Source organism: Oncorhynchus gorbuscha, linkage group LG18, assembly GCF_021184085.1.
Source record: "Oncorhynchus gorbuscha isolate QuinsamMale2020 ecotype Even-year linkage group LG18, OgorEven_v1.0, whole genome shotgun sequence".
Lineage (NCBI taxonomy): Eukaryota > Metazoa > Chordata > Actinopteri > Salmoniformes > Salmonidae > Oncorhynchus > Oncorhynchus gorbuscha.
The window spans coordinates 40335027-40407115 of NC_060190.1; positions in this window are offsets into that span (position 1 = coordinate 40335027).

Sequence of the window (72089 nt, forward strand, 5' to 3'; positions counted from 1 at the left end):
GTTCCCCATTGAGTTATTTATTTACACGCTTACCGGAATAATCAGGAGGACCAGGGAAGAGTGGGGTGTTCAAATGCATTTTATTATCTCTTAATTAAGTAACCCAAACCACATGTCGAATTACTTTCTCAAACCTCCTAGTTAACAATTCTCCTTTGAAACAATATAGAAAGATACACTCAAGCCTTCTTCAAAAAATAACCCCCCGAAACTAAAGTAAGATAGGAATTATCCTTCCCTTTCTATGCCACCAATCCACATCAAGCAATTGTTGTCCACCACAACACATTCATAACGACCCCACTTTGTTCTTCAGAATGTGCTCTTTTCGAACACATTTCATCTCTTCAGCATTTTTTTCCCTCGGAAGACATTCTGTTGCTTTGGCACCACTTTGGTAGGATGATTTTAATTAACACGCTTCAAATGGGTTTCCAACTCAAAGCAGACCATTCTGATGACAAATGCTTAAATAATTTCCTTTGCTTTCAAAGCTAAAGCTAATGTATCCTCGGCCCAAACGACTTTACTGGTGTCTCTTTGAGACGCAGAAGGAGGTGAAGTCTGGAAATGTTTGATAAGGCTCTGTAACAGTAATAATACCATTTTCAGAAAGCTCATTAATTGAGAGTTTGCGAGTAATTGTCACGTATCCTGCGGGCTGACGATGTTGCTAATGCTGACAACTGTCAAACTGACAAACAACGAGTTGTGGAATATGGATTTTCTTCCTTGCGTGTGTTAATAACCGCCATCGGAGCATTGCCAAAGGAAACTGTCAAGATGGAATCAGTGATAAAATGTTAACATGTGACAAACGGCACCTGCCCGGGAGAATAACAATTCAATTTAAAATTGAATTTGTAAGACTTTCACCAACCCATTTCTTAAGCTCAGCTGGAGGGGAAGTAATATTGATTAAGGAGAGAACAGGTTGAATGTTTTTCTTTACTTCTTCTTCATCAGTTGTGGGCCGCACACATTTTTATGTTTAGGAGTCTCTCACGGGCCTCCTATTACATATAACCTGATTTGGGAACCCCAAAGTTAGACTGAGCAATGTTTTCAAACATGGCACCCTTGGGTAAAATGATATCTACATGTTAATCCTGGCATAAAAGCGTTGGTGGTCTTTTCACATCCTAGATACGCATCAAAATGGCATACTGTAGTTAGTTGGCTTCTCCGTCATTGAAAGCCCTTAGTTAAACAATGCCTTTTAACTAACCTTCTACATGACAAATACATGTGTCAATGTTCCACTAATAAGCTCAAGCCATGGTTTGGACGAGGTCCTTAATTGGCTAAATAACTGGCTAGTCCCTGACCCTTAACCTCTCTTTGCCCTTCTCTGTTCGGCCTCATCACTTTAATTGCAAAACCCTCCAAAAACTTCACGAGGAGACTATGACACCGTGAGCTATGATCTTCACGCAATGGAGAATGATCCAATGGTGTGCCGTTTCAGGGACACTCTCTCTCTCTCCTGGCGTCCTGTCATCCCCCAGACACCAGGTGGTGTCGAGGCAGCCCGCAGAATGCAAATGCCTTCCCAACAATGCTTCAAACGCTAGGATTCCCCATTTGTCATACACTATGTTCATTACCCACTGCTTTGTGCCCAGAATTAGTGTCGGAACAAGACATCCTGGCTGTGTGATGAATCCTGTCGCCGCCTCCATTGACACTTGCTGCAGATTGAAGGCTTTCCTATCCTTCCCTCCCCCCCTCTTCGCCTCCTCTATGTCCTTCACATCTCTGTGCCTCTGTTCTTTATTTTTCACCCAGAAATATTAGTCAACAAAGCTCGGCAGCGGCGGCGAGGCCCTAACCACACCTCGGAGGACGCCACCTTCCAGATGGTGCACTAATGTTGCGCTAGATATCAAGGTGTTCCAACTCATCATAATAAGAGGAATCTGTCGCTTCAACTGTCATTGAGTTATAACCTTCCCACTGTAACACAGCATTTTACCGGATGTGTGCGACTGCTATAATGCTCCCACAACCTTGTCATAAGGACACCAGAATGACATCTCTTGATCGATGAAATGGTCTGAAAAGTTCCATGGGTCATGACTGCACTATGGGCTGTGAGTAAATGCCACATCATGCCATGACATGAGTTAAGTCATGGTTTTGACAGTGTTGTCAAAGTGTAATGGCAATGCAACTCTAATCATTTCAATACAGTGCATTCGGAAAGAATTCATACCCCTTCACTTTTTCCACATTTTTTTACGTTACAGCCTTATTCTAAAATTGATTAAATACATTTTTCCCCCCTCAATCCATACACAATACCCCATAATGACAAAGCGAGAACAGCTTTTTACAAATGTTTGCAAATGTATTAAAAATCAAAAACAGAAATAACTTATTTACATAAGTATTCAGACCCTTTGCTATGAGACTCAAAATTGAGCTCAGGTGCATCCTGTTTCCACTGATCATCCTTGAGATGTTTCTAAAACTTGATTGGAGTACACCTGTGGTAAATTCCATTTGATTGGACCTGATTTGGAAGGGCACACACCTGTATACTGTAAGTTTCCACAGTTGATAGTGCATGTCAGAGCAAAAATCAAGCTATGAGGTTGAAGGATTTGTCAATAGAGCCCGACACAGGATTGCGTATAGGTACAGATCTGGTAAAGGGTACCAAAACATTTTTTGCACCATTGAAGGTCCCCAAGAACACAGTGGCCTCCATCATTCTTAAATGGAAGACGTTCGTAACCACCAATATTCTTCCTAGAGCTGGCCGCCCGGCCAACTGAGCAATAGGGGGAGAAGGGCCTTGGTCAAGGAGGTGACCACGAACCCGATGGTCACTCTGACAGAGCTCCAGAGTTCTTCTGTGGAGATGGGAGAACCTTCCAGAAGTACAACCATCTCTGCATCACTCCAGCAATCAGGCCTTTATGGTAGAGTGGCCAGACGGAAGCCACTGCTCAGTAAAAGGCACAACAGCCCACTTGGACTTTGCAAAAAGGCACCTAAAGGACTGTAGAAACAAGATTAAACTCTTTGGCCTGAAAGCCAAGCGTCACTTCTGGAGGTAATCAGGCACCGCTCATTACCTGGTCAATACCATCCCTACGGTGAGGCATGGTGGTACTGAAGCAACATCATGCTGTGGGGACATTTTTCAGTGAAAGGGATTGGGAGACTAGTCAGGATCGAGGGAAAGATGAACGCAGCAAAGAACATAGTGATCCTTAATGAAAACCTGCTCCAGTGGCCTCAGGACCTTAGAATGGGGAAAAAGTGAAGAGTGAATACTTTCCGAATGCACTGTATATGCTTGAAATGACCATAAAATGGTAATTCAAACAGGCGAAAGTATCCTACACAGAACAAGTGTTCTTATATAGTTTGGTTAAAACTACCTCTCATCCAGGCTCCATAAATGAATCACTAACATGACATACCTGATATTACAATGCAATTGTATGTAACGACAAAACATGGCTTAGTTCAACAACTGGCTTTGATCAGTTTAGGCATTCATGTGACAGATGTCATGCTGTGTCTATAATAGAATTATGGGGATCATCATTTATGGTGTGACACCACAGACATCTCATATGTCTTACTTATGTCAAGTATAATGCCAGAAAAATGATGGCTAATTTTACATTGCGTAGGCCTATCTCTAATTTTCCAAATGTAACAGTTATTTTACCCAGCAAGGCTTATGTGTGTGTGTGTGTGTCTGATTGCGTGCGTGCATGTGTATTTTGTGTGAGTGCATGTGTGCATGCATGCAGGGCCGGATTAAGAAATCATAGTCCCCGATGCTTTGTTTTTTTATTGGTTCTACAGACAGATTAGTAGGCATTTGCTTCCAAACTGTACGTTTTTCCAGCAATTGTATTTTGAAATTTGCAAAAGGCAAACTGACAGCCGCAACCAAGCATAGAAATATATTCCATAGATGGCAGTTCCCATTCAAGTCAAGACTGGCAGCCATTGCTGAAGTACCCACGAGTTTAACAGTCAATTTACCAACGGAAGAGGTTCAAAAACCTTTCTATGAATTATATGTCTCTGGCCAGAACACAACAAGCTGTTCTAGATTTGGCGGGCGTGCTGTCCAAATTGCGGCCTTCCCGAAATTAGGTATACTGGTAACTGCCAATATAACAGAAACACTTGAGCAAATGAGGGATTCAATATGTTATGGTGTGGGGTGCATTTTCCTGGCATGGTTTATGTCCACTTGTAGAATCTAAGCCAAGGCGCATTGAAGCTGTTCTGGCAGCTTGTGGTGGCCCAACACCGTATTAAGACGCTTTATGTTGGTGTTTCCTTTATTATGTCAGTTACCTGTATGCACTTGTGATAAAACTCAATCTACAGCTATTTTTTAGAATCTATTGATCCACTGTTGCTAAATTATGCTCACTGGTGTATTTTGAACATTGAGAGTGGGCTCCTGTGGTTGGATAAAAAAAAAATATATATAACATTAATCTGGCCCTGCTCGCATGCCTGCGTGTGTGTGGGTGGTTGCATGCGTGTGTGCGTTTGTGTGTGTGCACTCGTATGTTTATGTGTGTCCTCTCCTTAAGCTGAAGGACTCACTCTGTAGAGATGTCTCCTCTGTTCCTGAATTTATGACATGTATTTATGGAGGCTGTCCTGAGACAAATGCCTCCTGTAATGAATGCAAAGCTGAGACGACAACGTTCTGTCACCAGAAGGAGACAGCAGCCCCACCCTCCCCATCAGGGGGATGCCGTCCAATGTCCCTCCCCCTTCCCTTCCATAATTGGTTTTACCGACCTCTGTCGTGCCCAATACTTCAGGCTTCGCACAACATCACCCAACATCAGCTGTCAAACAATGTTACTCATCAACACGCGTCCAGAGCAACATGGACATCTTCCGTCTCCCGCCACCCCCACTGGTGTAACAAACAGCTCCAGTTGCCATGACGATAAGAGTGATAACATCTGTGGTTGGCGTGGTGATGACCCTGTTGATGGTCTAATGAGAGGGTATGTTTGATAAACAGCCATCAGATTGAACACAGAACACGGGACGACATGAGGATAATGAAGAACAATGACTGGAGGAGATATAAACACTGTCAGCAGCCAAGGGTTGCAGAGAATCTGAACACAATTTGATTTGATTTATTCGGATCCCCATTAGCCGACGCCAATGGCGACAGCTAGTCTTACTTGGGTCTGACATATAACAAAAAATATATTACAGAAAAATGACTTTACAATTTACATCTAAAAATATTTTAACATACAGTGTGTGTACATCTGTCAATACACATACATTTCAGTACATACACACAACAAGTAGGTCACATGGGGGAGAGGCATTGTGCTGTAAGGTGTTGTTTTATTTGTTTTTTGAAACCAGGTTTGCTGTTCACTTGCCCGATATAAGATGGAAGGGAGTTCCATGCACTCATGGCTCTATATAATACTGCATGTTTCCTTAAATTTGTTCTGGACCTGGTGACTGTGAAAAGACCCCTACTGGTATGTCTGGTGGGGTAAGGGTGTTTGTCAGTTCTGTGTGTAGGTTGACTATGCAAACAATTTGGAATTTCCAACACATAAATGTTTCTTATAAAAACAAGAAGTGACGCTGTCAGTCTTTCCTCAACTCTTAGCCAAGAGAGACTGGCATTATTTTCATTATAGGTACACTTCAACTATGACAGACAAAATGAGAAAACAAAATCCAGAAAATCACATTGTAGGATTTTTAATGAATTTATTTGCAAAATATGGTGGAAAATAAGTATTTGGTCACCTACAAACAAGCAAGATTTCTGGCTCTTACAGACCTGTAACGTCTTCTATAAGAGGCTCCTCTGTCCTCCACTCATTACCTGTATTAATGGCAACTGTTTGAACTTGTTATCAGTATAAAAGACATCTGTCCACAACCTCAAACAGTCACACTCCAAACTCCACTATGGCCAAGACCAAAGAGATGTCAAAGGACACCAGAAACAATATTGTAGACCTGCACCAGGCTGGGAAGACTGAATCTCCAATAGGTAAGGGGCTTGGTTTGAAGAAATCAACTGTGGGAGCAATTATTAGGAAATGGAAGACATACAAGACCACTGATAATCTCCCTCGATCTGGGGCTCCACGCAAGATCTCAATGATCACAAGAACGGTGAGCAACAACCCCAGACCCACACGGGGGGACCTATTGAATGACCTACAGAGAGCTGGGACCAAAGTAACAAAGCCTACCATCAGTAACACACTAAGCCGCCAGGGACTCAAATCCTGCAGTGCCAGACGTGTCCCCCTCCTTAAGACGTGTCCCCCTCCTTAAGCCAGTACATGTCCAGGCCTGTCCCCCCGTGTGGGTCTGGGGTTGTTGCTCACCGTGCTTTTACACCTGCATTGTTTGCTGTTTGGGGTTTTAGGCTGGGTTTCTGTACAGCACTTTGAGATATCAGCTGACGTACGAAGGGCTATATAAATAAATTTGATTTGATTTGATTTGATTTGTCTGAAGTTTGCTAGAGAGCATTTGGATGATCCAGAACAAGATTGGGAGAATGTCATATGGTCAGATGAAACCAAAATATAACTTTTTGGTAAAAACTCAACTCGTCATGTTTGGAGGACAAAGAATACTGAGTTGCATCCAAAGAACATCATACCTACTGCGAAGCATGGGGGTGGAAACATGCTGTTTTTCTGTAAAGGGACCAGGACGACTGATCCGTGTAAAGGAAATAATGAATGGGGCCATGTATCGTGAGATTTTGAGTGAGAACCTCCTTTCATCAGCAAGGGCATTGAAGATGAAACGTGGCTGGGTCTTTCAGCATGACAATGATCCCAAACACACCGCAACGAAGGAGTGGCTTCGTAGGAAGCATTTCAAGGTCCTGGAGTGGCCTAGCCAGTCTCCAGATCTCAACCCATAGTAAATGTTTGGAGGGAGTTGAAAGTTCGTGTTGCCCAGCAACAGCCCCAAAACATCACTGCTCTAGAGAAGATCTGCATGGAGGAATGGGCCAAAATACCAGCAACAGTGTGTGAAAACCGTGTGAAGACTTACAGAAAACGTTTAACCTCTGTCATTGCCAACAAAGGGTATATAACAAAGTATTGAGATAAACTTTTGTTATTGACCAAATACTTATTTTCCACCATAATTTACAAATAAATTCATAACAAATCCCACAATGTAATGTTCTGGATTTTTTTTCTAATTTTGTCTGTCATAGTGGAAGTGAACCTATGATGAAAATTACAGGCCTCTCTCATTTTTTTAAGTGGGAGAACTTGCACAATTGGTGGCTGACTAAATACTTTTTTGCCCCACTGTAATTAATATTAGCCCTCTGTTTACAATGAAGAGCAAGACGTGCCGCTCTGTTCTGGACCACATGCAGCTTAACTAGGTATGTCTTCGTAACGCTTGACTATATGACTGGGCAGTAAGCAAGATAAGGTCAAACTAGAGCCTGACCATAATTATATCCTCCTGATTCCTGCTTACAAACAAAAACTAAAGCAGAAAGCACCAGTGACTCGGTCAATAAGAAAGTAATCAGATGAAGCAGATGCTAAGCTACAGGATTGTTTTGCTAGCACAGACTGGAAAATGTTCCAGGATTCTTCCGATGGCATCAGTAAGTGCATCGATGACATTGTCCCCACAGTGACTGTACGTACATACCCCAACCAGAAGTAATGGATTACATGCAACATCATAACTGAGCTAAAGGGTAGAGTTGCCGCTCTCTAGGGGCGGGACTAGGTTCGAGGCAAGTAACACTGAAGCATGCATGAGAGCATCAGCTGTTCCGGACGACTGAGTGATCACGCCCTCTGTAGATGATGTGAGTAAGACCTTTAACCTCTCTGGGATCGTTCGGGATGTGAGCGTCCAACCTCGCCAACAGCCAGTGAAATTACAGGGCGCCAAATTCAAACAACATAATTGAAATTCCTCAAACATACAAGTATTATACACCATTTAAAAGATAAACTTCTTGTTAATCCAGCCACAGTGTCTGATTTTAAAAAGGCTTTACGGCGAAAGCACACCATGCGATTGTGTTAGGTTATCGCCTAGCCACAGAAAACCATACAGCCATTTACCAAAGAAGGAGAGGTGTCACAAAAGTCAGAAATAGCGTTAAAAAGAATCACTAACCTTTGAGGATCTTCACCGGATGGCACTCCCAGGACTCCATGTTAGACAATAAATGTGAGTTTTGTTCGATAAAGTTCATCTTTATGTCCAAACACATCAGTTGAAATTGGTGCGTTATGTTCAGAAATGCATTGTCTCAAACAAACATCCGGTGAAATTGCAGAGAGCCACATCAAATTACAGAAATTCTCATCATAAACATTGATGAAAGATACAAGTGTTATACATAGGATTAAGGTTTACTTCTTGTTAATCCAGCCACTGTGTTCAATTTCAAAACGACTTTACGGCAAAAGCACACCATGCGATTATGTTAGGTGAGCGCCTAGCCACGGAAAATCATACAGCCACTTTCCAACCAAGGAGAGGTGTCACAAAAGTCAGAAATAGTGTTCAAATTAATCTGCCCCCTATCCAAATGAAGTTAAACAAGTTAACATTCACAAGGCCGCAGGGCCAGACGGATTACCAGGATGTGTACTCCGAACATACGCTGGCCAACTGGCAAGTGTCTTCATTGACATTTTCAACCTCTCACTGACCCAGTCTCTAAAACCTACATGTTTCAAGCAGACCACCATAGTCCCTGTGCCCAAAAACACTAAGGTAACCTGCCTAAATGACTATCAACCCGTAGCATTCACATCTGTAGCCATGAAGTGCTTTGAAAGGCTGGTCAAGGCTCACATCAACACCATAATCTCAGAAACTCCAATTTGTATACCGCCCCAGCAGATCCACAGATAACGCAATCTCTAGCACTCAACACTGCCCTTTCCCACCTGGACAAAAGGAACACCTATGTGAGAATGCTATTCATTGACTACAGCTCAGCGTTCAACACCATAGTGCCCTCAAAGCTCATCACCAAGCAAAGGACCCTGCGACTACACACCTCCCTCTGCAACTGGATATTGGACTTCCTGATGGGCCACACCCAGGTGGTAAGAGTAGGTAACAACACATCCGCCACGTGGATCCTCAACACGGGGGCCCCTCAGGGGTGTGTGCTCAGTCCCCTCCTGTACTCCCTGGTCACTCATGACTGCATGGCCAGGCACGACTCCAACACCATCATCAAGTTTGCCGATGACACAGCAGTGGTAGGCCTGATCACCTACAATGACAAGACATCCTATAGGGAGGAGGTCAGAAACCTGACCATGTGGTGCCAGGACAACAACCTCTCCATAAACGTGACCAAGACAAAGGAGATGATTGTGGACTACAGGAAAAGGAGGACCAAGCAAGCCCCATTCTCATCGACAGGGCTGCCGTGGTGCAGAACTTCAAGTTACTTGGTGTCCACATCCCCAATAAACTATCATGGTCCAAACACTCCAAGACAGTTGTGAAGAGGGCTCGACAAAGCCTATTACCCCTCAGGAGACTGAAAAGATTTGGCATGGGTCCTCAGATCCTCAAAAGGTTTAACAACTGCACCACCGAGAGCATCCTGACTGGCTGCATCACTGCTTGATATGGCAACAGCTCGGCCTCCAAGGCTCTACAGAGGGTAGTACGTACGGCCCAGTCAAGCATCCCGCCATCCAGGACCACTATGCCAGGCGTGTCAGAGGAAGGCCCTAAAAATTGTCAAAGACTCCAGCCACCCTAGTCATAGACTGTTCTCTCTGCTACCACATGGCAAGTGGTATCTGGGCGCCAAGTCTAGGTCCAAAAGGCTTCTTAACAGCTTCTACCCCCAAGCCATAAGACTTCTGAAAAGCTAATCAAAGGGTTACCCATACCCCTCTTTTATGCTGCTGCTACTTCCTGTTTATTATTTATGCATGGCCACTTTAACCTCTTGCTCCTACCTGGCACGCAGGCGTCCCATCTAGAGCTCTGGAAATGCAAATGCGCTACGCTAAATGCTAATAGTATTAGTTAAAACTCAAACGTTCATTAAAATACACATGCAGGGTTTTGAATTAAAGCTACACTCGTTGTGAATCCAGGCAACAAGTCAGATTTTTAAAATGCTTTTCGGCGAAAGCATGAGAAGCTATTATCTGATAGCATGTAACACCCCAAAAGACCCACAGGGGACGTAAACAAAATAATTAGCATAGTCGGCGCTACACAAACCGCACAAATAAAATATAAAACATTCATTACCTTTGACCATCTTCTTTGTTGGCACTCCTAGATGTCCCATAATCACTATTGGGTCTTTTTCTCGATTAAATCGGTCCATATATAGCCTAGATATCGATCTATGAAGACTGTGTGATAAACAGAAAAAATAGCGTTTCATAACGTAACGTCATTTTTTAAAATTCAAAAAGTCGACGATAAACTTTCACAAAACACTTCGAAATACTTTTGTAATGCAACTTTAGGTATTAGTAAACGTTAATAAGCGATCAAATTAATCATGAGACAAAGTGTTTTCTATAGGGGTCCGTCTTGAAATACTGTCCGTGTATTTCTCAACCAAAATATCCGGTCGGAGACCTGAAGAAAAAGCCTGTCTCTTGTTCGTTTGACCAAGAAACAAAGAATTGGCAAATGACAAGATTGTTGACATCGTGTGGAAGCTGTAGGTACTGCAACCTCAGCCCTATTTAATGTCTTTCGCCCATAACAATGGGTTGAAGCGGCGTTCAATGAAACACACTTTTCAATGAAACGCACGTTCTGTTAAAGTCACAGCTGTGATTTAACCAGTTTTATAAACGTCTGAGTGTTTTCTATCCACACATACTAATCATATGCATATACTATATTCCTGGCATGAGTAGCAGAATGTTCGAAAAAGTAGAGGGTCGACTGAAGAACTAACTCTTCCTACATGTAAATATTACCTAAATTACCTCAACTAACCTGTGCCTCCACACATTGACTCTGTACTGGTACCCCCTGTATATAGCCTTGCTTTTGCTATTGTTATTTTAATGTTGCTGTTTAATTATTTATTACTTTAACTTCTTCGGGCAGTTTATTCTGAAGTTTGGATGAATGAGGTGCCCAAAGTAAACTGCCTGTTACTCAGGCCCAGAAGCTAGGATATGCATATAATTGGCAGTATTGGATAGAAAACACTACAGAACTGATATGGCAGGCGAAAACCCAAGGACAATCCATCCAGATTGTTTTTTTCAGCTCACCTTTGATTACTATGGCTGTCAATGGGCATATAAAAGGAAAACCTCCCAGATGGCAGTTCCTAGTGCTTCCACTAGATGTCAACCGTCTTTAGAAAGAGTTTCAGGCTTGTTTTTTGAAAAATTAGCTAGAATTTGTGGTTTTAGGAAGTGGCTCCCATTTTGGCTGTAGTGTTTGTAGCGCGTTCCGCTGAGTGTGCGTACTTCGTTATTTATCTCCGGTAATGGTCTCCGGTATTCTCAGTCTTAAATTTTTTCATTTATTTACATATTAGGATAGCTGAGGATTGATTAGGAACGTTGTTTGATATGTTTGGAAGAAGTTTATTGGTAACTTACGGGATTCATTTGTATGCATTTTGAACGAGGGAAACCGGTGGATTACTGAGTCTAGCGCGCCAATGAAACAGACTTTTTTGGGATATAAAGAAGGACTTTATCGAACAAAAGGACCATTTGTTATCTTCTTTGGGACTGGGGGGAAATATTGAGTAGCTTGGATGAATAAGGTGCCCAGAGTAAACTGCCTGCTACTCAGGCCCAGTTGCTAATATATGCATATTATTAGTAGATTTGGATAGGAACACACTGATGTTTCTAAAACTGTTTGAATGATGTCTGTGAGTATAACTCATATGGCAGGCAAAAACCTGTGAAACAAATCCAACCAGGAAGTGGGACATTTGAGGTTTGTAGTTTTTCAAGTCATTGCCTATCGAATATACAGTGTCTATGGTGTCATTCCTAAGGATTCCTCTAGATGTTAATAACAGTCTTTAGAACCTTCTTTGAGGCTTCTACTGTGAAGGAGGGGGGAATGAGAGTTGATTGAGTCAGGGGTCTGGCAGAGTGCCATGAGCTGATCATGCATGCTCACATGAGAGTTAGCTGTGTTCCATCGCATTTCTACAGACAAAGGAATTCTCCGGTTGGAACATTATTGAAGATGTATGATAAAAACATCCTAAAGATTGATTCTATACTTTGTTTGACATGTTTCTACAAACTGTAATATGACTTTTCAATGGAAATTTCACCTAGACTTGCCCGCGTCTCGTGAGTTTGGATTGTGTACTAAACGTGCGAACAAAAAGGAGGAATTTGGTAATAAATGATGGACTTTATCGAAAAAAACACAATCTATTGTGGAACTGGGATTCCTGGGAGTACATTCTGATGAAGATCATCAAAGGTAAGTGAATATTTATAATGCTATTCTGACTAATGTTGACTCCACAACATGACAGATATATGTATGGGCTCTGTGCGCTCTACCCAGATTCTAGCATGGTGTGCTTTTCCTGTAAAGTTTTTTTTTTAAATTGACACAGCGGTTGCATTAACTTCTCATGTCTGCAATCCCGTTAACGGGATATGACAACAGCCAGTCAAAGTGTGGTGCACCAATTTCAAAAGATCAAAAATCTCATAATTAAAATTCCTCAAACATACATGTATCTCATGCCATTTTAAAGCTATTCTCGTTGTTAATCCCACCACAGTGTCCGATTTCAAATATGCTTTACAGCAAAAGCACCACAAACGATTATGTTAGGTTACCACATAGCCACAGAAAATCACATTTATTTTCAGCCAAAGAGAGGGGTTTCAAAAAGCACAAATAAAGATAAAATTAATCACCAACCTGTGATGATCTTCATCAGATGACCCCAATAGGACTTAATGTTACACAATAAATGTATTTTTTTTTGAAAAATTTCTAATTTACACAAATATGAGTTTACATTGGCGCGTTACATTCACTAGTTCCAAAACATCCAGTGATTTTGCATAGCCACATCATTCACCAGAAATGAATATAGATGATAATACAAGTTATACACATGGAATTATAAATATACCTCTCCTTAATGCAACCGCTGTGTCTGATTTCAAAAAAACTTTACGGAATAAGCCAGCCATGCAATAATCTGAGACGCCGCTCAAAATTTGTCACAATAGCTGCCATGTTGACGTCAACATAAACAAGAAATGACATGATAAATATACCCTTACCTTTGATGATCTACATCAGAAAGCACTCCAGGAATCCCAGGTCCACAATAAATGTTTGTTTTGTTCGATGAGGTCCGTATTTATGTCCAAATACCTTCTTTTGTTAGCGTGTGTGGTATACATTTCCAAACGCTCATTCTGGTCAGCGTTACATCGGACAAAAACTTCTAAAAGTTATATTACAGGTCGAAGAACCATTTCAAACTAAGTACAGAATCAATCATTAGAATGTTTCTAATATATACAGTAGCTTCAATAAAGTTCCAACCGGAGTATTCCTTCTTGTCTTCATGAGCAATGGAACGCAAGTGAAAACCATGAGGAATGTGCGTGATCAGAAAATGGCTGACTGCCAGAAATCTGATAGATTCTGCTATCATTCACTCCCACAACACCATAAAAGTCTCATTAATATTTATATTGATGGTTGACATATAGTGTAACCCATAGGTGCAACATCATTAATATCTCAAGGGGATTTCATTGGGGACTCTGGTGAATACATACAAAGCTCAGATTTCTCACCTCCTGTTTTGATTTCTCCTTAGGGTATTGCCTGCCATATGAGTTATGTTATACTCACAGACATCATTCAAACAGTTTTAGAAACTTCAGAGTGCTTTCTATCCAAATGTAGTTATATGCATATTCTAGCTTTTACGGCTGAGTAGCAGACAGCTTAATTTGGGCATGTTTTTCATCCAAGCTACCCAATACTGCCCCCTACCCCAAAGAAGTTAACCTCTCTAGGGTATGTGGGGCGCTTAGCTTCCCACCTGGCCAACATCCAGTGAGATTGCAGAGCACCAAATTCAAATACAAAAATACTCATTATAAAAATTCAGAAAAGATACAACTATTTTACATAGGTTTAAAGATGAACTTCTTGTGAATCCAACCACGGTGTCAGATTTTAAAAATTCGAAAGCATACCTTACAATTATTTGAGAACATAGCCCAGCAGACAAATCATTGCAAACAGTAACCAGCCAAGTAGAAGAGTTACACAAGTCAGAAATTGAGATAAAATTCATCACTTACCTTTGATTATCTCCATATGTTTGCACTCAGAAGACATTCATGTATTCAATAAATGTTCCTTTTGTTCGATAAAGTCTCTCTTTATATCCAAAAACCTCAGTTTTGTTTGCGCGCTTTTTCAGTAATCCACAGGCTCAAACGCAGTCACAACAGGCAGAAACTAAATCCAAATTGTATCTGTAAAGTTCATAGAAACATGTCAAACAATGTTAATATTCAATCCTCAGGTTGTTTTAGGTCTAAATAATCTATAATATTTTAACCGGACAATAACGTCGTCAATATAAAAAATTTAAGTCATTTAGCAGACGCTCTTATCCAGGTAAACAAGAAAGGCACTCTCGCGGTCACAAGCATGTAAGTCGCTCTGGATAAGAGCGTCTGCTAAATGACTTAAATGTAAATGTAAATGTAAAAAGCTCTGTGACACAGCAGGGTCCACTCATTCAGACTGCTCTTACTCCCTCATTCTTCAGAATACAAGCCTGAAACCATTTCTAAAGACTGTTGACATCTAATGGAAGGCATAGGAACTGCATTTTGAGTCCTAGATACTGTAATTGCATTGAATAGAAAACTACAACAAACAAAAAAAATCCAATATCCTGAATGGATTTTTCTCAGGTTTTCGCCTGCCAAATCAGTTCTGTTATACTCATAGACATTATGGTCAAAATAAATTGAAGTTATTGCAAATGTACAAGGCTGTTTCTCGGTCTGAGAATCCTTCTAGAGCCACATAACTCACTGTGCACTATCGTCTTGAGCTCTAGAACAGGTTTCTAAAGTTTCCGAGCTCTAGGTCTGACGGTTCTTTGATAGTTCGAACAAAAGTAACTATTGCAGGCTCTGTGTGTCTGTAAGCCCCACACTGTGTCACTCCGAAGCGAACACATATCCTCCTTGGGGTAGGCTCTTACAGAATCTGCTGCTGGAACCAGTAAAGGCCGCTTTACCACTCTTGGGTAGCGGAATGACTTTGGCTTAACTCTAGTCCTGAGGACAAATACTTTCCTCTAGGCTCAGATTAATGATATGACCTCGAGAGTAAGCTAGCATCCTCAGTAGCTTTCCATCTAAGTTGTCAATGCCAATAGGTTTGTCATTATTGATCGATAACAATATTTTTCCACCTCTTCCACACTAACTTTACAAAACTCAAACTGTCTATGCCTTTCTTTCACTATTTGTTTTTTTTATACATGAGGTATTTAATTTAAAGTACTCCAAAGTTTTATATCACTGATCTTGGCTTCATAATAAAGTTTCTTCTTTTTGTTGAGTTTAGTTACATAATTTCAGCCAGTCAGATGTTCAGCCAGACTTATTAGCCACTCCTTTTACCCCATCTCTTTCAGCCATACAGTTTTTCAATTCATCAATCCATGGAGCCTCAACATTTCTAACAGTAAGTTTTTTAACATGTGCATGTTTATCAATAATTACAAGAAGCAATTTCATAAATTCATAAAGTGTGGCATGCGGATGCTCCTTATTAATCACATCAGACAAATAAATATTTTTAAGTCACAGCAAAATAATTTGTATGATCTCATGCACTATTTTAGGCCCAGCTTTTGGAACATTGGCTATCCTGGATATAGGCACTATATTGTGATCACTCTATCCAATGGGTATGGATACAGCTTTAGAACAAAGTTCTACAGTATTAGTAAAAATGTGATCAATACATGTGGATGATCTTGTTCCTGTAGTGTTTGTAAACACCCTGGTAGGTTGATTAATAACCTGAAACAGATTACAGGTACTGGTTACAGTGAGAATCTTCCTCTTGAGCGGACAGCTTAATGAAAACCAGTCAATATTCAGGTCCCCAAGAAAGTAGACCTCTCTGTTTACATCACATACACTATCGAGCATTTCACACATATTATTCAGATACTGACTGTTAACACTTGCTGGCCTACAGCAACACCACAAAAGAAAATGCTTTAGATGTGCCAAGTGAACCTGCAGCCACAACACTTAAATAACACTTGACATAAGATCTCTAAGCATTAAAGGGATATGGTTCTGAAAATATACAGCAACACCTCCCACATAAGCATGCCTGTCTCGTCTATAGATGTTATATCCTTGTATTGCTACTGCTGTATTATCAAATTAATGATCTACAGTGGCAAGAAAAGGTATGTGGACCCTTTGGAATTATCTGGATTTCTGCATAAATTGGTGATAAAATTAGATGTGATTTTCATCTAAGTCACAACCACAGACAAACAGTCTGCTTAAACTAATAACACACAAATGATTGGATTTGTCTTGTCTATATTGAATACATCATTTAAACATTCACAGTGTAGTTTGTAAAAAAGTATGTGAACCCCAAGGCTAATGACTTCTCCAAAAGCTCATTGGAGTCAGGAGTACAATCATTAAGACGAGATTGGAGATGTTTGTTAGAGCTGCCCTGCCCTATAAAAACACTCAAAAAATGTGATTTTGCTATTCCCAAGAAGCATTGCCTGATGTGAACCATGCCTTCGAACTAAAGAGATCTCAGAAGATCCACGATTAAGAATTGTTGACTTGCATGAAGCTGGAAAGGGTTACAAAAGTATCTCTAAAAGCCTTGATGTTCATCAGGCCAAGGTAAGACAAATTGTCTATAAATGGAGAAAGTTCAACAATGTTGCTACTCTCCCTAGGAGTGGCCGTCCTGCAAAGATGAATGCAAGAGCACAGCACAGAATGCTCAATGAGGTTAATAAGAATCAGTGTCAGCTTAAGACTTTAAGAAATCTCTGGAACATACTAACAACTCTGTTGACGAGTCTACGATATGTAAAACACTAAACAAGAATGGTGTTCATGGGAGGACACTATGGAAGAAGCCACTGCTGTCCAAAAAAACATTGTTGCATGTATAAAGTTAATCTGGATTCTCCACAGCACTGCTTGCAAAATATTCTGTGGACAGCATAAACTAAAGTTGAGTGGTTTGGAAGGAACACACAACACAGCACACCAAAATCAAAACCTCATTCAAACTGTATAGTATGGTGAAGGGAGCATCATGGTTTGGAGCTGCTTTGCTGCCTCAGGGCCTGGACAGCTTGCTATCATCAATAAAAACATTCATTCCTAAGTTTATCAAGACATTTTGTAGGAGAATGTTAGGCTATCTGTCCGCCAATTGAAGCTCAACAGAAGTTTGGTGATGCAACAGGAGAACGACCCAAAAACAGAATTAAATAAACAACAGAATGACTTCAACAAAATAAAAAACGTTCTGGAGTGGCCCAGTCAGAGTCCAGACCTTAACCCAATTGCGATGCTGTGGCATGAACTCAAGAGCGGTTCACACAAGACAACACAAGTATATTGCTGACCTGAAACAGTTTTGTAAAGAGGATTGGTCCAAAATTCCTCCTGACCCGTTGTGCAGGTCTGATCCGCAACTCCAGTAAATGTTTGGTCAACCAGTTATTAAAACCAAGGGTTCACATACTTTGTCCACCCTGCACTGTGAATGTTTACACCGTGTGATCAATAAAGACATGATAAAGTATATACTTTTTTTGTGTGTTATTAGTTTAAGCAGACTATGTTTGTCTATTGTTGTGACTTTATTTTATGACCAATTTATGTGGAAGTCCAGGTAATTCCAACGTGTTCACATACTTTTTCTTGCCACTGTAAGTGAGTCTCAGAAATGGATAAAACCATTTTGTTATTTGATGTTAGCAGGTTATTGATTTCATTAACCTTATTCCTAAGGCTACATACAGTGCATTCAGAAAGTATTCAGACCCCTTCACTTTTTCCACATTGTTTTACATTACAGCCTTATTTTAAACTTGATGTTTTTTTTCCCCTCATCAATTTACACATAATACCCCATACTGACTAAGCAAAAACAGGCCTTTAGACATTTTTGCAAATGTATAACAAAAATAAATAAATCCAATATCACATTTACATAAGTATTCAGACCCTTTACCTAATACCTTGTTGAAGAATCTTTGGCAGCGATTACAGCCTCGAGTTTTCTTGGGTGTCATACAAGCTTGACGCACCTGTATTTTGGGAGTTTCTCCCATTCCTCCCTGCAGATCCTCAAGTTTTGCCCATGTTAGATGGGGAGCATCGTTGCACAACTATTTTCAGGGATGTTCGATCGGGTTCAAGCCCGGGCTCTGGCTGTGCCACTCAAGGACATTCAGAGACCTGTCCCGAAGCCACTCCTGCATTGTCTTGGCTGTGTGTTTAGGGTCGTTGTCCTGTTGGAAGGTGAACCTTCACCCCAGTCTGAGGTCCCGAGGGCTCTGGAGCAGGTTTTCATGAAGAATCTCTCTCTCTGTACTTTTCTCTGTTCATATTTAACTCAAAACTGAATAGTCTCCCAGTCCCTGCCACTAAAATCCATCCCCACTGCCACCACCATACTCCACTGTAGGGATGCTGCCAGGTTTCCTCCAGACGTGAAACTTGGCTTCCAGGCCAAAGTGTTCAATCTTGGTTTCATCAGACCAGATAATCTTGTTTCTTATGGTCTGAGAGTCATTCAGGTGCCTTTTGGCAAACTCCAAGTGGGCTTCATGTGCCTCTTACTTAGGAGTGGCTTCCGTCTGGCCACTCTACCATAAAAGCCTGATTGGTGTAGTGCTGCCCAGATGCTTCTACTTCTGGAAGGTTCTCCCATCTCCACAGAGGAACTCTAGAGCTCTTTCAGAGTGACCATCAGGTTCTTGGTCACCTCCCTGACCAAGGCCCTTCTCCCTCGATTGCTCAGTTTGGCCGGGCGGCCAGCTCTAGGACGAGTCTTGGTGGTTCCAAACTTCTTCCATTTAAGAATATTGGAGGCCACTGTGTTCTTGGGGACCTTCAATGCTGCAGATATTTTTTGGTACCATTCCCCAGTTCTGTGCCTCGACACAATTCAGACAATTCCTTCAACCTCATAGCTTGGTTTTTGCACTGACATGCACTGTCAACTGTGGGACCTTATATAGACAGGTGTTTGCCTTTCCAAATCATGTCCAATCAATTGCATTTACCACAGGTGGACTCCAATCAAGCTGTACAAACATCTCAAGGATGGTCAATGGAAAAACGAAGCACTTGATCTCAATTTCATGTCTCATAGCAAAGGGTCTGAATACTTATGTAAACAAGGTATTTCTGTTTCTAAAACTTCTTAGAGCTCGGGTCTATTTTCCTGAATTTCCGCCTGACTGACACGCCCAAAGTAAACTGCCTGTTACTCAGGCCCAGAAGCAAGGATATGCATATATTTGGTAGCATTGGATAGAAAACACTTTGAAGTTTGTATAAATGTTAAAATAATGTATGAGACTATAACACAATTGATATCGTAGGCAAAAATCCAAAGATCTTATAATCTTATAATGGAAAGCTATGGAAAGCTATGGGTCCTATTAAATTATAGCTCCCAGATTGCAATTCCTATGGCTTCCACTAGAAGCCAAAAGTCTTTGTTTAAGGTTTCAGGCTTGTTCCTTCCAAAATTAGAAAGAATTTGGAGTTTTGGTACAAAGAGTCCTAGTGGAAAATCAGTCTGTCGGTGCGCGACGAAGAGGAGTGCTAATTTTTCTTTTCTATTGAACATATTTCTTTCCGGATTATTTACAGATCAATGATTTACACCCCTCTGTTCAGGTCATCCATTCTTTTTTTAGTTGACTCCACCAGTATTTACACAAAACACTTGAAGCAATTTTCTTGTTGTTATAACAACTGCTTGTATAACTATTTTTGTTCGTTTAAAAGATCCTTCACCTGTGATAGAAAGACACCACTGTCCTCAATTGCACTCCCGCCGGCTTTGGTCTTTTTCGTGGTCACAACAGTAGGTTACGCTGTTATTCCTCGCAGATCCAGACATGGCAGGTCACAGGGAAGAATGAAAACAAGAACAACAAACAGCAGGGGTCTACACAGCCACAAGCCTGGAACAATCCGCAGTCCCAGCCTAAATGGCTAACCGTGTTGTGGGCTGCGTTCAAGCCCGCTAGCTTGATTGGCAGCCAGCTAGCAGCTAAGCTAGCTGCTGAGCCAAAGAGCTCCTCAGACCCGGCCTTGGTCGGCAGGATCACTGGACAAATAGTAGCGGTACCAGCAACTGATGCCAACCGTATCGGGGAATCATAACTCAAAAGGTAGCTAGCTAGTAACCAGCATTTTTCAAAGGAATTTCAAAACTTTATTGTATTTTTGTATGCTTTTTCTAGTGTCAGGTTTGAAATGACAGCATGAATTATGTCACGAGTGGGACAAACAAGCAAACAAACAACCAGAACTTCTGCAAGGCTTTTAGTCTCAAGGCTTTTAGTCTCACACTAAACCTCATATCTCTGCAACTACTCTTCTCTTTGATAAGTGTCCCTTCTTTCAGTCCTATTCCTGTGCCTCAATGAATCAGCATAACCAATGTCATTGAGACTAAATGTACTCTAGAACTCTGAGCCACTTTCCTAGGCGTCTGTGCCAATTTTAGTGTGAACTTAAAACCCAGTCTACATTGATATTGAGAAATGCTGTGTGTGGGGGGGGGGGGGGGCAAGAAAGGCACTCTGATACTCTGATGGTAACCTTGATATCCTTCATCTCATCTGATGTTGGCAGTAGAGCCATCATTGACTTTATGTCCCAATTGGAGCCAGTGCCATGGTCCACTTAGCCTGTTGGAGACACAGTATATTCCAGGCCACTTGCCCAGCCTTATCAACAACTATAGATAGACAGCAGACTTTGACAAATGATAGGTGATAAATACGGTGCTGTATACTAGAGTTTCAACTCCATTATTATGGACTCTTCTTTTGCAGCTCTATGAATGTGCCGAGCAAACACCACCTCCTCTCATGCCCATTGGATTCGGCAAAACATCAAAAGAGACAAAACACAAATGCAGACATTTAGCTAGCGTCGCAATACTCTTTCACCACATCATCCTATTGTGCTCCTGAGATCACATTCTCACCCATTCACTCGAATGGCTCCTTTCAGACCTCAGCCCTCCCTGTCACACCATGAATACCGGGCTGCTCTCCCATTTCTCCCAGACCTTTATCTGGGTGGCACAAAAGTACACGGCTCGTGGGCGCCTTTTGTGACCTCTCTCTCGGAGAACCAAGGCAGCTGAATGGCTCTCTTTTTGATTGTTCCTCAACAGTTCTCTCTCTCAGACCAGATTTCAGCTCAGAGAATGAAAAAAAAGTGCCTCCAGTTATGGCCAGTTGAGCAGAGCTGGGCCATTTCCGATGCGCATAGGCTACACCTTGTACTCTGCCTTTATCAATGTCAACGGTGTTGATATCAGATAATGAGTCGGGACAGGATTACATCAAGACTGTTCGATCGCTACTGACATGTCCATCTGTATATCCTGTACGGTAAATGCACGGTCAAAACAATACCTTCTCCTTTCAGAACTGTATCATTATGACGATAGGGAAGGATGATGATGATTGTCATTCGTTACCAATATCTGTAGTGGCAATGGATCTAGTAGTAGTAGTAGTAGTAGTAATAGTAGTAGTAGTAGTAGTAGTAGTAGTAGTAGTAGTAGTAGTAGTAGCAGTAGAAATAGTAGTAGTAGTAGCAGTAGCAATAGTAATAGTAGTAGTAGTAGTAGTAGTAGTAGTAGTAGTAGTAGTAGTAGTAGCAGTAGCAGTAGCAGTAGCAGCAGTAGTAATAGTAATAGTAGTAGTAGTAAAAACAGCAGCAGCAGTAGTAGTAGCAGTATAAACAGCAGTAGTGGTGGCTACAGTACTAGCAACAGAGCAGCGCTTTCACAATTGCAGTGACATTGGAACTTCTGCACTCCTCATCCCCAATATAAAAGGTTTTTCCTTATTTTGATTTTTTTTTTTACAAAAGGAACCCGACAACAATCTTCTCCCTTCCATGTGAGTGGTGGTGGACAGGATCAGACTTTATATAGATTGTAATTGTTTCTCCCTGCCCATGTGTCTCCCTCCATCCATCTCTTTTTTCTTTTTGGCCAGGTTTCAGCAGCACAAGGTCATTGCTCTTAGGCAGCTCCAAAGCTGCTTTATTGTCCCAGCAGGTCAGCGGGGCCGACACATATCAAAGCTATTATTCTGCTGGAACAAATGGCTGTCCGCTGCTTTGATCTATGGGCTTCCTGTTGAGACGCTTCCATAATACCCTTGACAGACTTTTTTTTTTTTTGTGATGATGCATCTTTTTTTATTTTTCCCCCTTTTTCTTAAAAAAATGGGATACGATTTGATAGCGTGATTTATAATTGCAGGCTTTGATAAAGAGTCGGTGTTCAGAAGGTGATGGAAATGGTCTCCGGTGCTTCTGTTGCGTTGTTTGTTTGTTTTTCTTTCAAGGACACTTTTTTTTTTGCTTAGCAGTTTCTTTCATTTCCTTTTTAAGGTCCTCTTGGACATATCCTGGATGATTTTTTTTTGTCATTTGTAGTTTATTGCTGATAGTATGCGTGTGTGCGTGTACATGTACAGTACATGCATGTGTACATACGCGCATGCCTACGTGCTTAAGTGTGCGGTTCATTATAAATTGGAAGACCTGTAAACACCATCTCTAGAGTAAATCTTTAATCCGTAAGGAGAAACATTTGAATCATTAAAGGCATGTTTTACCCTTTGGCTTTAGGATTTGAGTTGCATTCCAGTAGCCACCAAAGGGGAAATGAGCTGTTTACTGATTAATGAGTTTCATGCAGTATAGGATCATTTGGACTGCCCCTCTCTGTCTCTATTTTACATATGAATTAAGGGTCTATCGTCTGTGTGGCACGGCATAGTGTGGGGTGCTCTGCATGGCATACACACTTGGCAGAGCAAAAATGTTTTGAATCCTCCGACCCCCGTGCCAAGGTTGTTGCCCTCTTCGGGCCAGAATGTTTGGCTCCCAGCGGCTAGCTTTGAGCTCATTACTAAAAGCCCCAAAACATACCTACACCCATGCATTATTCATGCCTGCGGGGGGCTCTCGTGCCATACTGTGCATGTGTTTGGTTTAATTACCAGGAACTAGTCAACCTAAGAGACAGCCACAAAGACAGGTGGGCTTATTGGCTTGAGCTGCTCTAAATGCTGACCTGTTTTTAAATACACAAGGACCAACCGCCGGTGGAAATTAGCTATGGGGCCATCTATGGCGCAACACCTAGCTGTGTGTGGTACCTGATAAATTAGTGATCACATTTGAACTGAGTGGAGTGATGCTGTAAGGGGCGGGGTTACCTCCACAGTTCTTCCCCTGCACCCTTTTAGGATTTCACTACCACTAGATAATACTCAATACTCAGTGTACTCATATGTTAGGAAGGGTGGTTGATATTTTAGCACATTCAAATAAACACATCTGTTTGTCAGCTGTCCTTAAAACCTGTTGAAACCATCTATGCATAACTGTGTAATGTATCATGTGTTTATTCAATACACTCTTGGGGGAAAAAAGGTGCTATCTAGACCCTATAAAAGGGTTCTTCGGCTGTCCCAATGGGAGAACCATTTGAAGAACTATTTTTGGTTCAAGATAGAACCATTTTGGTTCCAGGTAGAACTATATTGGGTTCTATGTAGAATCCTTTCCCCAGAGGGTTCTACATGGAACCCAAAAGAGTTCTACCTTGATCCGAAAAGGGTTCTACCTGGAACCAAGTAGGGTTATCCTATGGGGACAGCCGAAGAACCCCTTTGGAACCCTTTTCAATCATTTATTTTACTTTTGGAAGTTATGAATACTGAATATTTCAGACAGCCATCCGAGCATTCATGTTTTTGTTAGACACACAAATCAAATCCACAAGTAGGGCACATAGAAGTGACTACTTCTATCATGTAGTCACACCTTCATTCCCTGCTGCCTATTCACATGCATAATGGACATAGGAAATGTCAGTAGACTGGCCTTTGGGACTGATGTGCCATTTGTTTAGCTCTTACCAGCAATACGTCCCAGTGCCATTGATGTTTGAATAGTAGTGAATGAAAAAGAGAGTGTGGTGCTTGCATGTCAATCAGAGCTTCTCCAATACCTCAACACTGCACTGTACGTACTGTAGATCAACGGTTGGTAACGTGATACTGTAGGTTTAACAACAACGAGCTATTAAAGGTTACACCTCTCTGTAATTTCAATGTACAGCAACATAAACACTAACAACATGCCATGTCATTGAAGAAGTCCAGTCTAATTTGACTTTAGGCTGCTTTACCTGCAAGTCTGACCAAACTCGCGTGTCGAATAGCAACCTATGGGCTCTGGTCAAAAGTAGTGCCCTATATAGGTAATGAGGTGTCATTTTGGATGCACGTCATCACTTTGTCTGCACAGTACATTCCTCAAATGATATCTTACTCTCAAGAGAAACTTTCAAGTCACTAAGAACAAACTAAAGACAGTAAATAGTTTTCGCATCAAAAGGTTGGTGAATTAGTTGTTGAAATGCTTTTCCACCATGTCGTACTGACTGAATACGTTTTCCTGGGCTGACTCTTAGAACTGTAAGTTTCCACTCACTTGTTTTCCATTCCTGAATCCCCTTCTCTGCTAGCCAAATCACTGAGCTATGACTACAGGGGTGGTTGGGAGTCCTTATCTGCTATCATTAAAGATGCATTTATTCCAGTGCCTTAGGTGTGTGTGTGTGTGTGTGTGTGTGTGTGTGTGTGTGTGTGTGTGTGTGTGTGTGTGTGTGTGTGTGTGTGTGTGTGTGTGTGTGTGTGTGTGTGTGTGTGTGTGTGTGTGTGTGTGTGTGTGTGTGTGTGTGTGTGTGTGTGTGTGTGTGTGTGTGTGTGTGTGAGAAAGAGAACGAGAGCAAGCGAGAGAGAGAGAGGGAGAGAGTGGTGGGGGATAAATGTTTATGTGTATGCGTGGGTGGGTGGTTTGAGGGTAGGGTCGTGTATGTGTGTGTGTGTGTGAATATGGATAAGGCTTTGTGTGTTTCTCTATATCTGTGTGTGATGTCCAAGGTTAACACACTCCTCCCACATTTCCCATATCTAAATAGAGACAGAGAGAGGGTAAATGGAGATCAGAAGTCAGCGCTCGCAACCATGCTAAATTATCTTAGGAAATCAAGACTGTACTCATTAATTACACAAAAGGCTGTTAGACATTTCAACACATCTTACCACCTCACACCCCTCCAACCAGCCAGCACTCCACAAAATACTACATCGCACACACACGCACACGGAATACACCAAGATAAGGCATCTCCCTCTCACACAAACACAAACACACCTTGGGTATCGTGATGAAGAAGGCCGGAGATGAAAGGAGAATCTGTCTTTGGCACTGACATTGGGTGCCGAACCACCCCAGATAATGTAGTCTGTGACTCACACTCACCTTGAGTCCCCCCACCCTTTCATTATATGTGTGTTCTCCTCCACCAAGAGGAGGCCTGCTGTTGTTGTTATCATCCTAACAATCACTTCAATCATTTATAGCAATAAAACAGAGAGGTGTGCTGTGCATATTCTGTCTTTTAAGAGCAGGTGTACTATGTGAGTGTTTTGAATGCTGTTCTAGAATCACCTCCAAATTGCATTTGTTGTGGTCCCATGAAGCTCAATTGCTAGAGCACGGTGCTTGCAACGCCAGGGTTGTGGGTTTGATTCCCGTGGGGGACCAGTATTAAAATCCATGCGCGTACTGCTGTAAGTTGCTCTGGATAAGAGCGTCTGCTAAATGACCAAAAGAATGTTGTGACACTTTTATACTGTTAGCTATACCAATACGGGTGTGTTATTGTAGGGATTATTAGGGGTTGGTAGGTTTAATAAAATAGGTGCATCAAGTGTAAAGGAGGGACTGGTGGTTTGCTGCAGCCTCATTTACAAATGAGTAAATAGCATTAGGATTTAGCCTCCCTGTACTGGATAAACGTAACATGTTCAGTGATGATTTATTCAAATCTAATAGGGTTTATCCTAACGTATGACTACAGGTATGTTCAAATGCACAGGGTCTGCTTAAAAGGTGTATGTTGAACAACCATACACTGCATTTCACTGCTGTTGGTAGTCCATTTTCTCCATAAAGACTGAGTTAGTCGGGTTCTTAAGAAAAGTCTTCCATTACTTCCCACCAGAGGCGGATTACTCCTCGACTGCTTGTGTTTGACATTTACCGTATGCATTTCATTATTGGAACTGACCTAAAAATTAACGGTTGCCGGCATGGGCCACAGCGAGCCCTGCACAATGCGCCCAAGCATCGACCCTCCCCGCGTCTCCCCATGACCTTTCGGCTCTGCATTATTTAACACACACAAATCCCACCCGTACGTACACACACCCCGAGAACTCTGGGAAATGGCATTGACAGAGACATATGACTGGTGGTGGATAACGTGCATAATTGAGGGGCTAGGATACAGGTTTTTTCCTTGGCAGCGGGCGTGGAGGTAACCTCACTCTCTCTCACCGCTATTGTTGAGGAGAAAAGAGACCTCTGTCGGGACCCGACCATTAATTATTATGCTAGCGTTCAAGATATCATCATCACTATTCAAGCTGAAACATTCCTGGGTGGATTCACCTTGATTAATTACAAGAAGTGATGCAAGGACGATCACTTCCGTCATCATCCTCCATATCCTTCCGTATTAGGATTCTATTTGATTGTTCTATCCCCCTCTTTTTCAGATAAAAGTCAGGTAATGAATAAATGAATGACGGTGTGTGCCGGTCTCAGGTGGCACAAGGGGGGAAAAAAGGGGGGGATGCTGGAATGCTGGGTCAAGGTCTCCCACTTTGACTGGAAAGGAACTCGAGAAGGCTGCACCTTCTCTCTGGTCGACAGCGTGTAGCTAAGGCTATACACAGGCTGTCTATGGTAAACTATAAAAAGCTACCTTGATGAAATCCTTTGCCCACTCACTGGCCCTATCACTCCCTTGATGAGATCCACTGCGTCATAAAAAGTATGTTATTTGATATGGTCGATCATGAATGTTGATGGCACCTTAGGGGTGGGATTATTTCCTCTGACACTGCCATTCCCAGGTCAAATAGACACTCAAGTAAAGTGTTCAAAACGTGTCACTCGTAAGCTGTAGGGCATTATTCATGGCCAAATAGAGGCATGCTGGCCTTATGGTCTTCACACATTTAGATACATTTGATTAAGGATACTGAGTTTCCATTATAGTTCATTTCACACACCATTTAAAGAAAAGCGTAGAGCAAGGTTCCGCAATAGGCGGTCCCACAGGACAAATTCGGCCCGCAGGTGATTTCATTTGCCCCCTCAAGTTTTCTGAGCAAAAAAAATAAATCACGGAAAAATCGGACCACGGCTGAATGTAATTGGAGACCCCTGGTGTAGATGTTATGGAATGCTCACACAGGCTTTATTAAAGGTTAGACAGGCCTGCAGAAACCCTGCTACCCGAAATCCTCCTCAATCTATACCTATTAAATGGCAGAATTGTTCAAATTGATGATGACGAACATCTGATTCTTCACGTTTTGAAAGAATCATAAGATTTGTGCCGGTATCTCCCAGACATATTGTGATGATCAAACACATGAACACGACAGAACAAAAGACAGGGAACAAATACCACTGGGTGAGAAGCCGTTATCGATATTTGGTGACGTATTCATCGCCCCGACACAGAACACAGCATCCACGGCTTCCTCTCATCGGCAGCCCCTTTGATGGTTATCCGAAAAATGTCACAGGGGGACAAAAAAAAGCAATTTAATAATTAACAAGAGTTTACAAGAATACCAAAGAAAATAAATGATGGCGGTGTGAAGGAGGACAATGAGTCGACATTAACAATCAACAATCTGCCGGTGACTAACGAGCTAGCCCCACAACGTTTTAATTAGCGGCCCACTGGACGGCAGAGTGATTAATGAACACAATTTTATTTCAGCTTTGCTCTGAATTAATAACAAATTGACATTTAATGAAAATTACTTACCACCAGCGGAATTAAAGCAGTTTTTTTGCCCCCTTGTGCAGAGAATCATGACAAATAAAAATCTGCATTCCCACCCACAACTGAAACATAAATGCAGTGGCGGCCCACCCATTAGGGTGTTAGAGGGATGGCTCCCCACTTGTATTTGGGCCACAACAAAAACAAAAAACGAGTGATTGGTCCAAAAAATGTATGTATGTATGTATGTATGTATATATATATATATATATATATATATATATATATATATAATATACTCATATATATATATATTATAATTCATTGATTATGTTTAAAAATATCACATAAAAGTGTGGTAAAGGTGTACATGTTCCTGTTAAAAAATATATTGTTCAAAAGAAGTTCAATTACTTACTACTTTGCCCCTCAGTGACGTACCCTTGAACAGTACTGAGTGATTTTCTTTGACAGAAAATTGAAAAAATGTGTTTACATGCTTCTTCGTAAACATAGCAACGCATGTTTGAATTGAACTGAGCCTTTCTAAAGTAATTTGCAACTAGGTTTATGAACACTCAGGATGTTTTTTGGTTAGTAAGGCCAGACAGAATTTATTCCAAACGCAAGCTTGGAGGACAGGATAGGATAGTGGGTTTGCAATTCAACATTCTGATGGTGAACTTGGACGGGACTGATTTGTGTTTGATCTGAGCTGCAGCACTCTCCCCAGCCGCTCTGTGGAGATCAAACACTTGATTTGTCTTGGCGGGGGTTGTGTGCATCTGCCCGCGGGGTGAGTCTTTTACCCTGAAGCGTGTCGGCCACCTGTTGCCTCAGCCGCCATTGTGCCACGCGTCTCAGAGATGGTAGCCTGAGGTCCTGTCAGCCTGGCTTGCACCCCACTCGTCTCAGCGGTTAAGTTCCCTGGCCCGTTTGGAATGTGGGACCTAACCCACCACTCTATGCAGCGCAACGCACTGATCAATATTACAGCAGCTCGCCAGATCAAAAGCGACTCTGTATCTCTAGATCAATAAATGCTTCATTGGCATGAAATGGGTGGTCGCCACTGTTGCCAAAGCAATGAACAACATGTTTGAGCAATAATAATAATATACCAACAGAAACAATTACAGATGGAAAATAATAATACACAAAAAAATAAAACTAACAGCAACAATTGACATGGCGGAGAATATTGTTATATTATATTATATTATGACCATATTAGGTCAGGACATAATCTGCAACAAGATCTTTCTCCTAATGAAATGCAAACGTTCTCCTCGACAGGCAGGTCGAACAATCCTGCGATTCGTTCTTTACATTTCAGGAGATAAATAACTCTGAATCATATTTGGAGCAGTTGAGTAGGAGGTGTTGGTAATTCTCTACTTCACCCGACCCACAGTGCTTACACGGTCTTCTCTGACATCCGTGTTTTCCTATTCTGTCTCTATTGCCAGGCTATGGTCACTAAGTCTCTACAGTCTTAACTGCTTCCTTTGTTTGAATGCTTTGATTTTTGTCTAGGTGTTGTGCTAATAAGAAAGCTGTGTGATGATAATATCCTGGATCACAGTGTGTTCGGTGAGACCAGAATTCTGCCTGGTGGGCAGAATTTGGGAGATTCCCCCTACCACTCTAAACTGAGACAAGAGCCACCGCCTTCTGGACTCACCTAACACACTGTGATCCAGAATATTATCCTCACCTTGTCAAAATCAAAGAATTCAAAACAAAGGAAGAAATTAAGAATGTGGAGACTTAGTGACCATAGCCTGGCATATCTGTGCAGACCAAAACCAAATCAAATCCAATCACCTAGAATCTATTTTCAAAATTCCAGGTGTAACATTTCATTGTGGCTTTTATCTCATGATGAATGTTGAAATTGTAAAGGGGTTATATAGAAGGATTGGAATTATGGCAGTCAAATCATTTAGGCCAAATTCTAACTGGTGAGTTACATTTATATTAATTGCTAAACATGCTCTGCATGCTTTATCTGTTATAGACTGTATGGCCATGACAAACAGCACAGATTCATTTATAGTCACACCAAGGTCAGTATAGGTGGTGGTGTGTGTCAGGATGGTTTCTCCTATGGTGATATTGTATCTACTTTCCTGAGATCTGGACTTTTTCTGAAAGATCCCTACTTAGTTCTTTCTCTCCATATTAATGGAGGGTGCCGAGTCCCCCCCCCCTCCCCTCCTGAAAAAAATATAAATGAATGTGTCAGCCAGGCAGCCACTCACAAAGTAGGCTTATCGACAAATGATCGTTTCCATGGTGCTAAAATTGTGACATGTCTATGCGGCTGCCTATCGAATCGACGATAGGCTTTCTTTGGTGTCAGGGCATGTAGTTTATAGATTTGCTTTGGCAAATGGCTAAATGTTTATTGGTTGGCCTATTTGGTCATAATTTTCTCATGTTAAGCTTAGCATTTTGCGAAGCTATACACAAGGGTGCCATTTAGACTGCTGGCTGGCGGCAATAATGTAATTACTTAATAGGTAATTCAAAATGGAAATTCAAACATTGCAGATTGTAAGAAAACAGCAAATTAATTAGCAACAAATCTTTTTTATATTTTTAACTGTCCTGTATAGCCTACCTGAACCTGCATGACATGAGCTGTCCTCCACCTTGGATAGAAAGTTATTGTGCATAACACCAATCTAATGCCTTATAATCAGTAGTCACCATTCACTATTTTCTGTTGAACTCAAGTGGGTTTTGTCTAGCTAGTAGCCTACACAAATGGGCTGCAATCAGGGTAAATTAAATTACAGTGTATTCGGAAAGTATTCTGACCCCTTGAACTTTTCCGCATTTGGTTACCTTACAGCCTAATTCTAATATTGATTAAATAAATAGTTTTCCTCATCTATACACAATACCCCATAATGAAAAGCAAAAAACGTTTTTTAGAAATGTTAGGACATGTATTCAAAATAAAAAACTGAAGTATCACATTTACATAAGTATTCAGTCCCTTTACTCAGTACTTTGTTGAAGCACCTTTGGCAGCAATTGTAGCCCTCAGTCTTCCTAGTTGTCTTGGCTGTGTGCTTAGGGTTGTTGTCCTGTTGGAAGGTGAACCTTCACACCCAGTCTGAGGTCCTGAGCACTGTGGAGCAGGTTTTCATCAAGGATCTCTCTGTACTTTTCTCTGTTCATCTTTCCCTCGATCTTGACTAGTCTCCCAGTCCCTGCCGCTGAAAAACATCCCCGCAGCATGATGCTGCCACCACCATGCTTCTCTGTAGGGATGGTGCCAGGTTTCCTCTAGACGTGACACTTGGCATTTAGGCCAAAGAGTTCAATCTTGGTTTCATCAGACCTCTCCACTGGAGCCCATTATAGTCAGGGCTGCCTGCCCCGGTACTTCATTCCCGTTCCAGGACCCCCGGGAGGTGTTCAGTAAGGCCTGGGCCACCACGCTTCCGCCCGCGCATCGACTACCGGGGCCTCAACGACATCACGGTGAAGAACTGCTACCCGCTACCACTCATCTCCTCGGCATTTGAGCCGCTCCAGGGGACCAACATGTTCTCCAAGCTGGACTTTCAGACCGCCTACCACCTGGTGCGGATATGGGAGAGGGACGAATGGAAGACTGCCTTCAACACGGTCAGCGGTCACTACGAGTATCTGGTCATGCCATTTGCCCTTACCAATGCTCCTGCTGTGTTCCAGGCCCTGGTTAATTATGTTTTCCGCACCGCCAATTGTCTCAATTCCAGGGAAGCAAGGTGGGCTCTGCTTTTCACCCGGTTCAACTTCTCCCTCTCATACCGACCAGGAACCAAAAATGTCAAGCCAGATGCGCTGTCACACCGCTATAGCCCCGCATAGAGACCATTCAGTTGGGGAACAGGGAAGCAGGTCCTGAAGGTGCAGCATTCCCAGTTGGACCCCGGGGGGGAGGGAGCCCGATAACCGGATATTTGTTCCTGACACTGTCCTCTCCTCAGTCCTGGAGTGGGCCCACTCCTCCAGGTTTTCCTGCCACCCGGGCTTTCCGTCGGACGCTGGCCTTTGTGCGACAACGCTTTTGGTGGCCTACCTTGGTTCCTGACATCTCTGCATTCGTCACCACCTTCACAAATTGTGAGCAGAACAAGACTCCTCGGCAAGCTCCAGCTGGTCTCCGCCAACATCTGCATGTTCCTCACCATTCCTGGTCTCACATATCCCTGGACTTTGTCACGGGTTTTCCCCCTGTCTGATGGCAACACCGCCATTCTGACGGTTGTGGACCGGTTTTCCAAAGCTGCCCACTTCGTTCCTCCAAAGAAACGGCCCAGATCATGGTGCAGCACGTCGTCCGGATCCATGGACTCCTAGTTCTCATCCCGGTTCTGGAAGGTGTTCTGCACACTCATTGGGTTGGCTATCTTTCATCCTCAGTCCAACAGCCAGTCGGTGTGAGCCAACAAAGGCATGGAGACAACTCTCCACAACCTGGAGCCAGCAACTAGTGTGGGTCAAATACGCCTGAAACACCCTTCACTGCTCTGCCACGGATCTCTCACCCTTTGAGTGTTCCATGGGTTATCAGCCCCCGCTCTTCCCGGAGCAAGAGGTTGCCATACACTTGGCCCAGATGTTTGTCCTCCGCTGTCCTCGTACCTGGAAAAGACCCCGCTCGGCTCTTTTCAATACCACTTCCAGGTATCGACGACATCCCTGTAACCAAAGACGATCCCTGTAACCAAAGACGGTAGGCTAACTGTCGCTTCTAAGGAAAAATCCCTTTCTAAACTAAAACTCATATAGAACTACCTAAGAAGCATTAGGCTCTTGGTCTGATATGCGCTTTTGAACACCGGAGTAAGCGCCACTCATTGCGCTGGCACCGCTGTAGCCTTGACCACAGCATTTGTTAACTGAGGCACTGAGGCACTTTGAGCAGTCACATTCTTGAAGCCAAAAAAACAAATACTTAGCTGTTTTATACTCTTTTTGTGTTGTTTTATCCAGTAAGTACAGTATGTATGGTAAATCACATTACTGGAATGCATGCAATTCATACCCACTTTCTTTTGCATTAGGTTGCTACAAAACTTGCTTTGTTTACACTTTTAGTCGATTTAAACAATATGCTAATCGGAGGAGATTGCAACGACATAGACGAAGCTAGCTGTTAAAATGCAGTAGATTAAGATAAGTTAACAATCATAAATACTGGCCTAAAGAACACTTCTTAGGTTAGGTAAATACCCCCAAATTATGAAAGAACATGGAACTATCTCATTAAATGCTGTTTGTTAATGTGCATGACGTGAGAGACAGAGGGCACTTACATGTAGGCCTACAGTGTTACAGTTTGTGAAGCTGTGCATGTAGCAGTGCGACATTCACGGCCATGAGTCCACTTACTATGTGAATAGTGACTATTCCAAAGCCAGACGTAAATCAAGCAGACGGAAGTGGACATGGAGAGAGGAATGGCTGTCAGCGGTGTAATGGCAGTAACAAATAGCCAGTGTTTATCTAGCTTTTGTCAATGTTTGATAAGCCCTCTCGAGATCTAAACTAAACGACTGCTGCGTTGTCTGGTTTTAGACTCAAGGACCTCATGAAGCTCATCCTTCACTGTGTTTACCTCCACGAGATCTCGGGGAGAAATGATTTACTGGAGATATTACCCTTTCGCCTTCAGTTAGGCTGGGCTTTTTTCATACCAACCTAGAGCTCCCCACGTAATTAACCAAGAAGCTGTAGACTGAGATAGTGCCTACGTCCCAAATTACACTCTTTTCCTCACGGGCCCTGGTAAAAAGTAATGCACTATACAGGCAATCGGGGGCCATTTGGGACAGATTGTTGGTCTGACAATGGTGTAACAATGACGCATTCACCAATAAAACCACTGTCATTAAAATGGCACCAAAGCCTAGTCAAAACCTGTTATATGACAATGGCTGGCAAATACACCAAAGAGTAACTTCAAAAGATGAATGATCCCACTGAGGGACCTTAGATTGCTTAAAGCAGTTTCCAAAAGCCAATAGATGGTTAATGGGTATAATTTGATTATATGGGTATTTCTTTTTCATAATTGAAACAACTGGCATAAATAATCAAGGTTTGACAATGTACCCCATCAGGTAGCCATTAAGGTAGTTATCACATGTAAGGCTTATTTTGCTTGGGTAAGAAAATATACAGGGCTCTATTTTCAGTTGGTGTCAAGCCATCCCAATCGGCAAATGCAAGCTTGATTGCAATTTCGCCCTGTTAAAGTCGGCACTCCTCTATTTTCAAAACCCTAGCGTGAGGATTGGTAATGTACCTGTTTTATATGAGGTGGGAGGGTTGGCAATATCTAAGGAGTGTACTTAAAAATGTGCGCCAGAGTGCCAATTTCAGGCTGCACTGGTGGGGATATATTCCATGTTGCATGGATTTTTACAGCAGAAGCTCAGCCCATCCAGCCGTGACACACAGTGCCCATATGCACATGGAACAAGAAAGATGTATCATTTTGTGCTGTAATTAAAAACATTGTTCTTTAAATAATGTTTTTTTTCCCATTTCGCTTCATTTGATAACAAAACTATAATTTTGACCTGCCCAAGGCATTCACCAAGTAGTCGAGATAATCTATCATAAAGGGTTTGGCTCATGAGACCACTTTGAAATAAATCTTGATAACCAAATCTTTTTTTACTGCAGTGTGCTTATTCAGGGTCGCACAAGAGTGTTTCTTGGTAATCTTAAACAATCTACTTAGAAACAAATATATACATCTCGCACACATAGTTATGGGCTTAAAAAGAAGATGACACCAGTACCATGTCAGATATACACTGCTCAAAAAAATAAAGGGAACACTTAAACAACAAAATGTAACTCCAAGTCAATCACACTTCTGTGAAATCAAACTGTCCACTTAGGAAGCAACACTGATTGACAATAAATTTCACATGCTGTTGTGCAAATGGAATAGACAACAGGTGGAAATTATAGGCAATTAGCAAGACACCCCCAATAAAGGAGTGGTTCTGAAGGTGGTGACTACAGACCACTTCTCAATTCCTATGCTTGCTGGCTGATGTTTTGGTCACTTTTGAATGCTGGCAGTGCTTTCACTCTAGTGGTAGCATGAGATGGAGTCTACAACCCATACAAGTGGCTCAGGTAGTGCAGCTCATCCAGGATGGAACATCAATGCGAGCTGTGGCAAGAAGGTTTGCTGTGTCTGTCAGCGTAATGTCCAGAGCATGGAGGTGCTACCAGGAGACAGGCCAGTACATCAGGAGACGTGGAGGAGGCCCTAGGAGGGCAACAACCCAGCAGCAGGACCACTACCTCCGCCATTGTGCAAGGAGGAGCAGGAGGAGCACTGCCAGAGCCCTGCAAAATGACATCCAGCAGGCCACAAATGTGCATGTGTCTGCTCAAACGGTCAGAAACAGACTCCATGAGGGTGGTATGAGGGCCCGACGTCCACAGGTGGGGGTTGTGCATACAGCCCAACACCGTGCAGGACGTTGGGCATTTGCCAGAACACCAAGATTGGCCAATTCGCCACTGGGGCCCTATGCTCTTCACAGATGAAAGCAGGTTCACACTGAGCACATGTGACAGACGGGACAGTCTGGAGACGCCGTGGAGAACGTTCTGCTGCCTGCAACATCCTCCAGCATGACCGGTTTGGTGGTGGGTCAGTCATGGTGTGGGGTGGCATTTCTTTGAGGGGCCGCACAGCCCTCCATGTGCTCGCCAGAGGTAGCCTGACTGCCATTAGGTACCGAGATGAGATCCTCAGACCCCTTGTGAGACCATATGCTGGTGCGGTTGGCCCTGGGTTCCTCCTAATGCAAGACAATGCTAGATGTCATGTGGCTGGAGTGTGTCAGCAGTTCCTGCAAGAGGAAGGCATTGATGCTATGGACTGGCCCGCCCGTTCCCAATACCTGAATCCAATTGAGCACATCTAGGACATCATGTCTCGCTCCATCCACCAGTTGGCGGATGCTTTAGTCCAGGTCTGGGAGGAGATCCCTCAGGAGACCATCCGCCACCTCAGCAGGAGCATGCCCAGGCGTTGTAGGGAGGTCATACAGGCACGTGGAGGCCAAAACACACTACTGAGCCTCATTTTGACTTGTTTTAAGGACATTACATCAAAGTTGGATTAGCCTGTAGTGTGGTTTTCCACTTTAATTTTGAGTGTGACTCCAAATCCAGACCTCCATGGGTTGATAAATTTGATTTTCATTGATAATTTTGGTGTGATTTTGTTGTCAGCACATTCAACTATGTAAAGAAAAAAGTTTAAAAATATATATATATATTTCATTCATTCAGATCTAGGATGTGTTATTTTAGTGTTCCCTTAATTTTTTCAACTACTAGCAGTGTAGTTGAAATGTATACAATTTTGAAAATGCATCCCAATATTACACTTTATACACATCACAGAAGACTGAAATATAACAAAACAATGGCAGAAACACCGGATTGTCTGTGTTTTTATTGTATATATTTAATAACATTTTATTGGTGACATACATGTTTAGCAGATGTTATTGCTGGTGTAGCGAAATGCTTGTGCTTCAAGTTCTGACAGTGCAGCAATATCTAACAAGTAATGTCTAACAATTTCACAACATATACCCAATATACACAAATCTAAGTAATGGAATGTAATTAAGAATATATAAATATGTGAAAGAGCAATGTCAGAGCGGCATAGACTAAGACACAGTAGAATAGTTTTGAATACAGTAAATACACATGAGATGGTAATGCAAGATATGTAAAAGTGACATTATTAAACTGATTAGTGATCCATTTTTTGAAGTGGCCAACGATTTCAAGTCTATGTACTGTATATACGCAGCAGCCTCTCTGGACGAGTGATGGCTATTTAACAGTCTGATGGCCTTGAGATAGAAGCTATTTCTCAGTGTCTCGGTCCCCGCTTTGATGCATCTGTACTGATCACGCCTTCTAAATGATAGCGGGGTGAACAGGCAGTGGCTCGGTTGGTTGTTGTACTTGATGGTCTTTTTGTCCTTCCTGTGACATTCAGTGATGTAGGTGTCCTGGAGGGCAGGTAGCTTGCCCCTGGTGATACGTTGTGCAGACCGCACCACCCTCTGGAGAGCCCTGCTGTTGAGGGCAGTGCTGTTGCCATACCAGGCGGTGATACATCCCGACAGGATGCTTTCAATTGTGCATTTGAAAAATATTGTGAGAGTTTTAGTTGACAAGCCACATTTCTACAGCCTCCTGAGGTTGAAAATGCACATTTGTGCTTTCTTCACCACATTGTCTGTGTGCGTGGACCATTTCAGTTTTTCAGTGATGTGTATGCCAAGGAACTTAAAACTTTTCACCTTCTCCACTGCTGTCCCGTCGCTGTTTCCTGAAGTCCACGATCATCTCCTTTGTTTTGTTGACGTTGAGTGAGAGGTTATTTTCCTGGCACCACACTCCCAGAGCTTTCACCTCCTCACTGTAGGCTGTCTCGTCATTGTTGGTAATCAAGCTACAACTACTGTTCAGTCATCTGCAAACTTGATGATTAAGTTGGAGGCGTGCTTGGCCACGCAGTCATGGGTGAACAGGGAGTACAGGAGGGGGCTGAGCATGCACCCTTGTGGGGCCCCAGTGTTGAGGATCAGCGATGTGGAGGTGTTGTTTCCTACCTTCACCACCTGGGTGCGGCCCATCAGGAAGTCCAGGACGCAATTGAACAGGGAGGGGTTCAGACCCAGGGTCTTGAGATTAATGATGAGCTTGGAGGGTACTATTGTGTTGAATGCTGAGCTATAGTCAATGAACAGCATTCTTACAAAGGTATTCCTCTTGTCCAGATGGGATAGGGCAGTGTGCAGTTGGATGGTGATTGCGTCATCTGTGGACCTATTGGGGCGGTAAGTAAATTGAAGTGGGTCTAGGGTGTCAGGTAAGGTAGAGGTGATTTGATCCTTAACTAGCCTCTCAAAGCACTTCATGGTGACAGAAGTGAGTGCTACAGAGCAATAGTCATTTAAATAGATTACCTTTCCATTATTGGGCACAGAAACAATGGTGGCCATCTTGAAGCATGTGTGAACAGCATACTGGGATAGGGAGAGATTGAATGTCTGTAAACACACCAGCCAGCTGGTCTGTGCATGCTCTGAGGATGCGGCTAGGGATGTCGTCTAGGCCGGCAGTCTTGCGAGGGTTAACACGTTTAAATGTCTTACCCTCTCGGGCTCCCGAGTGTCGCAGCGGTCTAAGGCACTGCATCTCAGTGCAAGAGGCGTCACTGCAGTCTCTGGTTCAAATCTAGGCTGCATCACATAGGGCAGTGCACAATTGGCCCAGTGTTGTCCGTAGTAGGCCGTCATTGTAAGTAAGATTTTGTTCTCAACTGACTTGTTAAAGAACCCACGTCAGCCACGGAGAAGGAGAGCCCACAGTCCTTGGTGGCGAGAAACATGGCGGCGGCACTGTGTTATCCTCAAGGTTGGCAAAGAACGTGTTTAACTTGTTCAGAAGACATCGGTGACTGCGACATGGCTGGTTTTATTTTGTAGTCTGTGATTGTCTATAGACCCTGGCACATTTGTCTCTATATTGATGTTTGTCTTCATATTGATGTTTTGCCTGTTTGATTGCCTTGCAGAGGGAATGACTACTCCGTTTGTATTCTGCCATATTCCCAGTCGACCTTGCCATGGTTAAATGCGGTGGTTCGCGCTTTCAGTTTTACGCGAATGCTGCAATCTATCCACGTTTTCTGGTTAGTGTAGGTTTTAATAGTCACAGTGGTTACAACATCTTAAATGTGCTTTGTTAAAATCCACAGTTACTACAAATTCAGTCTCAGGATATATGGTTTCCAGTTTGCATAAAGTCCAGTGAAGTTCCTTGCGGCCGTAGTGGTATCGGCTTGAGGGGGGATATACACGGCCGAGACTATAACACCACAGGATTCTCTTGGGAGATAATACGGTCGGTATTCAAGGTCGGGTGAACAAAAGGACATGAGTTCCTGAGTCGTTAATCATGAAACATACAACCCCGCACTTCTTCCCCAAGAGATGTTATTCCTGTCGGCGCGGTGAACTGAGAATCCAGATGGCTGGACCGAGGCCGACAGAATATCCCGAGAGCCATGTTTCCGTGTAGTATGTTAGAATACCTGATGTCTCTCTTGAATGAAACCCTTGCCCTGAGCTCGTCGGCTTCATTATCCTGGAACTGAACATTAGCGAGTAATATTATCAGGAGCGGTGGGTGGTGTGCGCTAAGTCGGACTAGAACACCACTCTGAGTACCTTTGCCTGCGTTGTTTTGGGTCGGCCTCTGGAATCAGTTCAATTGCACTGGGTGGTGTGAACACAGGATCCACTTTAGGAAAGTCGTATTCCTGGTCGTAATGCTGGTAGTGCTGGTGAGTTACCGCCGCTCTGATATCCAATAGTTCCTCCCGGCTGTATGTAATAACACATACAATTTTATGGGCTAAGATTGTAAGAAATAATACAACTCAATACTGCAAAGTTTCCTAAGAACTAGAAGCGAGGCAGCCCTCTCTGTCGGCACCATCTGAGTTGTCTATGGATTATGAAATTATGAAAAATATGAATAACATTCCACCCATGAGGCCACTAGGTAATTTGACTGCAGGAAAGGGCTGCTAGATCAAGTTTGGGAGCATGCCCTTTTTATCTATGAAGGCTATTGTACCTTATTTTGGTACATCCTGTTATTTTGGATGTGTGTAAAAAAAACTCCATGTAGGCTATTCGCCCATCATGGAACAAGAGATGAGATGATCCGGTGACACTCCTATTTAGAAACATTGAACTTATGTCCATGCTTGTTTTACATTTTATAAAAAATACAAGCCCTTATAGGCTACCCTAATCCAATTATAATGAAAGCTGGTTCAACAGCAATGCATCTTGTGTCTTTCTTATCCATACATTAGACAAGTAGCCTATCCATGAACGTTTCTAATGGTCTACTTCTGAGGCTTTTGTAGTATGACATCATGCTTTTGCATTATTCACAATTCACATAGCACTACATGCAGTGCAAAGGCTACTCCATTTGGCTTGTATCCATCGCCATTTGCAAAGAGTGCCTCTTATCCTAAAATGTTTTAATTATTCAGTCCTATAATGCAATATCAATGCTAGGCTTAGGCTATATCTTGCTAATTGAGAATTCACACATACAATGACATTTACGGGAGCCTAGTATTATGTATTTGAGAAGAAGTGTGATTAAAGTGTGATTAAAGACCAAAACGTATCGTTGAAGCCAATTACAACAATGTTGACAGTCAACACTCCAAATGTATTGAGAAAACACTTTTTTGTTTAGTTTATTGTTGCTATAACTCATGACTGTAGCCTATGCTGTTTACTAAACTGAATTGATCCACAATCCCGGCCAAATTGGAGTTTACAACAATGCTAAAAGACTGGCCAAGTTCTTGACACAACTACAGTTGAAGTCGGACGTTTACATACACCTTAGCCAAATACATTTCAACTCAGTCTTTCACAATTCCTGACATTAAATCCTATCAAAAATTATCTGTCTTAGGTCAGTTAGGATCACCACTTTATTTTAAGAATGTGAAATGTCAGAATAATAGTAGAGAGAATGATTTACTTAAACTTTTATTTAACTTTCATCACATTCCCACTGGGTCAGAAGTTCACATACACTCAATTAGTATTTGGTAGCATTGTTTAAATTGTTTAACTTGGGTCAAACGTTTCAGGTAGCCTTTCACAAGCTTCCCACAATAAGTTGGGTGAATTTTGACTAATTCCTCCGACAGAGCTGGTGTAACTGAGTCTGGTATGTAGGCCTCCTTGCTCGCACACGCTTTTTCAGTTCTGCCCACAAATATTCTATAGAATTGAGGTCAGGGCTTTGTGATGGCCACTCCAATACCTTGACTTCGTCGTCCTTTAAGCCATTTTGACACAACTTTAGAAGTATGCTTGGGGTCATTGTCCATTTGGAAGAGCCATTTGCGACCAAGCTTTAACATCCTGACTGATGTCTTGAGATTCAATATATCTTCATAATTTTCCTACCTTATGTTGCCATCTATTTTGTGAAGTGCACCAGTCCCTCATGCAGCAAATCACACCCACAACATGATGCTGCCACCCCCGTGCTTCACAGTTGGGATGGTGTTCTTCGGCTTGCAAGCCTCAATGATCGTCATTATGGCCAAATAGTTATATGTTTGTTTCATCAGACCAGAGGACATTTCTCCAAAAAGTACGATCTTTGTCCCCACATGTGCAGTTGCAAACTGTGTTGTGGCTTTTTTTAATGGCGGTTTTGGAGCAGTGGCTTCTTCATTGCTAAGCGGCCTTCCAGGTTATGTCTATATAGGACTCGTTTTAGATACTAGAATCTAGTTACTAGTATAGACACCCACAGCAGCATCACACTCCTTACGGACAAACTTTGTCCGCGAAGGGGCTAAACCACCGAAGAGCGGCTCTACACCATTAGAGCGAGACCAGCTGCGCTTGGCCCGCGACTGGAAAATGCTAGCTGACATTGGCCGGCAACTTGTGTTTCCTCCGGAGATCGCAACCACCACCCTAAGACCTGACATGGTGCTCTGGTCCCGTTCACTCAATAAGGTCTTCATCATTGAGCTCACAGTACCCTGGGAAAACTCAGTAGATGAGGCTTATGAACGAAAACATCTGCGCTATGCTGATCTAGCTGCCGAAGCAAGGCATCATGGCTGGAACACAGAAGTCCGACCAGTGGAGGTGGGCTGCAGAGGTTTTGTGGCAACATCTACAACCAGACTGCTTAGAGACCTGGGAATTAAGGGCCAGAGCCAGCGTTCGGCAATCAAAGCTGTATCAGAGGCGGCAGAAGGCAGCAGTCAGTGGCTCTGGATGAAGAGGAAAGACCCCAGCTGGGCCCCGAAGTGAGAGGGCCAGGAGGTATGCGGTCAACAATGATTGACTCAGGGAGGAGGACGCCCCTGCCATGCATAGTCCCATGGGATGTGTGCTATCAACAACAAGGCAACTCCTATGACTAATTGGGAATGGGACGCAAGCGTAGGATTGATCACCCTGTCGCTGGCCGCCTTTGAGGAGGGTGTATAGTGTGAAAGGCCGAAACACCCTAGGAACCAAAGGTACACTACTGACGATGCGCTCCCCCCCAAATTTCACCACGCTCACTGTTCATTAACTCTTGGAAGTGCTTGCACAAAGGATAGTAACATCTCATCCTGTGTTCTTGGAATCTGAATATCTGGACTTGTCCAGTGACTGCTGAGAAAGATCAGCTGACAACAGGGGAAAGTCCTTGTGGCGGCACGGAGAGACGGCTGACAGGAGGAATAGACCCCACTGGGACAGTCATGGGGTAGCTTCCCATTTCTGTAGTTTCCCATGCTTCGCAGTATGTTGGAAACACCCGCTTTAGCTACAGAAAGTCAAAATACGAGAATACCCCTAGAGTCTGCGAGAGCGGGGGCGGAAGATGACTCATCGGCTGACAACATGGTAACGACTGGACTGGAAACGACTACGAGTAATGAGAGCACAGCACAAGAGAACACCACAGCAACTGTCACAAGTTCTGCTGCAACAGTGGGCCATAAACAGATGCAGGTATGTGTCTGTGGTTGGAGGAAAGTTACATCACACCATGGGTTGAGGATCCACCAGGGGAAGAAGGGGTGTTTGGGTAAAGAGAGACAGAGAACTCGCATTGATTACTTTCTGCGAAAGCGATCAAATCAGTCGAATGAAGCACAGCAACTGGACGCAAACCATAGTTTGCAGTGCATCAGTACCACTGTCATGGAGGACGTAAACTCAAGCACCGAAGTAGCAACTGAGGTGGAACCAACAACAGGAGTGGAACTCACCCAGCCTCCCAGACCTGCAGTCGAGAGGAGACTACCAGGGCACAGACCGTATGTGAAGTGGCCTGGCGCCAGTGACAAGAAGTTGTGGGAAACAGTGAATACTGACCTTACCTTGACCCTCGAGAAACTTCGAGGCACAGTGGAGAAGAAGTTGGAGAGGATGGGGGACATCATCTATGAGTACGGGACAGAAAGATTTGGAGTGGAAGAGGCAAAAGGCGGGAGAAAGGTTCCAACCCCACCAGTTTCCAGAAGGCAACAAGAAATCAAGCGCCTCGTTCAAGAAAGGCGGCAGCTTAAGAAACAGTGGAAGAAGGCCTCGGAAGTAGAAAAGGAGGGCATAGAGGCACTTCAAGCTGACATCAAAACCCGGTTGGCATCCCTCCGTAGAGCGAGAACCTACGGAAACGCAGAAGGAAAAAAGAACAAACTAGAACTCGATTCTATAAAGATCCCTTCAAGTTCCTTAAAAGTCTCTTCACAAAAGAAAAAAGTGGAGCTCTAAAAACAACAAAGAAAGACCTAGAGGAGCACCTGAGAATAACAAACGTTGACTCAAAGCGACATGAACATCTGGCCATCCCATCAGATATCCCACCCATTGAACCCCGGAACATCATATTGAGACCAGCCCTCCGACATGGAAAGAGGTGGAAGACACAGTTCGACGGGCAAGAACAGCATCAGGCCCGGGGCCAAATGGAGTCCCGTACAAAGTGTATAAGAACACACCAGACGTCCTGAGGTTCCTCTGGAGGCTTATGAGAACAGCTTGGCAGAAGAAGATAATACCCAAAGTGTGGCGTAGGGCAGGCGGGGTCCTGATCCCTAAGGAGAAGGATGCAGTGAACATCAGCCAATTCCGCCCAATCTCCTTACTGAATGTCGAGGGAAAAATCTTCTTTAGGGTCATTGCCCAGAGGATGGCCGAGTACCTACAAAGGAATACGTACGTCGATGCATCTGTACAGAAGGCAGGAATATCAGGGTTCTCTGGCTGCTTGGAACATTCCAGCATGATCTGGCATCAGATCCAAATGGCCAAGGTGGAGAAAAGGGACCTCCATGTAGTCTTCCTCGACCTCGCCAATGCATTTGGCTCTGTGCCCCATGAACTCCTGTGGTCTGCCTTCAGATTTTTCCACATACCGGACACCATCACAAACCTGGTGAAGTCGTACTTCCAGGATCTGCAGTTCTGCTTCACCACCTCAGAGTTCACCACCTCATGGCAGTGCCTGAATGTAGGTATAATGGCGGGATGTACCATTTCTCCGTTGGCATTCACAATGGCAATGGAGGTTATCATCAGATCCTCAAAATGGGTTGCTGGTGGACAGCGAGTCGACTCTGGTTTCCGCCTCCCTCCACTCAGAGCCTACATGGACGACATTACAACATTGACCACCACTGTCCCATGCACCAGGAGACTGCTCAGAAAACTTGAGGAGAACATCAGCTGGGCCCGTATGAAGATTAAACCATCCAAGTCACGCAGCATCTCGATTGTGAAGGGAGTACTCTCTGACCTGAAATTCTTCATCGGAGATGACCAAATCCCAACAGTGTCTGAGCAGCCGGTAAAAAGCCTTGGAAGGTGGTATGATGCAAGCCTGAAGGACAAAGACCAGGTGCAACAGCTGCGCAAAGACATCAGTAGTAGCCTACAGTCCATCGACAACACCCAGCTACCTGGAAAGTTAAAGGCCTGGTGTCTGCAGTTTGGTCTCCTACCCCGGGTGTTGTGGCCCTTAGCACTGTATGAGGTTCCAATCTCAACAGTGGAGAAGATGGAAAGAGGAGTCACAGGCTACTTAAAGAAGTGGCTTGGAGTTCCACGATGCCTTACCACCATAGGCCTCTATGGAGATGGTGTCCTCAAGCTGCCCCTCATCAGTCTAACAGAGGAATTCAAGTGTGCAAAAACCAGGCTCCAAATGACACTGAATGAATCTCGAGACCCAGTGGTGAGCAACAACGCGCCGACCTTGGCAACTGGGAGCAAATGGAGGCCAGGAAAAGCAGTCCAGGAGGCAACAGCAGCCCTCAGACATGCTGACATTGTGGGTCATGTTCAGCAAGGGAGAGGAGGCCTTGGGCTAACTAGCCGTGCTGCTTGGAGTAAGGCCACTGCACCAGAGCGGCGGAAGATGGTAGTGCAGGAAGTACGCCATCAGGAGGAGGCTGCAAGGTGGGCCAAGGCAGTCTCTCTTGCCAAACAGGGACAGTGGACTCGATGGGACAGTGTGGAGAAGAGGAAGATCAGCTGGAAGGATCTGTGGGCCATGGAAGCGAGGCGGTTGAGCTTTTCCATCAGAGCAACATATGACGTCCTTCCAACACCAGTTAATCTTCACCAATGGTATGTTGAAGATCCGGACTGTGCCCTCTGTTCCATGCCAGCCAACCTCAGGCACATTCTCACAGGCTGTAAAACAAGCCTCGCCCAAGGACGCTACACTTGGCGTCACAACCAAGTCCTTAAAAACCTTGCGTCCGCCCTGGAGGACAAGCGAGCTTCCCTACCACCCACAGCAGCATCACACTTACGGACAAACTTTGTCCGCGAAGGGGCTAAACCACCGAAGAGCGGCTCTACACCATTAGAGCGAGACCAGCTGCGCTTGGCACTGGAAAATGCTAGCTGACATTGGCTGGCAACTTGTGTTTCCTCCGGAGATCGCAACCACCACCCTAAGACCTGACATGGTTCTGGTCCCGTTCACTCAATAAGGTCTTCATCATTGAGCTCACAGTACCCTGGGAAAACTCAGTAGATGAGGCTTATGAGCGAAAACATCTGCGCTATGCTGATCTAGCTGCCGAAGCACGGCATCATGGCTGGAACACAGAAGTCCGACCATTGGAGGTGGGCTGCAGAGGTTTTGTGGCAACATCTACAACCAGACTGCTTAGAGACCTGGGAATTAAGGGCCAGAGCCAGCGTTCGGCAATCAAAGCTGTATCAGAGGCGGCAGAAGGCAGCAGTCAGTGGCTCTGGATGAAGAGGAAAGACCCCAGCTGGGCCCCGAAGTGAGAGGGCCAGGAGGTATGCTGTCAACAATGATTGACTCAGGGAGGAGGACGCCCCTGCCATGCATAGTCCCATGGGATGTTTGCTATCAACAACAAGGCAACTCCTATGACTAATTGGGAATGGGACGCAAGCGTAGGATTGATCACCCTGTCGCTGGCCGCCTTTGAGGAGGGTGTATAGTGTGAAAGGCCGAAACACCCTAGGAACCAAAGGTACACTACTGACGATGCGCTCCCCAAATTTCACCACGCTCACTGTTCATTAACTCTTGGAAGTGCTTGCACAAAGGATAGTAACATCTCATCCTGTGTTCTTGGAATCTGAATAGAGACTTTTGTACCGTTTCCTCCAGCATCTTCACAGGGTCCTTTGCTGTTGTTGATTTGCACATCTCGCACAAAAGTACATACAGCTATAGGAGACAAAACGTGTCTCCTTCCTGAGCGGTATGATGGCTGCGTGGTCCCATGGTGTTTATACTTGAGTACTATTGTTTGAATAGATGAACGTGGTACCTTCAGGCATTTGGAAATTGCTCAAAAGGATGAACAAGACTTGTGGAGGTCTACAATTTTATTTATGATGTGTTAGCTGATTTCTTTTGATTTTCCCATGATGTCACGCAAATCGGCACTGAATTTGAAGGTAGGCCTTGAAATACATCCACATGTACACCTCCAATTGACTCAAAGTATGTCACTTAGCCTATCAGAAGCTTCTAATGCCATGACATCATTTTCTGGAATTTTCCAAGCTGCTTAAAGGCACAGTCAACTTAGTGTATGTAAACTTCTGACCCACTAGAATTGTGATACAGTGAATCATAAGTGCAATAATCTGTCTGTAAACAGTTTTTGGAAAAATTACTTTTGTCATGCACAAAGTAGATGTCCTAACCGACATGCCAGAACTATAGTTTGTTAACAAGAAATTTGTGGAGTGGTTGAAAAATTGGTTTTAATGACTCCAACCTAATTTATGTAACCTTCCGACATCAACTGTATATTTCATGCCATTGCCAGTTATTGCGCTCATAATTCCTGAAGTGAAAATAGCAAAAATATTTCTGACACTACCCCAGACCTATAGCCCTACCACAAGCGCTAAAATGTACCATTGCGTTAGGTTTGTTCATATAAATCCCACAGAGTGATACACATTACTACAATACATGATAGCTCATTATCCAAGGCAAGTGGAGTTCCGAATGCCATTAGATATTTTTCACAGTGTTTATTTAAGGCCAGACACCACAGGCTGGAATTACATTTTTGCATCTACCTATAATTTTGAGATTTGTGGAATTTTAACCACTTTAAAATGGACATCGGTCATTTCAATGCTCACTACATTAAATGACAAATCATTTCAAAGTCCTTTTCATAGAGAATATAACAAACTGGATTACATTTAGTACCTTACTTTGAAGAGATGGTGATTGTGTATAAGTAGGGTTTTGGCATTTGGTATTCTTAATTCAGTGTACTTGTCCTTAACTTATATTTCCCAAAAGTCACTCTTCCTACATGCCAACACATTTTTCTCAGCTTCAGAAGAATCTGCATTCCCCAAATTGTATGTGGTAATCATTAAATATATTCTCCAGACTTGCCCAGAGGGAATTGTTGATATGCTGTCAATTCTTTATTCTAGATTCTTTATTCCACATGTCTTTTGCATATTGTACCGATAGAAAGATGAAAAAGCATTCCTCCACAATCTGCTCTGGACAAGTCCAGTCCTGGAGTGTCTTAACAAAATAGTCACTCAATAGTCACTTTACAGACGCCTGATAAAGCTACTGGAAACCATCAGTGCTTAATTTGTAAATCAGGGAGGGACAAAGAGTGAGTGGGGGGGGGGGGGCTGGGGTACCGGAACGCATGACAAAAAAAAACCTTTAGAGTAAAGCATAGCGTGCATATTATCGCATTTGCATAGTGGCATCAGTGGCCAGGTGTTTTGAGCCCCTCATTTGTAGCTAATGTGGCTGCCTGTTTTGCAGATTATTTAGGCATTAATATGTGTCACATATCAGTTTGCGAACATCATTAACAAAATGAAACCAAAATATTTAGGTTGAATTCCTCCATTATTCTAGAAAAATGTATTTGCGTGGTATGCATATTTTAATAAAATATTTCAGAAATATTCTAATGCAAAAAAGTATTTCATGTGTCTACAGGTACCTGGTAAAAGTTGATTGTGATATGATTAAGGGAAAACATTCCTATTAGGGTGTGGTGCCTGGCCTTAATGTCTGTTTTAATGGGGATTACTCATATAATGCTGTACTTTTATATCCACAACAACAAAGCTGTGAAACCAAGAGAACACGGAGTAATAACCAATCAAGAACAATCAATGAATCAACCTCTCTCTCTACGTCTTTCTTTCCGTCTCCCTGTCCTCATTTAAAACACACACCACATCTCTACAAAATGCCTGTGACTGGCAGCCACAATAGAGGTGTTTGTTAGGAAACTGCCCACGCATTGCCCAGGGGGAGAGAGATGTACGGAGCAATAACAAATTAGACATTGAAATAAGACGACTCAATAATGCTGCAGACAAATTGCAGGAGCGGGGCACTGCTCATTAATTCCACCGCTGCATTGATCATATCCTCTATTTATTCCAATGAATGGCAATGAAATGGAGGAAGAGGCAGAAGCTTGGCATCGGCTTTTCCCTCTCCCCTGACCCTAGGTCATTGTGAATGAATATTCAAACTAAGACGTTTCTTACCATGCAGATGCATTTACATTTTCTATGACTGATGTGTGTACAATGCATTCATGCATAGTGCCCTCTGTTACCCTGGCTCGCTGTGCATTTCGAATGAAGGTTATAATATGGTTGGAAAGTGGATATGTTACCAAATGCCAAAATGTAAACAGTACTGGAGCCACATCGTTAGTTTCAGAGGTATGATGTAGTGTTACTGTTATTAGCGGAAATAGAAGGTGTGGTAGGTAATTGCTGGAGTTGTTGACATGTATTTACAATTAGTTAGTTACTGACACAACACTATTTTGCTATAGCATTGCGTGGAATCAGAACAAAAACTATTCTAGTCACTCAATCAGGTGTTCATGCTTTACAGATGCCTGATAAAGCTATTGGAAATCATCAGTGCTTAATTTGTAAATGGGGGGGTGCCGGGAACAAAGAGTGAGCGTGAGAGGGAGGTGACCTGGGGAGTTCTGAGGTACCGGAACAAAGAGTGAGCGTGAGAGGGAGGTGACCTGGGGAGTTCTGAGGTACCGGAACAAAGAGTGAGCGGGAGAGGGAGGTGACCTGGGGAGTTCTGAGGTACCGGAACAAAGAGTGAGCGTGAGAGGGAGGTGACCTGGGGAGTTCTGAGGTACCGGAACAAAGAGTGAGCGTGAGAGGGAGGTGACCTGGGGAGTTCTGAGGTACCGGAACAAAGAGTGAGCATGAGAGGGAGGTGATCTGGGGAGTTCTGAGGTACCGGAACAAAGAGTGAGCGGGAGAGGGGGGTGAACCTGGGGAGTTCTGAGGTACCGGAACAAAGAGTGAGCGTGAGAGGGAGGTGACCTGGGGAGTTCTGAGGTACCTGAACAAAGAGTGAGCGTGAGAGGGGGGTGACCTGGGGAGTTCTGAGGTACCGGAACAAAGAGTGAGCGTGAGAGGGAGGTGACCTGGGGAGTTCTGAGGTACCGGAACAAAGAGTGAGTGTGAGAGGGAGGTGACCTGGGGAGTTCTGAGGTACCGGAACAAAGAGTGAGCGTGAGAGGGGGGTGACCTGGGGAGTTCTGAGGTACCGGAACAGAGGGGGTGACCTGGGGAGTTCTGAGGTACCGGAACAAAGAGGGCGCGAGAGGGGGGTGACCTGGGGAGTTCTGAGGTACCGGAACAAAGAGTTGGCTCAGTGTTCTGTCACTTATGGGGACACTACGTCACTGCCAAATCTAAGGGTAGACCTAAAAAATGCAAGGCCCTTGGGTGCTGCCATAGAGTTACTTTAGAAGTGCCCATCCAAGAAGTCTCAAGGTAATTTGGCCACAGATAAAATGACCTAGCTTTAATTGGAATACAATAGCTTTGGTTGGGCTGTCAACATCATACTTTCAGAATCTTAGCTACCAGTCATCATCATATATCAAGTCAACAATCTACTGGCAAATCCTTTTTAATCCTTGCATATAAAGAGAAATAATGAAGAGAAATTATAGATATAACACATTGGTGCTCATCGGCCATTGGACATAAACATTACACAACAAGTTTGAAGTGGCAAAATAAACAATGAGTGGTTTAGAAGGAATCAGTGGCTAACTGCAAGGATTGCAAAGCAATCACTAGCCTGCTATTCAGTGGAGTTGGGTGTGTGGTCCCAATTCTGGGTTTAAAGGTCTCTTTTTCCAAGCTTAAAATGCTAAACAGTCAACATTGGCCATCCTGTCAATCCAGTATAATTTCTGCCTCGCTCAAAATAACTGTTCACTTGGAACTGGGAAATCTGACTGCAGTGTGTTCAAGACAACTGGGAACATGGAAAAAACGAGCTCAGACTGGGAAAATAAATTTTGAAAGGTCATCCAACTCGGAATTGTAAGTCAGGAACTCGGGCCACTTTCCAGAGCTACGACCTGAAGATCACTGGCATCATCATTATTCAACCTTGTTTTTTTCTGAGTTCCCAGTTGTCTTGAAAGCCCCATAAATCCAGAGAATGACAGACTTTGACGACAAAGTTGGATGATAAAAGTTGCCCATGAAGGACCGATGTGCCACCTTCCTGTTCAAGTGAGCACAGCACAACAAGGTGAGTCCAAAAGTTGATTGTATGCTGCTGCATAAATGATGTAATATGCCAGGGAGATATGTATACTGTAGCTAAGAAAGTAATACTAAGTGTATGTTGTGTAGTAAACTGTTAGTAGCCCATGTGCCTCACCCTAATCATTGTGTCTATTTTCCCCTCTTAATTTTGCCTACTGTTCTGACTTGGTGATGCACCTGTAGCCTATAACGTGTTTTAAAGAAATGTAATCAACAAATATTGTAAGACCTGTCATTGTCCCCTTTATTTACCCCTACAGTTCTGACTTAGAGTACAGGGAGAATACTGTAAGAATGGCCCATGTTCTGAATTCTGTCGCTGTACATTTCAAAAGTGCTAAAGCAATAGTTATATGGAGTATGTCCATCCTAGCTTGCTAATTAATGTTTTAATCAAAGTTACAGATTGGCTCTTATCCACTTGTCACACTATTATGCGATAGTTTGTACATCTCAATTGTCAGTGGAAACCACATTTGTTTAAGCAAGTCAGTCATATCAGCCAGTTTTGTTAAAGGCAGTAAATGAGACTGAATGAACTGTTTCGCTGCCAGACAAGGCTACGCTGATAGCCAGGTGTAGCAGTGGTAAGGTATTCTGCTGTTGGGACAGCTTTATGTAGGCCCTAACAGTTTGTGGGTACCGTTTGTCACAGTTATAGTGCAATTAATGTATTGTTTAGTGTTGTGGTGTGTAGTGACTTTGCTGGCATGCATCCCTAATAAAAAATACATGTTTGCCCCACCAAGTTTGACATGCTAAAATCGCCACTGAGTGTTATAAAGCAGTAGAGTAGAGGCACTTACAGAAGTTGCAGACATTGGGAAAATAATGTATACCATAGGTTCCGTGAAAAATCTTTCCTTTTATAAACGCATTTCATTCAATTCTACTTCATTTTACATGACTGGAGACTTTGGTCAAATCTTTTTTATACCACACAAATAATTGAAATGGCAGGCTACTTTGACACTGACAAACTGAGAATCTGAGATTTAAAAAAAAAAAAAAAACCTTGTCTTGAATCCATCAATAGCCTAGGCCTAGGTGTGTGGAGACATATTGTAGGCTACAATATGAGGAGGAAATTATAGTCCTAAAAATGCTTTCCAGTTCCACTGACTCACCCAATGATGTGCAGCTCTCTCGCTGGTGATGGCCCGATGCGCTCGTGCCAAAAGCCTCTCTCTCTCTTTCTCTTGTGTAAAACAGTATTTGGAAGTTGATCAAATGTTTTGGTAGCCTACAGCATAGAGTCTTCTCTTTTCAGCAGAAGCCATTTGCTTTCCAACCTGTGTTTTCCCTCGATTGTTTTTTAAATATTGCGAATCGCCTGTTTTTTTGTCTGCGTGCTGTTTTTCCACTGACAGATTTGCCTTATGTTCTCGACTTTAGGCTATTCCTTGTTATTGAGCTACAATCCACTGCCAGGCTACTTTTTTTTAAAGAAGCCATTGATCTTCTGTGGCTACATTATAGGCCTTCTCATGGTGTACTGTAGTAGCCTATTCTGAATGATTTGATTTATTTCTGAACGGACAACAGCAATTCTATAACTTGGGAAAATGTATTTCAATTCATAAAGGGTGCTGCAGCATCTCCAGAACCTTTTGCGTGGCTATAATTCTATAAGGAAATAAATGATGAAGTGCAACGCTGGAGTGATGAGAGTTGCAGGCTCATGTCTATCAGAGCAGAGAGAGGGAGAGTGAGTGATCATAAAATGCTAATCTCATTCTAGTTATGTGAGACATACTAGCGCTTCTCACTCAGCCACGGCCACGTGCTGGTCTCAAACAAAGGTTACAATGTTGCACAAAACATATACCCGGGCCGGCCCAACCCGAATCAACACTTAGAATATTAGGCCTGGGCCGTGGGCAGGTGAATTAACGAAGAGGCAACTCGAATGAACTTTGATCACTTGTAATTATTTTTCATGCCTCGAAAAGTTATCGGATCCGGCCAAATAGGTTCCGAAACAAAATAGTCCAAATGAAGCACGGGAAATCATAGAGTACATATACTCTCCAGACAGGCAAGTTGAACGTGTTGTTGTTACACTAACATGCTACTTACGTGGTCCGTGTAGCAGGCAGCCTTGATGACAGGAGGAGTGCTACACGCCTGTCAAAACAAAAAAAAGTGGCCAGCGTAGAACGCGTAGTGAGGCTTCATTAGACTCAATCTGTGCCAGCCAGTCCAATCCTCCCATGTCCACTAGAGCCCGCCCCCTGACGGATGTCATCAATAATGGACAAACGTTGTGCTCCGACACGCCCCGGGACACGACTAGTCATCAATAATGGACGAACGTTGCGCTCCGACACTCCCTGGGACACGAGTCAATGAGCCAGATATGACAACTCTGCTGCGACACAAATTAGAGCATACCAGATGACAAGGTGCAACAATTCACACACACACACACACACACACACACACACACACACACACACACACACACACACACACACACACACACACACACACACACACACACACACACACACACACACACACACACACACACACACACACACACACACACACACACACACACACACACACACACACACACACACAGAGGAGATGCCCCTTCTAGTTTAATGTCTTATTTGGACTCCAAACCATATGCTACAGGCAACAGAGACAAGCCCCGAAAGACATGTTTATCTGATCAAAGGTTGATGAAACCTATCTTGACATTCTCACATACTGAGGGTGGAGATGCCGACAGAGGCAGAGGTCTCTTGGGAGGGCACAGAGGGGTCTGGTGAAGTAAGAGACAGTGGACTCAGTGTGACTCAGTGGGGACTCAATGTGGAGGGAGATTGGATCGGGGGGCAAGTGTTGTTATTCAAGGGCCAAGTTATAATGAACCACCACAGGCTTTCCAGAATGAGCACTGAAGCGTGGATACTACAGCCAAGCCAAGTTGTCCCCAACAAGACAAGTCGGTGAGAGTGGCCAGTGACTCAGAACCCCATTGCCTCTGACCAATGAGATGTAGCCACTGGAAAGATGGGTAGAAGAAAAGACAGAGGGGGAGTTGCGAGTGGGAATCGAAAATGGGCACAACTGGGGAATTGGGCTGTCAGGGAAAAGAGAGGAATAAACGTTAATGACAGGGGCAGTGAGAAGTGGGGGAGACGGCAGAGGAGAGGAACTTGCTCCTGATCCGTGTCATTTAACAACACGTCTTCCTAATCCCGCATTCTGGGGGGAAAACTGTCCCCTCTCTTCGCTGAGTGCATTACACTGCCGCTGCCTCTCACCTCAACAGAGCAACAAAACAACAGGAAGAAGAAGCTCCTTGGTGGTCCAGAGGCAGAGTAATGTCCTATACACACACAAACCATCCCCACCACATGTAACGTAGCCCGCTGCTAACCACGTCACATAGTTAACTGGGACATTGCTGTGCAGCCGTACATCCCTTCTCATAGACAGAGAGATGGAAATTTTCCCAGTTAATTGTAGGCTGGTAAATGAGACACATAGGAATTGTAAATGAGAGACAGAGATAGTTGAAGGGGAGGGAGAGAGGAAGAGGTAGGGTGCATATGGAGATAGGAGAAAAGGATCCCTGCAGTGAAAATAGGAACATTTCTGCTCGTACATCCTGTTAAATTCAGATGCTGCTCCACATTCTCCACATTCTCTGTTCTGCCTCTCATTCATGTTATGCAGGCACTTTGTGATTTAGCGCCATCTGCTGGCCACAACATTTATTGCACATAGTTAACTGTACCTTCTTCAGTAGTGTTAACAGGAAGCAGGAAGTGTTTCATTTTATTAACCAAATAATATGTGGACAGTTAGGTATTCATGATGATCTGCTGCCATCCTTTTGTTAAGCATGGCTTGTGAGTATAACACAGTGCCGCCAACACAGGCCGCTCCTGAGGACTGTGAGCTCTCCTTCTCCGTGACCGATGTGAGTAAGACATTTAAGCTTGTTAACCCTCGCAAGGCTGCTGGCCCAGATGGCATCCCCAGCCACGTCCTCAGAGCACGCGCAGACCAGCTGGCCGGAGTGTTTACGGACATATTCAATCGCTCCCTATCCGAGTCTGCTGTCCCCACTTGCTTCAAGATGTCCACCATTGTTCCTGTACCCAGGAAAGAGAAGGAGACTGAACTAAATGACTAGCGCACAGTAGTACTCACTTCTGTCATCATGAAGTGCGTTGAGAGGCTAGTTAAGAAGCATATAATATCCACCTTACCTAACACACTAGACCCACTGCAATTTGCATACCACCCCAATAGATCCATGGATGATGCAATCGCCTTTACAATTCACACTGCCCTATCCCAAAGCAACTATCTTAAGGTCATCAGACTGCTAAATAGACATCACTAGCCGGCCTCCACCCAGTACCCTGCCCTGAACTTAGTCACTGTCACTAGCTGGCTACCACCCGGTTACTCACCCCTGCACATTAGAAGCTGCTGCCCTATGTTAATAGATACTGTATGGAACACTGGTCACTTTAATAATGTTTACATACTGTTTTACCATTTCATACGTGTATGCTGTATTCCATCCTATTCAACTACTGCTGCACATATACTATTCTATCCTACGTATTCTTCAGATATACTATACATTTTTCCCACATATTGTCCGTATGTCTATACATCCTCTCACATATATACAGTGCAATTGGAAAGTATTCAGACCCCTTGACTTTTCCACATTTTGTTAAGTTACAGCCTTATTCTAAAATTGATTCAATAGTTTTTCCCCTCATAAATCTACACACAATACCCCATAATGACAAATACATATATTTTTTTTGCAAATTAATAAATAAATAAATGTAATACCTTATTTACGAAAAGTATTCAGACCCTTTGATGTGGGACTCAAAATTGAGGTCAGCTGCATCCTGTTTCCATTGATCATCATTGAGATGTTTATACAACTTGATTGGAGTCTACCTGTGATAAATTAAATTGATTGGACATGATTTGGAAAAGGACATACATGTCTATAAACCAAGCCATGAGAATGAAGGAATTGTCCTTAGAGCTCCGAGACAGGATTGTATCAAGGCACAGATCTGGGGAAGGGGACCAACACATTTCTGCAGCATTGGAGGTCCCCAAGAACACAGTGGCCTGCATCATACTTAAATGGAAGACGTTTGGGACCACCAAGACTCTCCCTAGTGCTGGCCGCCTGGTCAAACTGAGCAATCGGGGGAGAAGAGCCTTGGTCAGGGAGGTGACCAAGAACCTGATGCTAACTATGACAGAGCTCCAGAGTTCCTCTGTGGAGATGGGAGAACCTTCCATAAGGACAACCATCTCTGCAGCACTGCAACAATCAGGACTTTATGGTAGACAGAAGCCACTCGTCAGTAAAAGGAGCATGACAGCCCGCTTTGAGTTTGCCAAAAGGCACCTAAAGGACTCTCAGACCATGAGAAACAAGATTCCCTGATCTGATGAAACCAAGATGGAACTCTTTGGCCTGAATGCCAAGCGTAACATCTGGAGGAAACCTGGCACCATCCCTACTGTGAAGCGTGGTGGTGGCAGTATCATGCAGTGGGTGTGTGTTTCAGCGGCAGGGACTGAGAGACGAACGGTGCAAAGTGCAGAGAGATTCTAAGGACAAAGCAAAGACAACGCAGGAATGGCTTCGGGGACAAGTCTTTGAATGTCCTTGAGTAGCCCAGCCGGAGCCTGGACTTGAACCCGATTGATTATCACCGGAGACATTTGAAAATAGTTGTGCAACCTGTCAGAGCTTGAGAAGGATGGGAGAAACTCCCCAAATACAGGTGTGTGTCAAGCTTGTAGCATCACACTCAAGATGAATTGAGGCTGTAATCACTGCTAAAGGTGAGTGAGATGCAACACTTCGCTCTCACACAGTCACACGCAGTATCTGCGCATGTGTACGATTTCCCTTCACGCTGTTCACAGCATAGTAGACAGGGCACCAAAAATGCGGAGAAGTTGAGCCTCCCACTTCAAAGTTCATAGTTGTTGCGAAAAATCAACCCACTATTCTGTTTACTTTCCGCATCGTGGTCATATCGCTGAGTCTACCTTTAAATTACACAACTTTCCCCAGTCCTTTATAGCCTATCATCTAGGAGTTTTGCCTACAACAAAATATCTTGCATAGTTCTTTTTGTTTTGGTATGTTGCATTGACAGTTGCTAATATTGCAATGATTCAATCACAAATGCCAAAGTAAAGAGAAATGTTGATAACTAAATTCTATCAGCATGTCACCTGTTCATCTACAGGCGAAAAAAAATCTAGATCACCTTTACTCCACAAACAGAGACACATGCAAATCTATCCAACATCCTCCATTTGGCAAATCTGACCATAACTCCTTCCTCCTACTACCTGCTTACAAGCAAAAACTCAAACAGGAAGTACCAATGACTTCTCAGTGCGAAAGCTGTCCTATGAAGTGGATGCTAAACTGCAGGACTGTTTCACTTGTACAGACTGGAATATATTACGGGATTCATCCGATGGCATTGAGGAGTTTTAACACTCAGTTTAACTTCTTTGGGGTAGGGGGCAGTAATTTCACGTCAGGATGAAATGCATGCCCAGAGTAAACGGCCTGCTACAAAGCCATAAAAGCTAGAATATGCATATTATTAGTAGATTTGGATAGAAAACACTGTTTGAATGATGTCTGTGAGTATAACAGAACTCATATGGCAGGCAAAAACCTGATAAAAAAAATCCAACCAGGAATAGAGAAATCTGAGGTTGGTTGATTTTCATCTCAGCTCCTATTGAAGATACAGTGGGATATTGGTAATATTGCACTTCCTAAGGCTTCCCCTAGATGTCAACAGTCTTTAGGACCTAGTTTGATGCTTCTACTGTAAAGTGGGGGCGAATGAGAGGGAAATGAGTCAGAGGTCTGGCAGAATGCTTTGAGCTCATGACGCGCGTTCACATGAGAACTGTTGGTCTGTTCCATCGCACTTCTGAAGACAATGGAATTCTCCGGTTGGAACGTTATTGAAGATGTATGTTAAAAATATCCTAAAGATTGATTCAATACATCTTTTGACATGTTTCTACTGACTGTTACGGAACGTTTTGACATTTTGTCTGCTTTTAGTGAACACGCTTTGTGACTTTGGATATGTTTACCAAACGAGCCAACAAAAGTAACTATTTGGACATAAATGATGGACATTACTGAACAAAACAAACATTTCTTGTAGAAGTGGGAGTCCTGGGAGTGCATTCTGACGAAGATCAGCAAAGGTAAGTGAAGATTTATAATGCTATTTATGACTTTTGTTGACTGCATAATATGGCGGATATATTTGTGTCTTAATTGGGCTCTGAGCACCGACTCAGATTATTGCATGGTTTGCTTTTTCCGTAAAGCTTTTTTAAAATCTGACACAGCGGTTGCATTAAGGAGAAGTGCATCTAACATTCCATGTATAACAGTTGTATCTTTTAGCAATGTTTATTATGAGTATTCCTGTACATTGATGTGGCTCTCTGCAAAATCAAAGGATGTTTTGGAACTTCTGAACGTAAGGCGCCAATGTAAACTCAGATTTTTGGATATAAATATGAACTTTACCGAACAAAACATGCATGTATTGTGATTCATGAAGTCCTATGAGTGTCATCTGATGAAGATTATCAAAGGTTAGTGGTTCATTTTATCTATATTTCTGCATTTTGTGAATCCTCTCTTTGGCTGGAAAAATGACGGTGTTATTCTGTGAATAGGCACTCACCTAACATAATTGTTTGGTTTGCTTTCATGGTAAAGCCTTTTCGGACACTCTGGCTGGATTTACAACAAGTGTATCTTTAAAATTGTGTAAAATACATGTATGTTTGGGGAATTTTAATTATGGTATTTCTGTTGTTTTGAATTTGGCGCCCTTCAGTTTCACTGGCTGTTGAAGGGGTGGGACACTACCATCTCACATACCCAAGAGAGGTTAACAATCACTGGCTTCATTAATAACTGCATTAGCAACGTCGTCCCCACAGTGACCTTAAGTACATATCCCAACCAGAAGCCATGGATGACAGGCAACATCCACACTGAGTTAATGGCAAGAGCTGCCGCTTTCAAGAAATGGGACACTAATCCGGGTGCTTATCAGAAATCCTGCTAGGTGCTACGACGAACCATCAAACAGGGAAAGCATCAATACAGGACCAAGATCAAATCCTACTACATCGGCTCCGATGCTCGTTGGATGTGGCAGGGATTGTAAACTATAATAGATTATAAAGGAAAACCCAGCCGCTAGCTGTCAGTGATGTGAGCCTACCAGACAAGCTAAATAACTTCTATGCTGGCTTCAAGGCAAGCAACACTGAACCATGCATGAAAGCACCAGTTGTTCCGGATGACTGTAGGATCACGCTCTCTGTAGCTGATGTGAGTAAGACCTTTAAACAGGTCAACATTCACAAGGACGCAGGGCCAGATGGATTACCAGCACACAAACTCAGAGCATGTGCTGAGTAGCTGGCAAGTGTCTTCACTGACATTTTCATTGTCTCCTTGACCCAGTCTGTAATATCTGTATGTTTCGAGCAGACCACCATAGTCCCTGTACCCAATGGGGTGAAGTTAACCTGTCTAAATGAATATCGACCCATAGCATCACTTCTGTAGCCATGAAATGCTTTGACAGGATGGCTCACATAACACCATCACCCGAGACACCCTGGACCCACTCCAATTCCAATACTGCCCCAACAGATCCAATGATGACACAATCTCTAATACACCCCACACTGCTCTTTCCCACCTGGATGAAAGGAACACCTATGTGAGAATGCCGTTCACTGACTACATTTCAGCACTCAAAACCATAGTGCCCTCCAAACCCATCACTTAGCTCAGGATGCTGGGATTAAACACCTCCCTTTGCAAATTGATCCTGGATTTCCTGACAGGCTGCCCCCTGGTGGTGAGGGTAGTCAACGACACATCTGCCATGCTGACCCTCAACAATGGGGGACCCTCAAGGATGTGTGCTTAGCCCCCTCCTGTCCTCCCTGTTCGGCCACGACTGCACCCATGACTCCAACATCATCATTAACTTTTCAGACGACACAACGGTGGTAGGCCTGATCACTGACAACGATGCAGCAGCCTACAGGGAGAAGAGAAGATACCTGGCAGTGTGTTACCAGGACAACAACCTCTTCCTCAACATCAGCAAGACAAAGGATTAATCGTGGACTACAGGAAACGGAAGGCCGAGCATGCCCCTATTCACATCAACGGGCTGTAGTGGATCGGATCGAGAGCTTCAAGTTCCTCGTTGTCCACATCACTAAAGACCAATCATGGTCAAAATACACCAACACAGTCATGAAGAGGGCACAAAAACACCTCTTGCACGGGCCCTTAGATCCTCAAAAATGTCTACAGCTGCACCATTGAGAGCATGATGACTGGCTGCATCATCGCTTGGTATGGAAACCGCTTGGCATTCGATCACAAAGCGCTACAGAGGGTAGTGCGTACAGCCCAGTAGATCACTGGGGCAGAGCTCCCTGCCATCCAGGACCTCTACACCTGTGGTGTCAGAGGAAGGCCCTAAAAATTGTCAAAGACTCCAGCCACCGAAGTCATAGACTGATCTCTCTGCTACTGCATGACAAGTGGTACCGGAGCGCCAAGTCTGGGACGAAAAGGCTGCTGAACAGCTTCTACCCCCAAGCCATAAGACTGCTGAACAATTAATAAAATGCCTATGAAGCGGATTTATCTTCTTTAGGAAAACAGACCTCTCATTCTCTCATTCAGGTTATGTATGCACTTTGTGATTTAGCGCCAACTGCTGGCCATGTCATTTCTTGCATGTAGTTAGTTGTACCTTCTTCTGTGAAGCAGAAAGTGTTTCATTTTATTAAGCACATTTCTCAATGCAAATATGTACACATGATAATCTGCAGCCATTCTTTTGTTATGCCTGTGTAAGTGTTGCTTGTGAGTATGAAAATGTCTGCAGTTCATCTAACTATAGCAGAAGGTACATTTACATTGCTAGCTTTGTTAGTCCTCTTGCCATCCTTTGTCATACAGATGCTAGGTAGCATTTTTACAGCTTATTATTTTACATCAGCAGCATGCTGTATTTAGCATTTTAGGGGCACGGAAGGTTTGACATGCATTTCTCCTTTTTATTGTTCATTTCCGTATAGAATACAACCAGTCAGCTAAAAGCTTGTCTATCCTACTTTATACAGTGTCTTATGCATACCCCTTGACTCATTCCACACTTTCTTGTGTACCGCATGAATTCCAAATGGATTAAATAGATTTGGTCTCACCCATCTACATACAATGCCCCATAATGACAAAGTGAAAACATGCTTTTAGAAATGTGCGCAAAAAAATACATCTAATTATCTAATTATCTAATTTACCTGAGTATTCACACCCCTGAGTCACTACTTTGTAGAAGCACTTTTGGCAGCAATTACAGCTGTGAGTCTTTCTGGGTAAGTCTCTAAGAGCTTTCCACACCTGGATTGTGCAACATTTGCCAATTATTATTCTTTAAACTCTGTCAAATTGGTTGTTGATCATTGCTAGACAAGCATTTTCAGGTCTTGCCTTAGATTTTCAAGCCGATTTAAGTTAAAACTGTAACATGGCCACTCTGGAACATTCCCTGTCTTGATGGTAAACTCCAGTGTAGATTTGGCCTTGTGTTTTAGGTTATCGTCCTGCTGAAAGGTGAATTAATCTCCCAGTGTCTGGTGGAACGCAGACTGAACCAGGTTTTCCTATAGGATTTTGCCTGTGCTTAACTTTTTTAAACACCTCAGTCCTTAATGATTACAAGCATACCCATAACACGATGCATCCACTGCTATGCTTGAAATATGGAGAGTGGTACTCAGTAATGTGTTGTATTTGATTTGCCCCAAACATAACACGTTTTATTCAGTACAAAAAGTGAATTGCTTTGACACATTCTTTGCAGTATTACTTTAGTGCTTTGTTGCAAACAGCATGCATGTTTTTGAATACTTGTATTCTGTGCAGGCTTCCTTCTTTTAACTCTGTCAGTTAGGTTAGTGTTGTGGAGTAACTACCATGTTGTTGATCCATCCTCAGTTTCCTCCTATCACAGCCATTAAAGTCTGTAACTGTTTTAGAGTCACCATTGGCCCGAGTGGTTTCCTTACTCTCTGGCAACTGAGTTAGGAAGCATGCCTGTATCTTTGTAATTACTGGGTTTAATGATACACCATCCAAAGTGTAATTAATATCTTCACCTTGCTCAAAGGGACATTCAATGTTTGCTTTTTGAATCTACCAATAGGTGCTCTTCTTTGCGAGGCACTGGAAACCTCCCTGGTCTTTGTGGTTGAATCTGTGTTTGAAATTCACTGCTTGACTGAGGGACCTTACAGATCATTTTATGTGTGGCATACAGAGATGAGGTAGTCATTCAAAAATCATGTTAATAAACATTATTATTGCACACAGAGTGAGTCCATGCAATGCATCATGTGACTTGATAAGCACAATTTTACTCCTAAACTTTATTAGGCTTGCCATAACAAAGGGGTTGAATACAGTTATTTATTTATATGTATGTATTTGCTAATACATTTTAAATTCAGGCTGTACCACAACATGTGGAAAAAGTAAAAGGGGTGTGAGTACTTTCTGAAGGCATTATACATATTTGGTGCTAGCTATTGTTTTTGTGTAGACATTATAATTCTAGTATTCACTGCAATTGTGTGGATATTGTATAAATATCCATCATATATGTGAAATGTATGCTTAATGATGTACTGCACAGTTCATGTAAATTGCGAGCAATTTTGCATATAAATTCATATTCTCATGTTTTCTAAAAGAATTGTGATTGTTTGAAAATGCTTCATCCTTGAATTGATGTCAGGAAAAGAAATCAAGTATCAAGTACGGTTGGTTTTGCCATTGCTTCCACTCTCTGTGCGAGAGAGAGCCACTGCACTGGCTCTGTCCATGAAACAGAGCGATACTCTTGTCTATGTAAAAACGCTCACATTTTCTCTACCACATATCCTGTCTGTATTGTTTAGAATGAGTGCAATTACATATATAAGCACATAGCTGTGTGGTGATCCAGTATAGGGGGAAAAAACATAGTTTGGGGAATTGTGGCAAATCTTCATTACGTTTAGAAATTGTAAGTTGGAAAATTCGGACGCAAATAAACAACTTGTTTCAAGTCCCGAGAGGCACAAAAAAAGACGCTCGCATTTCGACAAAAACAACAACACCTACCTGTACAGTGTTATTTCTTTTCGGAAATCCAATTTCTAACCTAACCAAGTTGAGTTTTCTGCTTCAGTGGAGTGCACAGGCCTGGCAACTCACCTGCAGTTTAATTAAAGCTAAACAAACTCCATCAATCAGCTGACATTACCGAGAGGAGGAGGAGGGGGGGTAACAATCTGGACAAATCAGGTTTAGAAACCAGGGTGGCAAGCAACATGATTACAGCAGCCAGAGTAGAATGAGTCACAAGGAGGCCCCAAGTGATCTACAGTAGGTGGTGCAGTTGGTATAGAACAATGACCACACACACACACAGGCACGAACAGAGACGCAACCTCACACACATGCACACACTTGTGCGCGCGCTTTGCTAACCGCACACATGTATACACACACAGATGGATATGAAGGAAATGACTAATGCACGCACGCACTCAAGCACACACGTGCACAGACACACACACACACACACAGACACACACACAAACAACCAAAGGTGAACACGCACACACATTCAGGCAGAGATAAGCCCTTGCGTGTACACACAAACACACACACACACTACCCCGTCCCCACACACACACGACCACATCCCCACACACACTACCCCGTCCCCACACACACACTATCCCGTCCCCACACACACACTACCCCGTCCCCACACACACACTATCCCGTCCCCACACACACACTACCCCGTCCCCACACACACACTACCCCGTCCCCACACACACACTATCCCGTCCCCACACACACACTACCCCGTCCCCACACACACTACCCCGTCCCCACAAACACACTACCCCGTCCCCACAAACACACTACCCCGTCCCCACACACACACTACCCCGTCCCCACACACACACTATCCCGTCCCCACACACACACTATCCCGTCACCCCACACACACTACCCTGTCCCCACAGACACACTACCCCGTCCCCACAGACACACTACCCAGTCCCCACACACACACTACCCCGTCCCCACACACACACTATCCCGTCACCCCACACACACTACCCCGTCCACACACACACTACCCCGTCCACACACACACTACCCCTTCCCCACACACACCACCCCGTCCCCACACACACACTACCCCGTCCCCACAAACACACTACCCCGTCCCCACACACACACTATCCCGTCCCCACACACACACTATCCCGTCACCCCACACACACTACCCCGTCCCCACAGACACACTACCCCGTCCCCACAGACACACTACCCCGTCCCCACAGACACACTACCCCGTCCCCACAGACACACTACCCCGTCCCCACACACACACTACCCCGTCCCCACACACACACTATCCCGTCACCCCACACACACTACCCCGTCCCCACACACACACTACCCCGTCCCCACACACATAGACACACACACACACTACCCCGACCACACACACACACTACCCCGTCCCCACACACATAGACACACACACACACACTACCCCGTCCCCACACACACACTACCCCGTCCCCACACACATAGACACACACACACACACTACCCCGTCCCCACACACACTACCCCATCCCCACAGACACACTACCCCGTCCCCACAGACACACTACCCCGTCCTCACACACACACACTACCCCGTCCACACACACACACTACCCCGTCTCCACACACACAGACACACACACACTACCCCGTCCACACACACACACTACCCCGACCACACACACACACTACCCCGTCCCCACACACATAGACACACACACACACACTACCCCGTCCCCACACACACTACCCCATCCCCACAGACACACTACCCCGTCCCCACAGACACACTACCCCGTCCCCCCACACACACTACCCCGTCCCCACACACACACTACCCCGTCCCCACACACACACTACCCCGTCCCCACACACACGCTACCCCGTCCTCACACACACACTACCCCGTCCTCACACAAACACTACCCTGTCCTCACACACACACTACCCCGTCCCCACACACACAATACCTCGTCCCCACACACACAATACCTCGTCCCCACACACACTACCCCGTCCACACACACACTACCCCGTCCCCACAGACACACCACCCCGTCCCCACAGACACACTACCCCGTCCCCACACACACACTACCTCGTCCCCACACACACATTACCCCGTCCCCCCACACTACCCCGTCCCCACACACTACCCCATCCCCACAGACACACTACCCCGTCCCCACACACACACTACCCCGTCCCCACACACACACTACCTTGTCCCCACACACACACTACCCCGTCCCCCCACACTACCCCGTCCCACACACACACTACCCCGTCCCCACACACACACACTACCCCGTCCCCACACACACACTACCCCGTCTCCACACACACACTACCCCGTCTCCACACACACAGACACACACACACACACTACCCCGTCCCCCCACACACTACCCCGTCCCCACACACACACACTACCCCGTCCCCCCACACACACTACCCCGTCCCCACACACACACTACCACGTCCCCACACACACACTACCCCGTCCCCACACACACACTACCCCGTCCCCACACACACACTACCTTGTCCCCACACACACACTACCCCGTCCCCCACACTACCCCGTCCCCACACACACACTACCCCGTCCCCACACACACACACTACCCCGTCCCCACACACACACTACCCCGTCTCCACACACACAGACACACACACACACACTACCCCGTCCCCCCACACACACTACCCCGTCCCCACACACACACACTACCCCGTCCCCCACACACACTACCCCGTCCCCCCACACACACTACCTTGTCTCCCCACACACACTACCCCGTCCCCACACACACACTACCACGTCCCCACACACACACTACCCCGTCCCCACACACACACTACCCCGTCCCCACACACACAGACACACACACACACACTACCCCGTCCCCCCACACACACTACCCCGTCCCCACACACACACTACCCCGTCCCCCCACACACACTACCTCGTCCCCACACACACACTACCCCGTCCCCACACACACACTACCATGTCCCCACTCACACACTACCCCGTCCCCACACATACACACTACCCCGTCCCCACACACACACTGCTCTGTCCACACACACATACACACACTACCCCATCCCCAAACACACACTACCCCATCCCCACACACACACACACTACCCCATCCCCACACACACACACTACCCCATCCCCACACACACACACTACCCCATCCCCACACACACAGAAACAATGTCTCACAGACCATTTTCCATGCATTATTTAGGTTGTGTTTGATTCCCCTCTGTACTCTCTCTGTGTGGCTGTCTCCAGGTTGACAGGCGGGGCTCCTACAGTAGATGTAGGGCTTGGGCTCTCTTCCTCTGATGTGTCAGTAGTGATCTGAGCTGTGTTACAGCAACGCTCGTCTCCCTTCCTCACACACACTCCCCACTGTTCCCCGCTGATAGAATTTTACGTCTGCTCCCTCTTGTTCTAAAACAACAAATCCCCCTTCCTGTTTTGGAGCATGTTAGACGTTAGAGTAGACGTTACGTCCCTGCAGTGTCTCCCCCACCAGCAGAGGATGAGGATGACTTGCACTTGACAACTAGTGTTAGTTAATGTAGCATCACGTTTTGTTGAAAAATTGGTGGTTTGGGAAAGCATCTTGCTTTTTAATGCTGGTGACCTATTGTATTAACCTCTACGGGATTGGTGTCCCAACCCAGTGGAACAGTTGAGATAACATAGGCTAATGTGATTAGCATTAGGTTGAAGGTAACAAACATCAAAATCACCAAACACCAATTAGGTACATTTGGGCAGTCTTGATACATTTTGAACATAAATGCAATGGTTCATTGGATCAGTCTAAAGCTTTGCACGTACACTGATGCCAGCTAGTGGCCAAAATCCAAATTGACCCCGGGCTGGAATAATACATTATGGCCTTTAACTTGCATTTCAAAGATGATGGTACAAAAAAAAAATCTTTGTATTATCTTTTACAAGATCTATTGTGTTATATTCTCCTACATTAAATTCACATTTCCAATCAAGTCCATGTGTGACATTTTATCATGGCTGTGGTAGTCTACGCCACTCAGCTTCTGCTCATGGCTCTGACCACGTCACAGCCATGATAAAAATGTGATAACACATGGACTCATGTATTATTGCTTAATTGCCCTTGTGCTCCTAGTCTACATTCAAACGGTTAACTTTTAAAAATGTGTTTGCTGTGTCAACCAACATGAGATTCAAAATGAATATGAATAATGTTTTTTTATTTTTTTTTATTTTTACAGAACATCAATCTGCCTTAAAAAGCCTGATAACTCTGTTTAATTGAATAAAGCTGTCTTATATTTTCACTGGTCACTCGCTTTGTCCAGTGGTAAAAATATGTTTATTTTCCCCATCCACTGAGCTTTTGCAACGACAGACCTAGTGAGCGGGATGCTGTGTTTGGACCCTGAACACAGTCCTCTTCGTCGAGGTGTGTGAATTAAGGGGTGTTGGCAGGCTAGCCTTATGACAGTAGCTGTGACAGCTGGCCTTAATGACCCATGAGCGCCGAGCTCTGTGGAACTGCGAGGTGGCACTTTATTTTGAAGAGGGGGGCAGAGGAGTCTGGGAAAAGCGCCTCTTGCTCTCTACACCTCTGGCAACTAGCACTCAAAATAAATTAGTGTCAGAGATATACACCCCGTCATCACTCTGACTCTACTGACGACTATTCTGAGAGTGGGGAGCAGTTATTTGTCCATTTTCATTTAAGGAACACATTCTGTAAAATTTCAAGGCAAAAAAATAATATATCAATGATTTTATTTGAAAAAATGTTATGGTCAGAATAAGGTTGATTGGACATCAGAAAAGGACTACAACTTTACCACAGGTGTCCTTAAGTTTATCTGATGTCATTCAAAATGCTTAACACATTCGTTGGTGGGTAATTCATTTCTTTGAAATTACTATTACAGTGTTGTCACTCTTACAGGTCCTCAGCAGCCATTTTAGTAACAAACAAATAAAATGGCTGCAATGTGAATTTAATTTCTTCTAGTTTGTCATTCCATTTTCCCCATGTACCAGTCTCTCTGACAGGTGCTCATTCTCTCCTGTGTTAATGCAGCATGGATTTTTCAATGTGACACATCAAATAACTCCTCCTGAGTGTGGTTCCATATATGATAGCAAGTCAGCTGAAGACAAAGGGAAGTGGGAAGGAACGAATGAGTGACATGCCTAAGCCATGTTTCCGAGGGATGCATTTTATGCCTAAGTCTCCCCAGCAGCACAAGATTGAGAGAGGGTGAGTGATAGGGAGAGAGAGATAGTAAGGGGGAGAGAGAGAGAGAGATAAATAGTAAGGTGGAGAGAGTGAGAGAGATAGGCAGAGAGAGTGACAGAGTGATATGCAGAGAGTGAGAGAGTGGTAGGGAGAGAGAGAGTGATAGGGAAAGAGAGAGAGTGTGATAGGGAGAGAGAGAGAGTGTGATAGGGAGAGAGAGAGAGTGTGATAGGGAGAGAGAGAGAGAGAGAGAGAGTGCTAGGGAGAGAGAGAAAGCGTGTGATATGGAGAGAGTTTGATAAGGAGAGAAAGAGTATGTGATAGGGAGATAGAGAGAGAATGTGATTGGGAGAAAGAGAGAGAGTGATAGGAGAAGAGAGCGAGTGATAGGGAGAAATATAGTGATATGGAGAGAGAGAGAGAGAGAGAGGAGAGAGAGAGTGACGGAGAGAGAGTGAGTGTGACAGGGAGAGAGAGTGAGTGTGACAGGGAGAGAGAGAGTGTGACAGGGAGAGAGAGAATGTGTGATGGGGAGAGAGAGAATGTGTGATAGGGAGAGAGAGAGAGTGGAGAGAGAGAGAGAGAGAGAGAGAGAGAGAGAGAGAGAGAGAGAGAGAGAGAGAGAGAGAGAGAGAGAGAGAGAGAGAGAGAGAGAGAGAGAGTGAAAGGGAGATTGAGAGTGTGACAGGGAGAGAGAGTGTGATAGGGAGAGATAGAGTGTGACAGGAAGAGAGAGTGTGATAGGGAGAGATAGAGTGTGACAGGGAGAGAGAGTGTGATAGGGAGAGAGAAAGAGTGTGACAGGGAGAGAGAGTGTGACAGGGAGAGAGAGAGTGTGATAGGGAGAGAGAGAGAGAGAGAGAGAGAGAGAGAGAGAGAGAGAGAGAGAGAGAGAGAGAGAGAAAGGGAGATTGAGAGTGTGACAGGGAGAGAGAGGGAGTGTGACAGGAAGAGAGAGTGTGATAGGGAGAGAGTTTGATAAGGAGAGAAAGAGTATGTGATAGGGAGATAGAGAGAGAATGTGATTGGGAGAAAGAGAGAGAGTGATAGGAGAAGAGAGCGAGTGATAGGGAGAAATATAGTGATATGGAGAGAGAGAGAGAGAGAGAGAGAGAGAGAGTGACGGAGAGAGAGTGAGTGTGACAGGGAGAGAGAGTGAGTGTGACAGGGAGAGAGAGAGTGTGACAGGGAGAGAGAGAATGTGATGGGGAGAGAGAGAATGTGTGATAGGGAGAGAGAGAGAGTGAGAGAGAGAGAGAGAGAGAGAGAGAGAGAGAGAGAGAGAGAGAGAGAGAGAGAGAGAGAGAGAGAGAGAAAGAGATTGAGGGAGTGTGACAGGGAGAGAGAGTGTGATAGGGAGAGATAGAGTGTGACAGGAAGAGAGAGTGTGATAGGGAGAGATAGAGTGTGACAGGGAGAGAGAGTGTGATAGGGAGAGAGAAAGAGTGTGACAGGGAGAGAGAGTGTGACAGGGAGAGAGAGAGTGATGGAGAGAGAGAGAGAGAGAGAGAGAGAGAGAGAGAGAGAGAGAGAGAGAGAGAGAGAGAGAGTGAAAGGGAGATTGAGAGTGTGACAGGGAGAGAGAGGGAGTGTGACAGGAAGAGAGAGTGTGATAGGGAGAGAGAGACTGTGACATGGAGAGAGAGTGTGATAGGGAGAGAGAAAGAGTGACAGGGAGAGAGAGTGTGACAGGGAGAGAGAAAGAGTGTGGCAGGGAGAGAGAGTGTGACAGGGAGAGAGAGAGTGTGACAGGGAGAGAGAGAGTGTGATAGGGAGAGAGAGAGTGGGACAGGGAGAGAGAGAGTGTGACAGGGAGAGAGAGAGTGGGACAAGGAGAGAGAGTGTGATAGGGAGAGAGAGATATTGATAGGGAGACTCAGACTGGCTATAGTGAGCACAGTCTGGCTATAGAGACTGGTTGCCACAGAAAAACCTGGCTGCCCAGAGAGGATAGGCTGTGCTCCCTCTGCTGCAGGGGAGAGGTTGAGTCAGAGCTGCATTTCCTATTACATTGTGACAAAAACTGAAGATAATATTTCTTTCCCAAAAATATTATTCAATACAAAGAATTTGAAACTATATAAGATGAAGAAAAAATCAAATATTTATTGGGTGAAAAGCTAAAATGTGCAGTTTTTGCAACCAAATATGTGTCTTCCTGCCACAACCTGAGTGACAGCCAGTGAAAAGTGCAATGTAATGTCGATAAAACTTCCCATCTTGTTGTGTTTTGTATTTCATACCATGTTATGTGTCCTCTCAGTCATGTTGAGACTGATCAGCTACCATTGCTTTAATGTATTGTTATTATTCTCATTCATATTGTTGTTGCAGTTGTTGATAATGGTAATCCCATTTCCACTACTACAATTATTATTGCTGTTGGTCCCACCATTTATTTATATATATGGATTTTTTAAATATATATAAATACATTAAAATATATTTTTTATATATGTATACTTTGACAGTGTAAGTAATAACGAATTTACCATGTCAATAAAGTCAATTGAATTGGATTGAGTGATAGGGAGCGTGTGATAGGGAGAGAGAGAGAGTGTGATAGAGAGAGTGTGATAGGGAGAGAGAGAGTGTGTGATAGAGAGAGAGAGTTTTAAATAATATTTATTGGGTCTGGGGGCCCACAGCACAATAAATACTCATACAAAACCAGTTACACATGAATTAAAATCACAACTCCAATTCCTCCTCCACAGTAACTAAACACAACAGCCTCTGAAGACCCCTTAATACTCAAAAACAGATCAATATTGTTGACAAGTTTATAATATGCAAACTCAACCCTTAGTCTCGCTGCCAACATTCCCTCCAGTATTCCCACCACATCCACAGACCCCTGTCCCCGCATACTGTTCTTTCGGGTCTTCCATTTTGCTGCCCCTAACACAATATTAAGCAACACAACTACACCCTTTTGACTGAACCTGTATTTTGAACCAAATATATACAGTTGGGAAGAGAAAACCTCTCCCAACGTTGAGAACCAATCAGTCATCAGTTCAATCATCCCGACCAACCTGGGACACAGTAAAAACAGATGTGCCAGAGATTCAGACTCAGCACAGAATGGACACCTCTCCCCAACAGTAGGGTCCAGGTGTACCAGATGCATGTTGGTGGCTATAGCTCCATGTATTATCCTCCATTGGAGGTCAGCTGTCCTCTTATCAATAGGCAGTTTGTATAATGATCGCCAACAGCCTTTTGGAGAGGCACCTGGACCAAGCACACCCGCCTACCTCGTCAATTTTACCCCTTCCAGGGAAGAGGCATGGGACACCTTTACACATATTCTGTACATGGCCTTCTTTCCCACCTCCTTCAACTCCGCCAGCTCCGGGGTATCGAAGGAAAGCAGCATCCCCACATCCTCCTTGAATGCCCCCACCGCAGCACTAACAATCAGTGCAGGGAACACATAATCCAGACCCTCCTTCCACCGATCAGAATTGGAAGTGTCAGTCACATACTGCAGATGAAGCACTGGCAAGGAGTCACAGACGTCAGCGACGACCT